At 40.5% G+C, this 65,338-nt stretch overlaps 4 protein-coding genes across 4 annotated transcripts; 2 read left to right on the top strand and 2 right to left on the bottom strand.

Annotated features, from left to right (window-relative positions):
* Positions 1–8,071: 8,071 nt before the first annotated feature.
* Positions 8,072–9,016, bottom strand: LOC129401956 (olfactory receptor 2J3-like). Its single transcript, XM_055125483.1, has one exon. It carries the CDS (start codon positions 9,014–9,016, stop codon positions 8,072–8,074), a length of 945 nt encoding a protein of 314 aa, XP_054981458.1.
* Positions 9,017–33,646: 24,630 nt separating this feature from the next.
* Positions 33,647–34,573, top strand: LOC129402457 (olfactory receptor 2J3-like). Its single transcript, XM_055129112.1, has one exon. It carries the CDS (start codon positions 33,647–33,649, stop codon positions 34,571–34,573), a length of 927 nt encoding a protein of 308 aa, XP_054985087.1.
* Positions 34,574–43,162: 8,589 nt separating this feature from the next.
* Positions 43,163–50,723, bottom strand: LOC129402449 (olfactory receptor 2G3-like). The gene is made up of 2 exons (XM_055129067.1): positions 49,809–50,723; positions 43,163–43,300 (listed from the first exon to the last, which is right to left on the bottom strand). The coding sequence occupies exons 1-2, from the start codon at positions 50,721–50,723 to the stop codon at positions 43,163–43,165; spliced, it is 1,053 nt and encodes a 350-aa protein (XP_054985042.1).
* Positions 50,724–64,086: 13,363 nt separating this feature from the next.
* LOC129402448 (olfactory receptor 2G3-like) lies at positions 64,087–65,019 on the top strand. Its single transcript, XM_055129062.1, has one exon. It carries the CDS (start codon positions 64,087–64,089, stop codon positions 65,017–65,019), a length of 933 nt encoding a protein of 310 aa, XP_054985037.1.
* Positions 65,020–65,338: the final 319 nt, after the last annotated feature.

Genomic DNA, 65,338 nt, shown 5'->3' with positions numbered 1-65,338 from the left:
AAGGGAGACATCCACGACAACAGCATCTATCACCCAATCTGCCTGTGGTCTGTTGCCTACAAGCTTCTCACTCGAGTCATCCTGAGTAGAATAGGCAGAACACAAGATGAAGGACAACCATGCAAGCACGCCAGGTTCTGAAAAGGATTCATTCGATCGACCATATCCATACAGTGACCAAGCTCATTAAAGTTTTGAGAGAGTTCAAAATGCTGCTCTGTCATACGTTCAATGATTTAAAGAAGGCCTTTGATTCTGTTGAAACTGAAGTGGTCATCGAAGCCCTAGCCCACAGGGCATTCAAACCCAATACATCAAGCTCCTTCTCGAGCTGTATTACGAATTCACCACCAGCATCTCACCATTCTACAAGGAAGTGATCATTGGTGTAAAGCGAGGGGTTTGGCAGGGTGATACCATTTCACCAAAAGTCTTCAGTGCCACCCTCGAGAATGTCATGCGACAACTGGAATGGGAAGGAATGAGAGTGAAGATAGACAGTTGGCAACTACACCATATCCGCTTCGCTGATGACATTGTTCTAATAACACCAAACATTAGCCAAGTGGCACAAATGCTGGTTGACTTCAACCGCAAGTGTGAAAAGGTTGGACTGCAGCTGAATCTCACCAAAAACAATGTTCACAAAAAATGAACTAGTCCCTGACATTCTATTTGCTCCCAATAGAATGAAGATTTCTGAATGCAGCAGCTATGGGTGTATCTGGGTCGAGAACTCAACACGAGGAACGGCTTGGTGCCAGAATTGCGCAGGAGGAAGAGAGCAGCATGGAATGCCTTCAAGAACGTCGAAGAAGTGGTTAAGAGGACGAAGAAACTCCAGCTCTGGGAACATATTTTGACGCCACCATTCTTCCTGCATTAACATACGCCTCAGAGACCCGGACCCTATGAAAACAGTACAAGAGCGCTATTTGGGTCTCCCAAAGAGGAATCGAAAGAGCTATTCTTGGAGTATCACATTTCACTCAAGTGAGAGAAGGAATCTGGAGTTCAGACCTCCATCGATGATCAAGAATCAGGGATGCTGTCTCATTTGCCAAGGTGTCAAAAATCAGATGGGCTGGACACGTAATGCCATTCAGAGACAACTGCTGGACTATAGCTGTTACTGACTGGATTTCACAAGATGTCAAAAGATCCTGTGGCTGCCCTCCAATGAGATGGTCAGACTTCTTCATCAAAACCCTTAATGAATGGTTTGAAGCTCTCTCTGTTCCTGGAGTGAGCAGATACCATTGGGCTACACTAGCATGTGACAGGGACAAATGGAGACGTTACTGGTGCCTGCTTGAGCAAATAGAAGATCAACGGGATGACAAGTGATACAAGTGAATCTTTTGTTCCATTTTCACCATCTTTCTCCCAATGGTATATATTTTTAAATTTTTATATAGTTGTTCACAACACCTCAAGCAGGCACCAGTAACATCTCCATTGTGAGACTTGTCATTACTGTTTTTGGCATACCAGTGCCAAATCGATAAACAATGGGATGACAGTGCTACAGTGCTATAGTGTTACAGTTCACAACACCAATCCCAGCACCATTACACCTTCCCACCATCGTATTTTGAATGTTTCCGCCCCAATGCCCAAATCTGCCTTCAAAGCTGGACATAAATAATTCATTTTGTATAGCTTATTATGAATAATCTTCTAAAAATGATCCAAAAACGTTTCCTTAGAGGAAAGAATGGGAAGATTGTTGTATTTCATCCTTGAACTATTAAACCCTTGTTTAAGAAATTGCTAACGTGTTGTTAAAGGTTGAGCCTAGTCTGCTAATACATATATATTAAGATGTATAAGTATATATATACATGTGTACATATACATTTATATGTATATACACACATTCCCCCCCGCTTGAATCCTGAGATTTGTTGTTTTCAACTTTACACCCTATCAAATGTGGTGTGCTACTCTGGGTACATCATCAGTGATGTAAATACTGCTCCAGGAATTCTAAAATTTAAAATATGGTGATACAGCTGAGTGAATTTAATTTTTTTTAACTGGATGGTGACTTTGAGGTCTGGAGGCATGTATGTGGCATGTTGCTCTCATGTTGCTGTCTTCTGAGAAATTTATTTGTGAGTCTATGTATCATGGTTGTTAATGAACTTATATGGCTCCAGAGGCAGTTTGTGGACGTGACTGTGAGAAAATTTATAACATCATTTTGTATTCCCTCTTTTGTAGCTTCTAATACATTCTTACGTGTACTTTTAAGGATGCACTGTCACTGTCACTGTCATCCTGTTGCTCATCGATTTGCTCGAGCGGGCACCAGTAATGTCTCTCATTGAGAGACTTATTGTTACTGTTTTTGGCATATCCAATATCCAATATACATGGGTAGCTTGCCAGGCTCTGCCGCGCGGGCTCGATACTCTCGGTAACTTGCCGGGCTATCCAAGAGGGGCGGAGGAATCGAACTCAGGTCAGCCTCATGAAAGGTGAATGCCTAACTGCTGTGCTATCGCTCCAGCCCCCACAAAAGAAAAATATTGTCTTTATGCTTTTACTATCATTTTGTCCCTTCATTTTCTAACAGATTCTTATTTTTTTTATCAATGATTGACTAATGGCGACTGTAAAAATTACCTACACACAGAATATATTCCAAGTAAGATATACCATATGAATTTTAAATTTAAAACCACAAATGCAATGATCAGACCGAATAAATCATAACCCTACTGGTCTCTCATACCCAACTTTAGTAAATTGATGTAGATGGTGACTTTGTTCTGCCCCAGACATGGTGCAGCATGGGCAATATAAATATGAAAGGTATTTATTTATAGAGAGGATTTTAAATTTCTAAAATGGGCCCTAGGTGGGGAAATTCCAGAGGTTTATTATCCATCACAAGAGTATCCATAATTCTAATATTTTTATCATTAAAACAAAATAAAAATATTTGCCTAGCATACTTGAGATTGTTAAAATTTCATTTTGTGAAATAAGAGCATCCAAAGTTTTCCAATAAAATGTCACTTTTAGTCACTATTATTCAGTAGGAAAAGGACTTATAAACCAGTACCATGCAGAAATGCTTCCAGACTGTGAACTAAGCTATGGCCCCATGCCACCCCGGGGGAAAGGGCATTGTCTCTTTCGCCTTTCCCCCTCAGTGGCAACATGGTGACCACCATCTTTCAGAGCCTATTGGACAGAGGTATGAGCTTGCAGTGACGGGGTGCAGGGGAAATCTCGGGATGTGGGGGCGAAACCGGAGCTGCTCCCGCCCAGACAAGACCCTGAGCAGTCCATGAATGTCTCTTCCGCACCATGATCCTAGAGGCACACAGCCAATTTCGGAACCCAGTGGCTTCTGGCAGAAATCACTTTGGACTTAATTACTAAAATACCAGAAATCCAAAAGTGCGCTGCCGCAATAGCAGCTGCAGGACATTATACGCTCTTTATTATCAGCAATAGAAAACGAAATATCAAATGATGCCTTTTTGGCATGTTTGATTGTTGGGGGAAAATTCTAAATAATAATAATGGGATTTCTGTTGAAACATTGAATGTAGTCAAAGTAAAGAGAGAGTAAAGTGAAAATCATCTGCCACACAGGTAGGGTGGGGGTAGGATGAGGGTATACTGAGGTTCTTGGTGGTGGAACATGTGCACTGGTGAAGGGATGGGTGGTTGTTTATTCTATGACTGAGACTTAAACTTGAAAGCTTTGTAACTGTTCTCATGGTGATTCAATAAAAAAAAAACAGTGCCTGAAAATTATATTGATATAGGAATGACCTTTTCTAATGACTTTGTTTAATTATAGGTGAAACTATTTTTCCTACTTTCTTAAGATTGTACCCAAGTCTTTCTTGGACAGACCCTATAATGGCATTTCAAATTTGGTAAAGTCATAAATGCTTACAAAACCATTGAGAAATTAGATATCAACCAACTTGAACTTATCTATCATAAATGAATAGCGAGACAATTTCCTTTCAGAAATTGAAGAAAAAGAAACCCTCCTAATCAGTTTCTATGAGGTTCATATCTCCCTAATATCAAAAGCAAATGAAGACACCACAAAAAAAGAAAACTATAGGCCAATATCCCTGATGAACACGGATGCAAAGATTCTCAACAAAATATTAGCAAACAAAATATTAGCAACAACTCAATAAAAAGATCATATACCACGACCAAGTGGGATTCATCCCAGTGATGCAAGGATGGTTTAACATTTGGAAATTAATCAGCACAATCCATCATATCAACGAAAGAAAAGATAAGAACCATATGATCATATCAATAGATGCAGAGAAAGCATTTGACAAGATCCAGCACCCATTTATGATGAAAACTCTTGCCAAAATGGGTATAGAAGGGACTTTCCTCATATAGTCAAAGCCATCTACTACAAGCCTAGGGCAAGCATCATCCTCAAGGGGAAAAACTAAGGGCCTTCCCTCTAAGATCAGGGATGAGACAAGGATGCCCACTCTCTTCACTTCTGTTCAATATAGTACTGGAAGTACTTGCAATAGCGCTTAGGCAAGAAAAAGATATTAAGGGCATTCAAGTAGGAAAGGAAGAAATGAAGCTCTCACTATTTTCAGATGACATGATACTATACTCAGAGAACCCTAAAATCTCTACCAAGAAACTCTTAGAAACAATAGACCTGTACAGTAAAGTTGCAGGCTATACAATCAATACCCAAAAGTCCATGGCTTTCCTATACACAAGTAACGAGAGAGAAGAAAGTGACATGAAGAAAGCAATCCCATTCACAATCGTGCCTCAGAAAATCAAGTACCTGGAATCAGGTTAACTAAGGAGGTAAAGGACTTGTAAAAGGAAAACTACAAAACACTACTTTATGACATAATAGAGGACACGAGGAAATGGAAAGATATCCCTTGCTCATGGATTGGGAGAATTAACACTGTCAAAATGGCAATACTCCCCAAAGCATTGTGCAAAGTCAATGCGATCCCCATAAGGATACCCATGACATGCTTCAAAGAAATGGAGCGAACACTCCTGAAATTCATATGGAACAATAAGCCCCCACGAATAGCTAAAGCAACTCTTAGGAAAAAGAATATGGGAGGACTCACCCTCCCCAACTTCAAACTCTACTACAAAGAGGCAATAGTTAAAACAGCATGGTACTGGAACAAAGGCAGAGCCACAGACCAATGGAACAGGGTTGAATATCCTGACACACACCCTCAAATATATGATCATCTAATCTTTGATAAGGGAGCAAAAAATGTGAATTGAAGCAAGGAAAGCCTCTTCAACAAATGATGGTGGCATAACTGGACAGCAACATGCAAAAAAATGGATTTCTTTTTCTACTTAACACTATGTACAAAAGTCAGTTCAAAGTGGATTAAAGATCTCAATGTCAGACCAGAATCCATAAGGTACATGGAAGACAAGGTTGGCAAAACCCTCCACGACATTGAAGATAAAGGTATTTTCAAAGATGACACACCACTGGCCAAGAAAGTGAAAAGAGAGATAAACAAATGGGACTACATTAAACTAAGAAGCTTCTGCACCTCAACAGAAACAGCGATCAAAATACAAAGACAGTGTACAGAATGGGAAAGGATATTCACGCAATACCCATTTGATAAGGAATTGATATCAAGGATATACAAGGCATTTGGTTGAACTCTTCAAGAAGAAAACTCCCAACTCGATCAAAAAATGGGGGATGGAAATGAACAGAAATTTTCTCAAAAAAGAAATCCAAATGGCTAAAAGACACATGAGAAAATGCTCTACGGCACTAATCATCAGGAAGATGAAGATTAAAACAACTATGAGATACCACCTTACACCACAGAGACTGGCACACATACAAAAGAATAAAAGCAACCGGTGTTGGCATGGATGTGGGGAGAAAGGGACTCTCGTTCACTGCTGGTGGGAATGCCGACTGGTTCGGCATTTTGGAAAAGAATATGGACGATTCTCAAAAAATTAGAAATTGAGCTCCCATTTGACCCTGCAATACAACTGCTGGGAATATATCCTGGAGAGGCAAAAAGGTATAGTAGAAATGACATCTGCATTTGTATGTTCATTGCAGCCCTGTTTACAATAGTCAAAATCTGGAAAAAACCCAAGTGCCCTAAAAAAGATGACTGGTTAAAGAAACTTGGTACATCTACACAATGGAATACTATGCAGCTGTTAGAAAAGATGAGGTCATGAAATTTGCATAGAAGTGGATCAACATGGAAAGTATCATGTTAAGTGAAATGATTCAGAAAGAGAGAGACAGAGGCTGGAGTTATAGCACAGCGGGTAGGGCATTTGCCTTGCACGCGGCTGACCCGGATTTGATTCCCAGCATCCCATATGGTCCCTTGACCACCGCCAGGGGTAATTCCTGAGTGCAGAGCCAGGAGTGACCCCTGTGTATCGCCGGGTGTGACCCAAAAAGCAAAAAAAAAAAAAAAGAAAGAGAGAGACAGACATAGAAAGATTGCACTCATCTATGAAATTTAAAATAACAGAGTGGGAGACTAACTCCTAAGGGTTGTAGAGATAAGGATCAGGAGTTCTGCTCCATAGCTTGGAAACTGGCCTCACATGCTGGGGCAAAAGGCAGCTCAGATAGAGAAGGGAACACCAAGTAGAGGATGTTGGGAGGACCCATTCGAGTTGGAAGATGTGAACTAAAAGTAAACTATAGAATGAACATGAAGGCCACACAATGCCTATATTGCAAACTACAACACCCAAAAGGAGAGAGAACAAAAGGGAATGCCCTGCCGCAGAGGCAGGGTAGGGTGATGGGGGATGGGGTGGGGGTGAGAGGGATACTGGGATCATTGGTGGAGGTGAATGGGCACTGGTAGAGGGATGGGTAAATGATCACTGTATGAGTGAAATGCAGACACGAAAGTTCATAAGTTTGTAACTGTACCTCACAGTGATTCTTTAATAAAAAATTTAAAAAAAAGACAATTTTCTTTCATAAATAGTATGTCTCTATTCTATGTAATAGTGGTCCTCAAAGTTCAATCAGTCATCTTGAGTGCTTATCAAGTTCCCTATTTATTCAGGAAATCTCAGTTGGTATTCAGAAAGTTACATTTCCCCTCTCCCCCTTTTTATTTTTTTGGGGGCCTTCACCCAGGAGTGCTCAAGTCTTGCTTCTTACTCTCTGCTCGGGGATCACTCCTGGAGGAATGGTGCTCTCACAGCAAGTACCTTTCTGGCTGTACTGTTTTTCTGGCCCTACCTCCATTACATTTCTTATAACTTGCCAGGTAATGTTGATGCTACTGTACAGAAATATGTATAAATGTAATGGGGCTATATAAGGATGACAGTTAAGTTAGTTTAACATAGGAATTCCAAACTCCAGGGCTAGGTTATCATTGAACACTATATCTGTTTGATCTTTTCTAGTGTGGAGACATTGCTCCGCATGAGTGGTCCATGTACCTCTAGCTATTTCATTCCCTTCCAAAGTTCTTTCAAAGGTAGGTACACTTCCCATTGCTATCTTGTAACAAGCAAGTAAGGGGGGGGGAACTTTTCTGTTTGAACAGATGACCTGGAAATTGCAGACATCACTTTCCTGGCCATGTGTTGGTAGAAGTTAGCCCTCATGTATGTGTGTTACTCAGCTAAATTTGAGGTGATGGTGGAAGGGAGTAGTAAGAGGTGAATGGAAGGGAGTGGCAGCCGTGTGACATAAAGCCATTGTCCAGTCATTGTCCATCCAACATTAGAACACATGTTACTTAAAATCTATTCTCAATACTTTATTCACATATGTATGACTGGCTCACCACTGTGCTCATTACAATTCATCTCAAAGTAATTATTAATAACCGTGAAGCTTTCCCCACAAATAAGTTGCATTTCATTCATGCATTTGAATCGCCTCTTACCAAGTCTTCCTACAAAACATATATTTAGTAAAATTATTGGTACATGGCAAAATCCCAGACAATAATCTTTGAAAAATTGAACAATATCACTTTCTGTTGTTCAAGACCATTTTTTTTCTGTAGCTCACTACATGGATTTTTCATGTTTCTCATAACTTTGCTGACCAGATTTTGACACACAGGATTTTCTTGACTGCATTCTTTACATCTTTGTTTCTTAAGGAGTAGATGAATGGGTTAAGGCTTGGTATAAGTATCATGTACACCAGAGCAATGAACTTCCCCTCATTTTGGGAGGAGCTGTTCTGTGGCCTCAGGTACATAGACATGAGAGCTCCATAAAAGAGGGTCACCACGGTGAGGTGGGAGCCACAGGTGCTGAGGAGTTTCTGCCATCTTGTTGCTGACTTGATCCTCATGACAGCTCGAGTGATGACGCCATAGGAGAAGAGAATTGCTGATAGAGGCACCAGAAGAAATAGAGCTGAGAGAGAAAGGAAAAGTACCTCAAGTACCTTTGAATAGGCGCAAGCAGTCCTGATGAGATCCAGGAGCTCACAGAAAAAGCTATCCACCTCTTGGTGCCCACATCTTGGCAACATCAATGTCAAAGTGGAAATAAGTGCGGTACAGCCAATAGTAGTTAACCAGGCAGCCAGCACCATCCTGTGGCAGAGCTGAGGGTGCATTATCACCGTGTAGTGCAGAGGCTGGCACACAGCAGCATAGCGGTCATAGGCCATCACAGCCAAGAGCAGACACTCTGTGGCACCCAGGTCTCCGGCGATGGCAGCTTGGAACATACAACTAAGACGAGAAATGGATTTTTCTGGACCCCACATATGTACCAGCATCTGAGGGATAACACTGTTGGTGTAACAGAGATCCAAGAAGGACAGATTGGAGAGGAAGAAGTACATGGGTGTGTGGAGCTTGGGGTCCAGATTTGACACCAGGATGATCATTGTGTTTCCCACCAGAATCACAACATAGAAGATGAGGACAATCACCGAGATGATGCGTTCCAGTTGGGGCCATTCAGAGAACCCCAGAAGGATGAAGTCCATGTTGAAACTTCCATTGTTCATTTCCATTGCTCCTTATGAGAGACTAAGTGAAGTTAAATTTACCATCAGTCCTATATTATGCACAGATATTCAAAAATTGCTCATATGCACCACCTGCTATCCCTTCTCTGATTCTTTCAACAGGAAATTTAACGAAATGCATTAGTGGTGTTCAAGCCCCAAGGCCCTTCACATGTCTTTACAGCCAGAAAGGTGGTGAAAGTAAAATGTTAAATCTATTCATATTTAATTGTTTACTATTGAAGAAGGCTAATATGTTATTTCAACTTAATTTCAATATATTTGGAAAATCATTCATCCACAAACTTTTCAGTTTTTATAAAGACATGCACAGTTAGGTATAAATACATGCTTTAAAATACGAATATTTGATTATGTCGGGGCCACCTCTCACACTGGCACATTTTTCTTAGAGTCACATTTTTGATCACACCTACATCTCTAGCCAGGGGGGATGTAATCTGAGACTTTGCTCTTTCTTATAACTATGTCAGACATAACTTACAAACCTTTCCACTATCAAAGGAGTAAGATAAAAGTAAAAAGTGAAGGTGATAACCACCATAAAATCTCAAGAAGCCAAGTCACTATACATATTCCCTGCCAAATTTCTACATGTCAACCCCTAATCATAATTATAATCACATTCATAATAGTAAGTACCAGGAGTACCAGACTTCACAGCATTCCTTTTATTCCCTGTTGTCCTCTGGTGTTGCTGCATCGACTTCTGTGTTACCTACTGTAATGCTCTTTTTGTATATATTTTTGATGCTGTAGAGAAACAATCTTTCTTAACATTTACCTTTATGTGTATGTACAGAAGCTATATATATATTTTTCTTTGTTTGTGAGATAGGACCTCTCAGGTGCTGCCCGGGCACCATACTCAATATTCTCCTCCAGTGGGCAACGTTGGAGTGCTGGGCTTGGGGGGGAGGTGCTGCTTGGGGCACTGCATTGCCAGGAACATCCCATGGCTATCAAGATCTGGTAATGCTTGATGGTCAGAGGACATGTGTCATCGTGGTTGGGTGTATGAAAGCACAAGTCTTAACCCCTGTAGTGTTATGAATCACCCCCATATGTTTATGTGATAAATTCTGGCTCCTGATATTCCATCGTATCCAAAGCCTTATTGATTTGTTTTTTACAGTTAAAAACTGAACTAAAGTGCTCTGCTGAGATTTGACCCAGGTGGCCACGCTTTTGTGCGGCCACTTTGCTGCTGATTGACCAAGATCTGGAGGCCAGCTATACTACTTTTTGTCCTAGCAAGTGCTTGCAGCCATGTCTCTAGACTGTGAACTAAGCCATTGCCCCATGCTGCCCCAGGATGCCATTTCTAACATAAATATCCCTGGACTTAATTACTAAAATACAGAAATTCTAAACCGCGCGGCTGCGGTAGCATATCTCCTCACTCTCAGCATATCTCCTCACTCTCAGCATATCTCCTCACTCTCAGCATATCTCCTCACTCTCAGCATATCTCCTCACTCTCAGCATGTCTCCTCACTCTCAGCATGTCTCCTCACTCTCAGCATATCTCCTCACTCTCAGCATATCTCCTCACTCTCAGCATATCTCCTCACTCTCAGCATATCTCCTCACTCTCAGCATATCTCCTCACTCTCAGCATGTCTCCTCACTCTCAGCATGTCTCCTCACTCTCAGCATGTCTCCTCACTCTCAGCATATCTCCTCACTCTCAGCATATCTCCTCACTCTCAGCATATCTCCTCACTCTCAGCATATCTCCTCACTCTCAGCATGTCTCCTCACTCTCAGCATGTCTCCTCACTCTCAGCATATCTCCTCACTCTCAGCATGTCTCCTCACTCTCAGCATGTCTCCTCACTCTCAGCATATGTCCTCACTCTCAGCATATCTCCTCACTCTCAGCATATCTCCTCACTCTCAGCATATCTCCTCACTCTCAGCATATCTCCTCACTCTCAGCATATCTCCTCACTCTCAGCATATCTCCTCACTCTCAGCATGTCTCCTCACTCTCAGCATATCTCCTCACTCTCAGCATATCTCCTCACTCTCAGCATGTCTCCTCACTCTCAGCATATCTCCTCACTCTCAGCATATCTCCTCACTCTCAGCATATCTCCTCACTCTCAGCATATCTCTTCACGCTAAGCAATGGAAAATTAATGATCAAATGCTTCCTTCTCAGTAGGGTCTTTTTTTTCGGGGGGGGGAAACTCCAACAACAATAGTGAGTTTTGTGTTGAAATATGGAATGTAATCAAGGTAAAGAGAATATGAAGTAAAATTTATCAGTTATGCAGGCAGGGGTGGGGAGTGGGGGGTTGGGAGGTATACTGGGGTTTTTGGTGGTGGAATATGGGCACCGGTGAAGGGGTGGGTGTTTGAGCATTGTATAACTGAGACATAAGCCTGAGAACTTTGTAACTTTCCACATGGTGATTCACTAAAAAAAAATTAAAACAACAACAACAACAAAAAAACTGAACTAATTCCAAAACTATTCAGTGTCACATAGCAACCCTGTGTGTGACTGCTGGATATCACTGGATATTGAGCAAAATTAACAAGACAGGTAATCCAAAGAAAATATTTCATTCCATTGTCAGTATTGTTTATTTCCCATGGAATTTATTAGTTATGGGTGTTGATTATCTGGCTCCTTTGTGTTCTATAGTTAAATCCAATCAAATCTTTTCACTCTAGGGGAATACAAGTGTGAGATAAGACACCAATCTCACTATTTCTGAATACTGTACCCAAAATGAGATAACTAAAATGCTTGATGACTGAGTTAATTACTATATTTTTATGCATATTGTTGTGACTGCATACTTCAGGTACTTTAAATTTATAATATTTGTTTCTTTTGCATTAGATAGCACAGAGGGTAGGACATTTATCTTGCACGTCGCCGACCTGGGTTCTATTTCTCCATCCCTCTCGGAGAGCCCGGCAAGCTACCGAGAGTATCCTGCCCTCATGGCAGAGCCTGGAGAGCTACACATGGCATATTCGATATGCCAAAAACAGTAAGAACAAGTCTCACAATGGAGATATTCTGGTGCCTGCTTGAGCAAATAGATGAACAACAGGACGACAGTGCTACAGTGCTACACAGATTCAACTTAAGATTCTGGACTCAGTTGCTTTGGGTTAAATCCTAGTTTAAAAGTGGGAAGCAATATGTCTCTGGGACTTTAGTGAACATATTTTCAGACCAATTTCTTTGTTTATTAAGTGAAGATATTAGTTCCTGAGCATCGCTGGGTGTGACCCAAAAAGCAAAAAAAAAATTCAAAAATTACTAAATTTATTTGGCACTTTAAACTGTGCTTAGTGATGGGTACTAAAACATATAGAATTTTAGGATTAAATTGGAATCAGATGTCACGAATCCAGTTTCTGCCCTTGTTTGGCCTCACAAAATCTCCAACATTTTAATTTTGTTTCTTCAGTAACTGGGGTTCCAGTTACATACAAAGAAATCTATTTTCCTTAATCAATGCCTCATACTGACTTTGTATGTTGAGTTTAAAGATACTTTTTTTGGCACCCAGGTCTGACTATTTTATTGTTTGGAAAATAGCACAAAATTGTCACTCCCATGTTACCTGAATTAAAAAATTGTTTTGTTATCAAACAGGAACACATAAAAATATATAAGCCATAAAATGAAGGTGGTTATTTGTGTAACTTGAACTGAAGTCAAAAGTAGAATACTGCCAATCACTTTAGTAGCTTCTGTTGATCCTTCATCCCAATCACAGTCATTCCTGTGGTCCAAATAGTCTCAGTGCTGATGATGTTTATAGTAATTGCCTTTTAGAGTTTAATATGTCTTTTAACTCACTATTAATATTGCACTGTAGCACTGTCTTCCCGCTGTTCATTGATTTTCTCGAGCAGGCACCAGTAACGTCTCCATTGTGAGACTTGTTGTTACTGTTTTTGGCATATCGAATACGCCACAGGTAGCTTGTGAGCTCTGCCATTCGGGCGGGATACTCTTGGTAGCTTGCCGGGCTCTCAAGAGGGATGAAGGAATCGAACCTAGGTCGGTCAAGTGCAAAGCAAATGCCCTACCCTCTGTGCTATAGCTCCAGTCCCTTAAAGGCACATAAAAAAAATTTAAAAATGTTTAAACCAAACTGAATCAATCTCTTTAAGTCAGAATTTCAGTGGAGAATGGGGTGAAACAAAATTTTGTTTTTTGCTCAGGGCTTACTCTTTATTCTGTGCTCAGGGATCACTCCCGCTGGGTGTAGGGGTTCATCATATGAGGTACTGGGGATGAGCCAGGGTCGGCCCTGTGCAAAGGACCCCTCCAAACAAGATATTTTATGGACTGAACTTGGTTTTGGGGGCAGTGCCAGGGATGGAACCGAGGGAGGGCCTCACAGCTGCAAGGCCGGTGCTCTACGGCTAAATTTCATCCCCAGCCCTGAATTTTATTTTTTAAATTATTGCCATAAGTTTATTTTTCATGAGTAACTGTCAAACATACTAGCATCTTAAGTTCTGGGTTTAGGTGGTTCAATTTAAGTAAACAATTTAAGTATAATATTGACTATCAGTATTAGGAATGTTTATTAGATATTTGCTTAGATGCTCAGCATGTATGTTCATTAGTCCTCTGCTTTCCTGATTGCTAACAAATCAGACATCCATGGAACTTCAGTGTCTCAGATTGTTGAGCTAAAAACACTGGTACTTCTGATGCACTAATTACGGAGTTCGGGGTGAAGATACGTCAGCAAGGCTGAACAGTATAAACATGACTGAGCCCTTTTCCTCTCTGGCACATAAACCCCCAGAGATTAGAATTGTTATTAAAGGGGCTGGAGCGACAGGACAATGGCCAGTGCATTTGTCATGTACGAGGATGACTGGGATTCCATCCCGGGCCTGCCACATGGTCCACTCAACACTGTCAGGAGTAATTCTTAAATGCAGGGTCAGGAGTAACCCCTGAGCATTGCAGAGTGTCACCCCAAAAGCCAAAAAAAGAAAAGAAGTGCTGTTAAATCAGGATGTATTCTTTATGTATGTAGTTTAATGTTGTAAGCTCAAATAGAGGATAATCATTTTTATGTGTATCCATACACATTTTGCATTTAATATTACGGTCAGAAGTTCTCTCCCCCCGCCTTTCTCTCTTTATATTTTGTTGGTGAGAACTGAAGTAGTTCTTATACAAGCCAACCAAATGCTGGACCTGGACCATATCCTCAACCTTTTGGATCTCAACATTTGAAAAATTTTCATTTTAATGTAAAGGTGAATATGTTTTTAAAAACAGAAAAAGCATATGTCAAAGAAACTGTTGTTTAAATATTGGTGAGCTGCTCTTCAAAATGAAATATAGTTTTCAATTTTTATGGTACAGATATTATTTCTAATAAAAGCATGGTTTATGCAGATTGCATTTTCAGTGACATATCAGACAAATTGGATCAAATATAATGTATCATAAGTTGAATGTCTATGGTGAAAGTAAGAGAAAACTGGGAGCAAAATGTCACAGTGGTCTGACATTTTTGATGTTTCATACATGGCAAGGGAAGAAGTACATATTACTATAGGCACCGTGAGTCAGTGGAGAAGATGCTTAAAAATAGTTCAGGCCCCAGACTCGAGGGCACAGCTTGGGGATTCTGAGAGCAGCATCAGTCGGAAAACATTTTGTGAACTTGAACAAGAGCACTGAGCTCTCTCAGATCACTTTTTCTCCTACTATCACCTGACTTTAGGGTGGTTATGAGGAAGATTAAAATGATAGGTGGAATATACTGTGTGCCTCTTGGTACATAGAGATTATTCAGCAACTGAAAACGCTACTAATTCCTCATGGTGACATTTAATTTAATTTTCAACCCTGAGACACTTACAGGTAACTAACACACATTTAACCCTTTCTTTTGGTTTTATCCTGTAACCTATGTTATCTGAAATTTGTGCATTGTAGGAGGTTTCACTTGTAATTTTCATGATATGATAGAAAAAACTTACCAGTAAACAAAACTATAGGAAATCATCTTGTTTGGATGAGGGAAGAAGTCCCAACTGTCACGTTCTCCTGTGGTTCAGTGTCTCGTGGTCCTGTTGCTATGACTCTTGCTTCTCTGCTTTTTCGGATAAGCTCTTCAAAGGCAATGGTCCTCTCTAACTCTTGGTGTGGGCAGTAGTTCCTTCCACTCACACCACGATCACATTCACATCTGGTTGCAAAGGGGCACTAGAATTTAATAGAATTCTTTATTAAAGACACGGGAACAAACTAAATGGGAGACTGGCAAAAGATCTGATAAATTTAGGTAAATGTATTTTTGATGTCCTGCCTATTTATTTTTAGCATTGCCAGTGATCAAACTGCAGTCTTATACATGCCTGGCAAGTGCTCTTCTGCTGAGCTATATATTCCTAGGCCAGGATGCTCTGTTTTTATTTTAGGATGCTCTCTTAATGTGCTCTTAGAGACACATTTGCAGGTAGATTTCTCTAACTAAGAGAGGAGACTACTATGTTCATTTGTACATAGTGCAAGACTCATTCTTTGTAATATGGACATATTAATGTACAATACTAAATACTGTACATGTTGAAAGTGATTAAGACCTTAGGGACTGGTGCTCACAAAGGAATTTCTTCATTAAGAAATCCATGTCTAACAGTAGAGACTTAATTATTAAGGCAATTCCATGGAATGCCCTTAGGTGCAATGTTTCATTTTCAAATTTTCTGCATATCTTCCATGGAAATTTTGTCGAATGATTTTATGTTTTATTATGCTGTTTGAAGTTGAAAACATATATAATATGAGCACATTTAATTGGAATATTGTTTAATTTATAAATTCATTGTTGAGAATTTGGATAAATAAGAAAATTATCTGGATTTTGTGTCCAGGGCTGGAGCAATAGTACAGTGGGTAGGGCGTTTGCCTTGCATGTGCCGACCCGGGTTCGATCCCAGCATCCCATATGATCTCCCGAGCACCGCCAGGCGCAATTCCTGAGTTCAAAGCCAGGAGGTAACCCCTGTGCATTGCGGGGTGTGACCCAAAAAGCAAAAAAAAAATATGTTGTTCCCACAGGAAAGACAATATTTGATAAAACGTTATGGAATAATAATAACTTTAGGTTCACCAATAGTATCTTTGTTATACTATATATCTACTCAATAGATAATGTTTATGGATACTTTAGAGCTTCTGATATGCATTTTATTTTTCACTTGTATCACTTGTCTTCCGTTGATCTTCCATTTGCTTTAGCAGGCACCAGTAACGTCTCCATTTGTCCCTGTCTCATGTTGGTGTAGCCCAATGGTATCTGCTCACTCCAGGAACAGGAAGAGCCTCAAACCGTTCATGAAGAGTATTGACAAAGAAGTCTGACCATCTCGCTGGTGGGCTGCTACGTGGTATTTTGATGCCCCATGGAATCCAGTTGGTAACAGCTCTAGTCCAGCAGTCGACTCTGAATTGCATTACATGTCTGGCCCATCTGATTTTTGATGTCTTGGCAAACGAGACAGCGTCCATGATTCTTGACCATCATCAGTGAAGCGGAGGTGGTGTAGTTGCCAACCATCTATCTTCACTCCCATTCTTTCCCATTCCAGTCGTCGTATGACATTCTCGAGGGTGGCACTGAAGAGTTTCTGTGAAATGGTATCACCCTGCCAAACCCCTCTCTTAACGTCAATGATCACTTCCTTGTAGAATGGTGAGATCCTGGTGGTGAATCCATAATACAGCTCCAGAGGATCTTGATGTATTGAGTTTGAATGCCCTGTTTAGCTAGGGCTTCAATGACCACTTCAGTCTCAACAGAATCAAAGGCCTTCTTTACGTCAATGAATGTTAGACAGAGCGGCATCTTATACTCTTGCAAAACTTCAATGAGTTTGGTCACTGTGTGGATATGGTCGATTGTGCTGAATCCTTTTCAGAACCTGGCTTGCTCACATGGTTGTCCTTCGTCTAGTGTTCTGCCTATTCTATTCAGGATGACTCGAGTGAACAACTTATAGACAACAGACAGCAGATTCAGTGATAGTTGCCGATGTTGTGTATGTCTCCCTTCTTGTACAATAGAACGGTCCTGCTGGTTTTCCACTGGGACAGAACCCTGCATTCAGACAGGTAGCGTGTGAAGAGTCGCGCCAGTGTATTGATGAGTACTGGAGGCAGATTCTTCAGGTGTTCGGGTCTGACCTTGTGTAGACCGGGTGCTGTACGCGTCTTTACCGATGAAATGGTGTGTCAGATTTCAGTACGGAGGACGCTGGGAACGACATATCCATCTTGTGGAATTTGGTTTGTGGGCAGGTGGACATGGCTGTCAAAGAGATCCGAGTAGAAGTTTTGAATAATCCTCTGCATTGTCTTTCTGGAAGATGTGATAGATATCAGGACATCGGAGGGCAGTCATCTTGGTCTTGTAGTTGGCGAAGGACAGGCGAGCCTTGTGAATACTTTCCCATCTTCTGCCACATCGGCCAACACTGCTGCTCTTCTCTCTTTGTGGTCTTCCTTTATCGCTTCTCTTTTGCGAGCTTGGATGTCAGCTTGTGGTTGCCTGAGGCTCGCGCCAAACCACATTGACGAATGAGCTCGAGAGTTTCCAGAGACAAGAGTCTGTTTGTGACTTTCTCACTCTCGGCATTCTTGTGCAGTCATGGAGGTGTTGAACTAGTTTATCGTATTCCTTGTCAATGTTGTCAAGGATGGCATCTTCCCACGTTGCCGCAATAGTGCCAAAGAGCTCCCAGTTGCCAGTTGGTGGTCATTCTGGGAGTTCCTTTCTAAAACTTAAACTTTGCAGATCTTTCTCCCTGTTCTGTGAATGAACATTTTATTTTTATTTTTTTTATTAATGAATCACCATGAGGGTACAACTACAATTTACATATATTCATGCTTGTGTTTCAATCATACAATGCTTGTGTACCCATCCCTATACCAGTACCTATTCTCCTTCACCAATGACGCCAGCATCCCTCACAACCCCATCTCCTCCCCACAACCACCTGCCTCTGTGGCAGAGCATTCTGTTTTGTTCTCTCTCTTCTTTTGGGTGTCGTGGTTTGCAATGGAGCATTGGGTGGCTGTCATGTTCAATCTATAGTTTGCTTTCAGCATGCCTCTCCCATCCCGAGCGGGTCCTCCAACCACACTTAAGTTGGTGTTCCCTTCTCTATCTCAGCTGCCTTTTCCCCTAGCATGTGAGGCTAGCTTCCAAGCAATAGAACCAACCTCCTGGTACTTATTTCTACTATTCTTGGGTGTTAGTCTCCCATTCTGTTGTTTTATATTCTGCAGATAAGTGCAATTTTTCTATGTCTGTCTCTCTCTTTCTGACTCATTTCACTTAGCATGATACTTTCCATGTTGATCTACTTATATGCAAAGTTCATGACTCCATCTTTTCTAACAGCTGCCGTTGTATAGTAGTATTCCATTGTGGAGATGTACCAAAGTGTCTTTAACCAGTCATCTGTTCTCGGGCACTCAGGTTTTTTTCCATATTGTGGCTATCGTAAACAGTGCTGTGATGAACATACATGTGCAGATGTCATTTCAACTATATATTTTTGCCTCTCTGGGATATATTCCCAGAAGTGGTATTGCTGGGTCAAATTGGAGCTCGATTTCTAAATTTTTGAGGAACGACCATATTGTTTTCCAGAAGGGTTGAACTAGTCGGCATTCCCACCAGCAGTGTTGGAGGGTCCCTTTCTCCCCACATCCACACCAACAGCGGTTGCTTCTGTTCTTTTGGATGTGTGCCAGTCTCTGTGGTGTTAGGTGGTATCTCATAGTTGTTTTGATATGCATTTCCCAGATGATTAGTGATAAAGAGCATTTTTTCATGTACCTTTTGGCCATTCATATTTCTTCCTTGAGAAAGATTCTGTTTGTTTCTTTGCCCCATTTTCTGATGGGGTTGGATGCTTTCTTCTTGTAGAGTTCAACCAGTGCCTTATATATCCTTGATATCAACCCCTTATCGGTTGGGTATTAGGTGAATATCCTTTTCCATTCTGTAAATTGTCTTTGTATTCTGGTGACTGTATCTTTTGTGCTGCAGAAGCTTCTTAGTTTAATATAGTACCATTTGTTTATCTCTGTTTCCCCTGGGTTGATGAGTTGTGTGTCATCTTTGAAGATACCTTTAGCTTCAATATTGTGGAGGGTTTTGCCGACCTTGTCTTCAATGTACCTTATGGATTGTGGTCTGATGTTGAGGTCTTTAGTCCATTTTGATCTGAGTTTTGTGCATGGTGTTAGGTCAAGGTCTAAGTCTATTCTTTTGCATGTGGTTGTCTGTAAAAAAATCACAAGGGTGGCGTGTGAGGGAGAGGGAGATGCAATGATGTGTTGGGTGGTTCCGTTGTCCTCGGGCACTCGGGGCAGCTCTCTCTCGCATGCACCGCTCGAGTTCGTGTTCTCGAGCTACTGTGTAAGGACCAGATCGGGACGGCTCCTCCTCGTGCTCTGCTTCTGTGTGTGCTGCTGTGCTCTCTTCTGTCTGTCTCTCTGTTTCTGTCTCTGTAGTCTCTCCTCTGGTCTCTTCCGGCCTCTCTCTGTCTCTGCTTCTGTGTCTTCTTCTGTTTGTGTTGTCTCCTTTGCTTCTGTGTCTTCCTGTGTGTCTTCTGTGTCTTCTCTTGTGTCGTCTTCTTCTGTCTTCTTCTGTCTCCCTGTTTTCTTCTTCTGTCTCAGTTTATACAGCAAATTACATAGGGTGGTGACACAAAGGTGGGTTGAACATTAACAAATCAACAAAGGGTAAGACCATGTCTTGAGGAGATTAACAAAATCTCATCTAAGGAATTTGATGAGATTACTAGGAGATCTGCTCAAGGGTGGGGTCCAAACAAGGGTGTGTCAGGGTGTGTTCCTTTCTTCCTTCCTCAGCTAGTAATCCGCTTAAATATTTATAGTGAATTTACTTCTAATATTTCTAGCAATGTCATTCTGTATGAGCACATTAAGAGATACATCAGACTTAAAGTTTGGTTCTTCCTGAGGACATCTCACTATATATTCCAGACCACAGTCCTCAGGCCAGGTTAGTCTTCCTAACCCCAGCAGGGTCCTAGTCTCGTTGTTACTTTTGGATCAAAATATAGAGTATTTGCTTCATTCCCTAAATAACTCTATGTTCTTTTGCAATAAGTTTGCTTCCTCCATTTAGGTAAAATTTAAGGGAAATCACAAAGAGAATTACCTGTAGATCTGGATAGTCAGAAAAAGTTACCAGGGTACGGCTTCCTAAAGATATGAAGTTGGCTTGCTCTTCAAGCCCAAGTTCTCCCTTGAACATGTATCTCCCTTGCTTGTCTCTGTGTCTTTTTGCCTCTGGAGAAGGCTTTATACTTTCTCTTGAACATGTGCTCCTCTCTCGCTCCTCACATTTTACTAAATAAATTTCAATAAAATCTACCCTGTCTTACAAACTCACAAAAAGGACATGGTATTATTGGAGGTGAAAAGCAAGTATTGGGAGGAAGTGGAAAGAAGACACCCTTATACACTATCAGTGAGAATATGAATTGTTATAGACGTTATGGGAAATGGTATAGAAATCCCTAAAAAAAAAGGAGAAGAAATTGAACTCAATCCAGTCATTCCTTTCTGAGAGTGTTCTAAAGAAATACAAAGCAGTAATTAAAGAGTACCACGTAAATAGTTATGTTACCGATCACATGCTTTATGTGTATGAGGCCCTAAGTTTGAATGATATCTGGTGCTGCACAAAAAGAAAAACCAAAACACAAAGTTGAATACTTTTACTCCATGTTCACCACAAGGTTATTTACATTAGCAAAGTTTGGAAACAGAACAGATAATCATTAGAAGATGAATAGAAAAAGAGAATGTGGTTTGCATAATTAATGGAATACTAGTCAGCTCTAGATAAGATTTCACCTTGCCATTTGTAACAGCATGGAAGGACCTAGAGTTTTGTGCTTTTGAGAAACAAGTTAGATGGAGAAAGACAGATGCAATAATTTTGCCCATATGTGCTACATTAAAAACAGAACAAAACAAATGAACAAATAAAATCATTAAATAAAACGAGAATAATTTTTATGGTATGAGACCAGAAAAGACGTGGAGAGGAGATACATGAATAAGATACAAGAGGAAAATCAATTGGTGGAGTGAGAATTGGAGTTTTAGTGATGGACTTAATGCAGCAGCACACCTGTACTTTTGTAGTGTCACAATGTGATGTTACATCAATAAAGAGCTATTACTCAGGTAAATGTCTTGTCTTGGTTTCATGTCTTGGAAGGTGAGTGTGGACTCTTATAATTATCAAAAGTTAAGTAGTTTTCAGTATGCATCATCTCTCCGGAATGTTGGAGGAGAGAAAAGTGAGAAAATCATTGCATTTAAAATAATTTGCTACAACTATAACACTTTATGTTATCCATATTTCCCCAAAATTCAAATTATTGTATGAAAATTAATCCTTGCTAGCAAGCACCATTAGATTGACAGGCTAAAAATGACCCTACAAACAACAGCATGAAGAAGAGTCAAGTCTGGTACTATTACCAGGTTGTCAGAAATTTCCCAGATGACTGGTTAAAATCTTCCCAATGACATATAAACATTTAAAATGATAAATGTATAGTTACTCAGTCACATTAGTATTCAGCTGTATCACTGTCATCCCATTGCCCATCAATTTGCTTGAGCGGGCACCAGTAACATGTCCATTGTGAGACTTGTTACTGTTTTTGGCACACGGGTAGCTTGCCAGTCTCTGCCTAGCTAAATATGTACTGAGTAAAAATTCCAAATTATGAATGAGCCTTAGATAAGACTTGCTAAGTGAAAGAAGTCAGTCACAAGATTATATTGTATGATCCTTCATATAAGTGTCCAGAGGCCAGAGAGGGGTTAAGACACATGCCTTGCATGTGGCTCCCCCCAGTTTGATTCCTGGCACCATGCATCTCAGGGGGCAGCCCTGGGGAATCCCAACGCCACTGGATTGGCCTGGACAGTCCTCAGCACTGCCTAGCAACACTGCATCCTTAGGTCCTTGCACTGAACAGTACACTACAGTGGTCAAAAATCACATGCAGGGTTCTGACTTCAAACAGTTCAGAACAGGGGCTGGAACGAAAGTACAGTGGGGAGAGCATTTGGCTTGCACACAGCCCATCCGGGTTTGGTCCCTCACATCCCATAGCACCACCTGAGCACCCCCAGGAGTAACCCCTGAGCATCACCGGGTTGGATCCCTCCTCAACAATTCTTTTTTCAAATGTGCTGGATAGGTAAATCTGCATGATGGAAAACGGATTACAGTGTTCTATGTTTGGGAATTTGGGGCAAAGGAAAATATAACAGCGAATGGGTACAGGGCTTCTTTTCTGGAAGGATAATGAAACTGGAATTAGTGGCATGGTTTACAACTCTACTCCGGGACAATTCAAAGGAGCAGAGCGCGGCTTTGCTGCCAGAGCTGAGTCTGCTCCCAGGACTGCAGTGCCCCTGAGCCTGGCAGGTTTGGCCCCAAAGCTAAAACCCCAGGGGGCCCGAGTGATGGTACAGCCGGTAGGGCATTTACTTTGCACATAGTCAACCCACGGTTCAATTCCTAGCACCCCATATGTCCCTTGAACACTGACAGGAGTGAACCCCGAGTGCAGAGCCAGGAGTATGCAAACCAAACCAAAATAATTGGCCTCCTACAAAATATGCAAAATCTTATCACTTTAAATGAACTGCATCTGAGTTATATCGCAACAAGGCTGTTTTATAAGACAATTAAACTCCCAAATTAACTCTAGACCTGCCCTATCTCCTACAGCTCTCTCAAAAATGACCCAAACAAAGAATCGAAGTTACTGAAATTAAACTCCTTTCTCCAATTTAACACTTTGTCCCTTCTGACACATCTAATGAGTTACAAATTTCAAATAGTTCTCTCTCTGGGGCAAAGAGATAGTATTGAGATTAAGGCGCTTGTCTTGCACGTGACCAACTCTGGTTCGATTCCCTGCATTGCAGAGGGACCCCCAGCACCACAAGGTATGACCCCCTAATTAAAAAAAAATCACTTCTCTCTCAAATCCATTTCTTTTCAGCCTGTTACTGCCAATTTCACTCATCCCAATTGCCTTCTATCTGCCACCCTCCATTTAATTTACCCTTCTACTCACCCTCTATACTTTTGCTAGGAAAGATCTTTGATGCTCCTAAAAGGTCTGAAAGATAATCTCCACCACATCCCTTCTCATTCAAAACTCTGCTGGCTTCCGATACTTGGTAGGTGAAAGACACAAACTCCAGAATTCCTTCAAGAAATTAACCCTCAAAGCTCTCACGGTCCTATTTAGTTATAGGCACGAAGAGACTGGCCACACTGCGTTCCCACTCTCGTTTTCATAAGCATCTCCTCTGCCTGGAGCATCCTGGGCCTGACTTTCATTCCTATTGCATCTCAGGACTTGGCTCACACCCTGTACTTTCCCAGCGTAGGAGAGCACAAGCTCTTCTCCATCTGCAAGACTCCCTTTTCCATGCTTGCATGCACACTGTGCATTGCCTCTCCATACGTAAGTATGGGCCACCTACTTGAGCACCTGTGGCCTCGAGACTGAAGCCACATACACCATCTCCATGTGAGGGAAAAGGCTCAGTGAGACCGCTGTGCAGTGAGGGACAGAACAGGATTTTATTTTATTTTATTTTTTTTTAAATTTTTTATTGAGTCACCATGTGGAAAGTTACAAAGTTTTCAGGTTTAAATCTCAGTTATACAATGCTCGAATACCCATCCCTTCACCAGTGCTCATATTCCACCACCAAGAATCCCAGTATAGCTCCACCCCGGCCCCTCACACCCCTAACCCCCCCACGCCCCTAGCCCCCCTACCCTAAGCCCCCCCCCCGCCTGTGTAACTAATAAATTTCACTTTACTTTCACTTTGATTGCATACAATATTTCAACAAAACTCACTGTTATTGTTTGGAGAGTCTCTCCCCTAAAGTCAGTCCTCAGAGCAGGATTTTAGGGCTGAATTCATGATGTCCCTGCAGTCCAAACTCTCCCCACGCGACTTTTCCCTGTGCCCTGCCGTCCCCTCCACAAAGGTGAGTTCAATCATCTTCCCTGTCCTCCTGTATCCCCAGTGCCCACGGTGTTTGCTGGTCATAGGAGAGAGCACAGATGTGTGATAAAAAGTGGGGAAAGAGTATTAGTATTCAAATGCCTATTTAAATATTTTGTATACTTATAGTAAAATTTAACAGGAATGATAAAATGCAAAGTTCATGACAGTGATCATTTGTGGGTTTGGTGTTGGGTCAAGAGCAGTAGTTAAGGGAAGAACAGACTTTATGTGCTAAAATTTCCAGAAAAATAAAAGGACAGAGTCTTTTTTTTTTTTTTTTTTTTGCTTTTCGGGTCACAGCTGGCTATGCACAGGGGTTACTCCTGGCTCTGTACTCAGGAATTAGTCCTGGAGGTGCTGGGGGACCATATGGGATGCTGAGAATTGAACCCAGGTTGGCCGTGTGAAAGACAAATGCCCTCCCCTCTGTGCTATCACTCCAGCCCTAGGACAGAGTGATTTTTTTGGCAATTCTGTGTTGTGGGAACACAGATGTTTTATTTTGAGTATTTTAAATAGAAAAAATAAAATATTACAATGGTATAAAAAGAATCATTAAAATAGTAGTTAAAGTTAAAATTTACTCTGGTTATAGTAGCTAGTGAATCTTGCATGAATTATAGACAGGTTATTTTGTTTATATTTTCTGTTTTTGTGGTGTTGGGATCAAACGCAGGCATGTGCTATCCATGGTGTCACACGATCAGCAGAATAATTAAGCTTTCAGTAGTGTATATAAGATTTAGGTATTTTCTTATTGAGCTCTCAAACTGTTAATACCACTGAAATAAAGACTACTTTTTGGTACATCTATAAATAGAAAGGATATCACCTGTAGTGTTCTTAAAACTTCTATTTTAAAAGTGGAATCTCTTTTTTTTAATTTTAATTTTTTTATTGAATCACCATGAGAAAAGTTACAAAGCTTTGAGGCTTAAGTCTCAGTCACACAATGATCAAATCCCCATCCCCTCATCAGTGCACATGTTCCACCACCAAAAACCCCAGTATACCTCCCATCCCACCCCCCCACACTTGTGTGGCTAATGATCTTCATTTTATTCTCTCTATACTTTGAATACATTCAATATTGCAACAGCAAACTCACTATTATTATTTGGAATTTCCCCCCAGCAATCAAACCTGCTGAATAGGCATCATTTGATAATTTGTTTTCCATTGTTGAGAATGAAGAATATATGAGCTCGTGCAGCCACAACAACGACTGCGTGGTTTTGGATTTCTGATATTTTAGTAATTAAATCAAAAGTGATTTCTGCCAGAAGTCATGTCACTGCAAGCTCCTACCTCTGGTTAGTGGGCTGTATAAGATGGCGGTCACCATGTGGCCACCGCCTCCACCGCTGCAGGAAGGAAAGGCCAAGAGAGAAAAACCTTTCCCCTCCGGGGGCGGCATGGGGTCATAGCTCAGTCTAGATGCATTTCTGTAAGAAGCTGCTGGGTGGCCAAAAGCAGTTAGTAGGCTTCCTGGATCATGGTCTTTTAGGAGCAGAGGAGCCATTTCGTGTACGGCCGCTCTGGATCTCGACTGGGTGGAGAGCCAGAATCTCTTCTTATAAGATGATATAATCACTATACTCAAATTTTCTTTGGTACAGATGAAATAGATTAAGTGGAAAAATAGTCATTAGAATGTTTATTAATTTTTTCTGTTATTTTTATTGAATCACCGTGAGATACAGTTACAAAGGTGTCATGTTTGAGTTTCAGTCATACAATGATCAAACACCCGTCCCTCCACCAGTACACATTTTCCACCACCAATGTCCTCAGTATTCCCCCCTTTCCCATCCTCCCCCCTGCCACTATGGCAGACAATTTCCCCATACTCTCTCTCTACTTTTGGGCATTATGGTTTGCAATTCAGATATTGAGAGGCTATCATGTTTGGTCCTTTATCTACTTTCAGTACACATCTCCTATCCTGAGTGATTCCTCAAACCATCAATGACTTGGTGATCCCTTCTCTATTCCTGCTGCCTTCTCTCCCAGCTCATGAGGCAGGCTTCTAAGTATGGAGCATTATTCCTGTCCTTTGTGTCTACTATCCTTGGGTATCAGTCTCATGTTATTTTATATTCCAGGGAAAATTCTGCCAGGAATTACATAGCCCAGCTCACAGTCCCAGTGCATTGCTGTAAGAAGTCTTTGAATTCAAAGTCTTTAGGCGCAGAGTGTCCGATTCGCGCTCAGAGGCTCCGGATTTATCTGGGCCGAGGGCATGCCGGTTATGCCCCCTTCCCATGAGTTCCTGGGAGCCCCAAAAGTAAAAACCGAATACCTCTGGGTTTGGAGTCACAGAAGATGGCGCCTGCCACGTGGGTGCCGCCAGGCCGCCGCTTTCTGTGCAGGAAGACAGGGTGGGGAGAAAAAAAAAAATCCACCCCCGGCAGCACAGAGTTGTAGCCCAGTTCGCAGTCCCAGTGCATTGCTATCGGATGCTGCACTGGATGCCCGAATGTGTTACATCTCTGGAATCAAAGTCTTTAGGCGCAGAGGGTCCGATTCGTGCTCAGCGGCTCCGGATTTATCTGGGCTGAGGGCGTGCCGGTTACGCCCCCTTCCCACAAATGAGTGCAATTATTCTATGTCTTATTTCACTTAGCATAATACTCTCTATGATCATCCACTTACAAGCAATTTTCATGACGTCATCTTTCCTAACAGCTGCATAGTATTCCATTGCGTAGATATACCAATTTTTCTTTAACCAGTCTTCTGTTCTTGGGCACTCAGATTGTTTCCAGATTTTGGCTATTGTGAACAGCGCTGCATGATCATTAATTTATAAATAAAAATTATTTAGATTAACTATACTGCTAATAGCAAAGTTTTAGGGCCCACCACCTATGTCTCTCACCACGTCCACTCACTCATGGGCCCTGCTCCACCAAGTCCCAAACAAATCTCCTAGGAGATGTGCACCAAGCAGCTAGCTCTTAGGGAATTGCTGGCCCCTGCTGCTGAAAACCCCAGAGCCCCGATGGGAGCTGGCAGGCCCCATATCCACCGAAGGAAGGCTCTGGCAATAGCACCCACCCCCACCACTACAGCCACGCCAAGGGCTCAAGTCCACCGCCTCAGGAATATTCTCTGCAGAGACACCAATCTCCAAATAATCTCAGGTACCAGCTCCTAGGGCTGAGAACTCTGTTTTTCCCCCCAGAGTCGGGGTACTTAGCCTTACCTCCACACCCCATGCTTCAGGAAGTCCCAGTAGTGCCACCCACCATCCACGTCTGCCACCTTGTTGACTCTTTGACCCAGACCATCATTGTGGAAGTGTCTGGTCCTGGTCAACACCTCCTGAAGCAACAAGAAACTTAATAAATTCTTAGACAAGGACTTACCAATCCTGCAATCAGATATAACGATGTTCACATAAATTTAATTTCTAGATATATTGATATTAATATTGCAACTTTGTTATCTCATCAGTTTTAATCCTAGAACTGTATCATGGTTGCTGTTTTTCTACTTTAAATAAGAATAAAATAAAATACACAGTACTTCACATAAAAAAGAACTAATTTAACATCCCCCCAAAAATGTTTCAGGCATATAATATTCCAACAACATACCCACTGCCAAAGTCTCATCATTCCTTCACCAATGTCCCACTGTCCCCTGCTACTCACTCCTAGTCCACTCTTGGTAAACTCAGTTCTGTTGGCCAACTCTCAGGGTCTGATGCCATTGGCCACTTGTTATTCCCTTGTTATGTTTATTTAGGTCATTTTTAAATTTGCCCTTCTACTTCTGACTGGAAAACAGTAAGGAGACTTCAAATAATTTAAAACAAGATTCTCTATGACCCAAAAATTCTACTTCTTGGCATCTATCCCAAGGACCCCAAAACACTATATTGAAAAGGTTCTGTGTTCTGTGTTCATGGCAGTACTATTTGTAAGCCAACTAAAATGCCTAAGAACAGATAATTGAATAACAAAACTGTGTTGTGCATATTTACACAATGAAGTATACTAATTATTATAAGGAAATGTGAAATTTACCTCTATGTGCATGCAAACTAGAGGATATCATGTTTAGTGAAGTCATTGGTGAATTAAAAAAATCAATTAATAACATTAATTTTTTTATAATTTGGCAAATGTCTGAACAAAATATCAAGATAAATTATTGATAAAAGTGCATTGGAAATTCAAACTCATTTTCTGAGTTTTGATAGCTATCTTTTGAATAATAGTTTGCATGGCCTTCAAGACTATTTTTATAATTTCTAGGAGGCAAATTTTGGATTTAAGTATTAGAGATGTCAGGAAAATAATACAAATTAATAAGGCAAGATACATGATTTAACCACTTTAAAAATACTTGAACCCATATTGGTATTATGCCATAGTGGTATTATGCATACTAGCCAAAATATGAATCAACCTAAAATGTCTAGGGATAGATGGCTGGATAAGGAAGCTATGATCTGATTTAACCCAATGAATACAAGTACGCAATTAAAAATGTAAAAAACTGTGCCTTTTGGGACAAAATAGTAGAATTTGTGATAGCAATAGTAATCAAAAAATGGAAAAGGACATATTTTATAATAAGAAATAATTAGTGTGCAGGTCGTTACAAAATGCCAGTGGACCAGAAGCTTATATTCGGTAGACTGGGAGCACCTGTAAAGGCAACTAGAGGCCGCCCCAAAAGCCTCTGTCCCTCTTGGAGAGCCTGGCAGCTACCGAGAGTATCCCGCCCACACAGCAGAGCCTGACAAGCTACCCGTGGTATACTCAATATGCCAAAAACAGCAACAACGACAGTCCTCATTCCCCTGACTCTGAAAGAGCCCCTAATACGCCATCGGGCTACACTAGTATGCGACAGGGACAAATGGAGATGTTACTGGCACCTACTTGAGCAAATTGATGAACAACAGAATGACAGTAACACAGTGAGGCAGTGAATTATATTAAGAAATGAGTGAAATAAAGTGAAAAAATCACTCGATGGTTTAGCTCTTATAAAACAAGAATGGAATATCAAAAAGAAGAATGGAGAAATGGATTGGGGGATCATTTTGACTGTGAGAAGAAATTACAACTTTGGAGCTGAGTGTGATAGGTTTATATACATATAGAAGTGTGAAGGTATATTCTTGTGAAGTTCTTTAGTATTATAAATCAATGATAAATTCCATTGGGTTGAAAAGCAAATTTAAATCAACTTTAAAAATCTGGTCTTGGGAAAGATGTATATACTAATCTTTATGTATCCTATAAAAATTAAATCAACTTAAAAAATCTGGTCTTGGGAAAGATGTATATACTAAAATTTGGCCCTTAGAATAATGAGGAATTAGGAAAGAAACTGCAGTTAATTCCAGGCAACTCACTGCCTCCTTCAAAACACAGTCTAAAGTGTTTTCATCCATAATGAGTGCCTATAGATACATTGTTTTCTTAGTATAAAAGTGGAGTATGATAAAGGAAGTTATTTCTCAAAAACTGATCTAACTAAGCCAACTCATTGAAGGACATTAATTGCCACTGTGGGATTTGCCCTCCCAAAAGTCCCAGTCAGAGAAAGAAAGTGGCATTATTCTTTTGTTTTCTTTAGCTTCTCATACTCTAGAAAAAAGGGTTCATCCCCTGATACACGAATGTTTTAATGATTCCTTCGTCCCCTGTTAAAACCCAGTCTTGACGGTAGGCTCAGAACTCTTGTAGCAACAATGATCACTGGGATATTGAGACTCCATCTCCTAATTTGATATGGGAGCACAGAATATAAGATGTAGGTGGCCATTCACACTGGCCATTTCAAGGAGATGAAAACCAGAGCTCAGATGGGTTCTCACTTAAAGAGGATTTTGATCAGGAAGACAAGTACAGGATTGTGGACTGGCACGAAAAGAGAAGAGAAAGAATTGTTTGAGTGCTACTTAGTAGGTAAGAGTATAAAAGTGCTAATATAAAATGTTGACCAGTGAAGTGGGGGGGGGACGTGACTCAGATTATCGACACCTTTCTCCTCCAAAATGTCTTTCAAAAACAGAAAGGGGCTTTTAAAAATTGCGCTCATGACAATGAAAGCCTTGCTAAGACTTTGAACTGACCATCTTTCAGAAGAAGAAAACGAAAGTATAAAATTCTTCAAGATTACATTGAGATTAAAAAACTTTTAAAATTAAAAATTAAATCATTATCATTTAGGTCACATGTCTGCAAAAGTGTTAATGCTTCTAGTTCTGATGGACACTGTCATCTTACCTCACCATCACCAAAGTGGCCAAGGGAGGTTTTTTTTTTGGAACTTGGATGGTATAGGGCCTCCTACCTGGAGACACTCTCTCCCACAGCACTATATTCCCAACCTGAGAACGTTTTTCTTCTTATAAGTCCTTTAGAAATGCTAAAGGATGAGTCATACAACAGATAAAGACATCTGCTACTTTAGTTAATGTGGTTTGTTGTTTGGGCATGTATACAAGGAAGGAAAAAATATATCTGCATTTGATGAAGCGACAATCACATCATATTTTTCATAACTTTCTTCTATCTAGGGAAATTAAAAAATCTTTTGTGAGTTGTAATCCTTCAGTGGAAGTGACCTTTGATGGAAATGATCTTTAAGATGCACCGTTTGACCCTGCATGTTTCAGATTCTTCCACTGGGAACGCTTCACCATCCCCAGAGCTTCGGCCTCACCTTTGGAGAGGTTTGGGCCTCACCCATGGAAAGGATTTCTTACAAATAGGGTCCTTTATGGATGCATGTAGTTTATTAGATGTCTTCTTCCCTAAAATAATGATCTTCATAGACCTTGATTTGATACTTTTTTATTTTTTAACTTTTTAATTTTAATTTTTATAAAGTTGTTCACAATAGTTCATTACAAATAATGTTCAAACACCAATTCCACCACCATGCACCTTCCCACCCCCTTAAGAGGAAAGTGTGTTCAGATTGTTGCATTTCAAAACCGAACAAATATGCACTACTTTTGGTACATCAGTGGGCTAGAGTATAAGTTTTATTCCGGGAGCTTTATTTCATATCTCTGGGTCTTGGCCGTTGATGAGATTATATGGTTCCAGGGGCAGTTTGTGGGTGTGACTGCCAAGCTCCTGGAAAACCGGGGAGCTGGGAAGAGGAGGCTCAGTTCTGTTCTGAGCTGGCTTGGAGATCTCAGTCACAAGTCCCACATACCTGGGTTTTTCTGCAGGTTTCCCCGTAGGTGAGGCTCATCCGCGTGTGTGGAGATTGAGCATGGCTGCGGTTGGGTCCTGGAGGTTTTGGGCTGCCAGGGTGCTACTTGGGATGGGGAGGGAAACTCAACCCACCAAGCTCCGAAGTGCCCCAGTGAAGACAGCCTGGCGCAGGGTCAGAGTGTTCTGTGTTGCTCTCTTCCAGGAGCTTTGCTTTAATACTATTTTAAAGCCAAAGTACTGCATGATTTCTGAGTTTTAGTAAGAAGTCTAGAGAAGTATAATAATTAGTGAGTGATGATCAATTTTAAGGTCTGAATCAGTTCTATAATGTTGGGTCAACCAATTTTTAATTCTAATATGTTCTCCCAAGGTCTCCCTTTCAGAGAATGAGTTATTAAGAGGCCCAGGATGAGGGAAGCAAATATGATGTGATAAAGGTAAATGAAGCCAGGCACTGCACTCAAAAATAAGAAGGGATATTTAAATGGGGGGATTATTATGCCTTGTTAAACAAGTACATCACAGCTGTAGTACTCATTTTTCTTGTGAGATTAAAAACCCACTGCAAGTATGAATCACTGAAGAATTACAACTCTGAATGACATATAACATACACTTTTAAGTTGTTAATGACTGAAAACAATATTCACTTAGCCTGACTCACTAAATGTTACACTGCCCTCTAATAAATACTCAGAAGTCTTCTCTGTTAGAGAATAAAAGCAAATGTACAAAATAGAAATTATTCCCAGAATATCAATAACACTTGATATCTTTAATTATTTAATATGGGTTTTAAAATTTTAATAAGTCATTTATATATAATCTAATTTTAAATTCTTTAACATTAATTTGGTCTTTAAATAAGATTTCAAAATGTTTGTAAAAAGAAAAGTATAATGAGCCTAAATTGGGCAATCTGGTTGAAAGAAATGTTTCTATTTGTTCCTATTTATCTCATCTCACTACTTATTTCTCAATAAAAAGATAAACACAAGTAGAAATATGAAACAAGACAAATACAGACAGACCTACATATCAATAATTCCTGTTCTGTACAAAGTTGAAAATCTGAGATCTGTTAAAAAAAGACCAAAGAGATGCTGGCAGAATACTTAGAATTAAATTAAGGAATATAACTGAATTTGAGAAGAAGAATTTTTAAGGATAAGAAGATATGAATTCGCTGATCATAGATCATTTTCATATATAGTCCAGGGGTAAGGTGCTTGCCTTGCACGCAGTTGATCTGGATTCAAATCCCCTGTACCACATATGGTCCCCCAAGTCCTGCCAAGAATGATCCCTGATCACGGGCCGGAGTAATTCTGAACACCAATGGGTGTGGCTCCAGAATATAAAAACAATTCATTGGCCAATGAAGGAAGGAAGAGAGCAAGGAGGAAAATGGAGCATAACTGACTATGGGGCTCCAGGTTGCATGTTTTCATTTATTAGTATTGGTATTTGTTTTTATTTATTTGTTCATCATGAACCTGAGCAGATGAACCATAATTAGAACCTGAAGATGGTTCTGGATCATTTGGGTTTTTCTAACATCACCAATTCTTCTATAACATTTATTAGGATTCTACCTACCAAAATAGCTTTCTCTTTACCATTTAAAGTATATTCTAATTTGGTTTTGGATTTGGACTCACACCAGCAGTGCGTGGGGGATATTCCCAACTCTGTGCTGTGGGGTACCTCCAAGAACTATCAGGGAGACCACAAGTAAGTAGAACATCAACGCTGGCATCATTTGTGCAAAGGATGTTCTCCAGCCCGTGGCGCACAGGCTGGTCCTCCTCATAAATTTTAAAAAATCTATATTTGTTTACATGTTGCTAAGAATATGGGGATTTTTATTTCTTTCCATATTTAATAATATCATTTCTCTTTTTTTGGGTGTATGTAGTGAACTTCAACAAATATTCAGGGGGTCTGTGGACCACTCCTGATGATAACGGCCCTGACTGTGAGGTCTGATGCTCAGTATTCCAACCCAACACTGCAGTGCTGCTCAGTCCCAGAGTTGCTGGGGGCCACAGGGCCACCCGGGAGGTACTGAGGGCACCTGCTGTGCTTGTGATTAGACTTGGGAGCCCAGGTCCTGCAGGCGTGTGCTCAGGCCCTTGGCATTATCTCGCTGGGCCCATGGTTCCTAGCAATGCCTAAGCTGTTTTCCACACGAGCAGCCCGTGTCTCTTTTCCTGTGTCCCCATGTCACTCATTTCCTTACCTGATTTGAGCAAATGTGCTTTTTCCCTCAGGCAATAAGAAATGAAGGACAATGGAACACATCAATGCGAGTTCTGAAGGCTACTTTGTTCTCTTGGGTTTTTCCAAGTGGCCTCATCTGGAAGTGGTTCTCTTCGTGGTCATCTTGTTGTTCTACTTGATGACACTGATCGGGAACGTGTTCATCATTACCTTGTCCTATCTGGACTCCCACCTCCACACCCCCATGTACTTCTTCCTCTCAAACCTCTCTTTCCTGGATCTCTGCTACACCACCAGCTCTGTTCCTCAGCTGCTGGTTAACCTCTCAGGCTCAGAGAAGACCATCTCTCACGCGGGTTGCATGACTCAAGTTTACTTTTTCCTTGCCCTGGGATCCACCGAGTGTATGCTGCTGGTGGTGATGTCCTTCGACCGCTACGCAGCTGTATGCAGACCCCTGCACTACAATGTGATCATGAACCCTCGTTTTTGCCAGTTGTTGGCTACGGCTTCTTGGCTAAGTGGCCTGATCAACTCCGCACTTCATTCTTCCTTCACCTTCCTGCTTCCCCTGTGTGGGCGTCGTCAGGTGGACCACTTCTTCTGTGAAATCCCAGCACTGCTGCGGCTGTCGTGTGCTGACACTCGTGCGAATGAGCTGACTCTCAAAGTCATGACCTCAGTTTTTGTGGTGGTCCCTCTCCTTCTCATCCTCAGCTCCTACGGTGCCATTGCGCGGGCCGTAATGAGAATGCAGTCCACCAGTGGCCTTCAGAAAGTCTTTGGGACATGTGGATCCCATATTGTAGTCGTGTCCCTCTTCTTCATCCCAGCCATGTGTATCTATTTCCAGCCATCCTCAGAAAAGACACGGGATCAAGATAAGTTCATTGCCCTCTTTTACACGGTCATCACACCCAGCCTCAACCCTCTCATCTACAGCCTCAGGAACAAAGATGTAAGGGGGGCAGTGAAGAGACTGATGGGCAGGGAGTAATCCTATATATGGTGACACGACCAGCATAGTAAATGTCATTCCATCAATGTTTCATCCATTTTACCGTTTTCAATCACTCATTCATTCATTCTGTCAGAAGTGAATGAGAAGTGTTACAAGGCCTCTGAGTTTTGGTAACATACAAGTGAACACTATCTGCCTAAATATCTGCCACTCTTTGATAGCAAAATTATACATGTAAAAGCAAAATTGAACATCAATATTCAATGTTTTTATTGTCACATATCTAATAAAACAAAGTATCTCTTAATTCAAATGGGGCATGGAATTTATTGCAAATGTGATAAAACACTGGCCTTTTGGGAAAAAGTTATTTTTAGTATGAAACTAAAGCAACTTGTGATTTTTAGACAAAATCATCACAAAATTTATCTTCTGTCTTTGGTTTATTTAAATACATAATAAAGATTTTTTGGCTTTGTCCTTATTTTTTCTAATGTTTAATTTTTTATATATTATATTTCTTTTATTTTTATTTTATTTAAAAATTTTTAAATTGATTACGATGAGGTATAGTTACAGACTTACAAACTTTCGTGCTACGTTCAGTCATAGAAGGATTGAGTGCCCATCTCTCCACTAGTGCCGCTTCTCCACATCAACATTCTCAGTATATCTCAACTACCCCCACCCCCATAGTAAAGATTTTTAAGTCCATGTTGTCTATTTAAATTTTACTAAGGTAGCATTGGTTTACAAGATTGTAGATGGTTATATGATTCAGGAGTACGGTGTTCCTACACCCAACCATGGCCATCAGCCAAGTGCATCTCCATAATTCATTGACTCTCTCCTTTTCATCCTCACACCTGCGATTATAACTTCAGTTCTGAGGTCAGAGTGATTTGTTACAGTTGATCATTGCCTGTTGCCTTGTTTATCATCTGGTATTTGTATTTTTTCCTTGGGTTAATTCACTGAGCACAACTCCATCCAGTTCTATCAATGTTGTGGCAAAAGAAAAGGTCTTGTCTTTTCTCTCATTCATATTTTGGTGGGTGACCATATCTTCAGTGCTCAGGGGCTACTTACTATTGGTGTGGTACCGGGGGTCAATATGGAGCGAGGCTGGACTCAGTCTCCCCTATGCAAATATGTACTCTAGCTACTCTAGCTTTTGGATTTATCTCCATGGCTCTGATTTCATCTTTTCTTATTGTTGAGCAGCATTTCCTTGTGCTATAGCACAACTTCTTTATTCACTCGTCTGTTGTTGGGAACTTGGGTTGTTTTTGATCTTTTCTGCTGTAAGCACTACTAAATTGAACTTAAGTTGCATATAACTTTTTAATTATGCATTTCTGTTCTTGGATGGGTACCTATGGGTGCAATTGTGGGATCATATGGTCATTTTGCTTTTGGAAACCAGAGTGCTGTCCGCTGCTGCCAGTGGTGGAATAGAGCAACTCTTCCCTTCACAGAGACACCACCATGCTCCCAGGAGGCCACTGAAAAAGGGTGTAGGATAACATTGGTTTGTCCCTTCAGCCTTGCCACAGGGAGCTTAGGTTTATTGAGTTACTCACATCACAGTGCTCCATTCCTCAGTGTTTATTTGTAAACTCGTTCTTTGTGCTCTGCTTCCCCAACCGGTCAATCACCTTTATCTCCTAATCAGGCTCTGTTAACTTGCAAACATTGCTTTTCTCTTCTTATGTCCTTTGCATGGTTAATTCAGAGCAATATCCTTTTTGTACAGACACAGGAAGACAGTTAATGCTATGCTTTTGTAACTTGGGAGTTAATTGATTTTGAATAATATTCAATTCTGGGCATCTGTTATCTCAATTGACGTCTCAGTTGCCCTTAGTTCCTAGCACCTCAAAAGCAATGTCCTGATGAGGGACTGGATGGACCCAGGACAAGCTGTGAGCTACCCTGGCATCGAAATGGGCCAGGCCAAAGCGTCATAATACTTAACTCTAAGTTAAGAGCATGGTCATGGACAAATTCTGTCATGATCCAAAAGGTAACAACTAGATTAGGATTCTGCTAGGGTTAGGAAAGATGAATCTGGCCTGATCACTGTAGTCTGAGATCTATAGCGAGATGGCCCCAGGAGAGCCACCCTACAAGCTTAATGTATCTCTTACTGTGTCCATACAAAATAACTGATCTTAAGAAGTAGAATTAAGAGGTTAATTTAGTTATTTAATTTAGCTAATTAAGTTATTGGACGAAGGAAAGGAGAAAAACCTTTAAGTGTCAATTTGTACCTGAGCCTGATACCCTGGCTGCAGGTGACCAGGAAGGGCTTTGATACGTTGATGGTGCTACTAGACCTAGGTGTGTGGTGGTTATCCCCGATGCTGGAGGTTGGTGAGAGACTAGAGAGAGACTAAGGCACGAGTGGAGTGCGGAGAGACTAGCAAGGGGAACAGGAGGAGATGGGAATGAGGGGCAGTGTGAGACTTAGAATGGGGAGCTTAGTGAGACTGGGACAGGTTCTCGGGGAGAAGGGAATAAACAGCAACTGATCACCAACCAGCCCGGCCCTCGTTTCCTCCTTCGTCTGCCCTTGGCATCAGCCATCCTGGTTGGGGGAGTGGCACGAGACCACTGAATGTGGGCGGTGAGAGAGAGCCAGGATTCTTGGTCACTTGATGAGTACACAATAGGGGAGTCCCTGGGAGAGTGGGCAATGCCCCTGCCAGGGTTCAAAAGTTCCTGGCAGGCCGCATCACCTCTGTCTAGGAACTAAAACCTGATATCTGAATCTTGTGGGGGAGTTTCAGAACATATTAAAATATTTCTGTCTAGAAAGGGATATGACTGTAGTTGATGCTGGAGATTAATCTCTAGATAGATCAGAATCAGAAGAGGAGATTGACAGATCTTGCACCATCTCTTTCAAAGTCTGGGTAACCCCCTGCCATCCCCTACTGGGATAGTTGTCAGACCGCAGGTGACTTCCACTTGATCTGCGGAGCCCAGGAGAGAGTCCCTCCCCACCTGTTGTTTAGGGGGCTGTGGATCTCAGGTTTTGCCTTAGCAGAGGTAAGAAATTAAGTTGACCTTATTCTTAGTTCAAATTCTCTTAGTCATGAGAAAGAATTCATAGAGGAGACAAAGTGGAGTTAAGTTAAAGGATCTAGAATCTTCCCAGGAAGAATGGCTGCTATATTAATCATTACCTCTGCTGGAGGCAATATCCTAAGGGTCTTGAGGAGCTCTCTCTCTCTCTCTCTCTCTCTCTCTCTCTCTCTCTCTTTCTATTCAAGCATTGTATAAGGTCAGGATACAATAAGAGGTTTCAGGGAACTCTCTGAATGACACCCATTCCTAATGGACCACAGCCTCAAATTAACTCATCAAACCTTCACTGTGCAGAGAAGAGATAAAGGATGACATCAAAGAGAGGACAGCAGTGTTGGCTGATGCTGCAGAATCCGGGAAAAGTATTAACAAAGCCCGCTTGTCCTTTGCCAACTATAAGACCACGATGACTGCCCGTCAACGTCCTGATGGATCTATCACATCTTCCAAGAGGGCAATGGAAAAGGTTATCCACGACTTCTACTCAGATCTCTTAAATAGCCATGTCCACCTGCCCACATACTAAATTCCGCAGGAAGGATATGTCATTCCCAGCGCTCTCCCTTCTGAAACCCAACATGACATTTTGTAGGTGAAGAAGCATACAGCACCCGATCCAGACAAGGTTAGATCCGAACACCTGAAGAATCTGCTGCCAGGACTCATCAATACACTCGCTCGGCTCTTCACACGCTACCTGTCTGAATTCAAGTTTCCATTCTATTGGAAAACCAAATGGACCATTCTGTTGTATAAGAAGGGAGACAACCATGGCATTGGCAACTATTGCCAGATCTGCCTGTTGTCCATCATCAAGTTGTTCACTTGAGTCATCCTGAATAAAATTGGCAGAACACTCAAAAAAGGACAACTATGCAAGCAAGCAGGTTTTTTTCAGGATTCATCACGATCAACCATCTCCACACGGTGACCAAGCTCATTGAGTTTTCACGAGACTTCAAGATGCCACTCTGCCTAATGTTCATCGATTTAAAGAAGGCCTTTGATTCTGTTGAGACTGAAGTGGCCATCAAACAAGGCATTCAGACTCAGTACATCAAGACCCTCCTCGAGCTGTATTACAGATCCACCACCAGGATCTCACCATTGTACAAGAAAGTGATTATCGACGTAAAGAGAGGGTTTTGGCAGGGTGATATAATTTCAACAAAACTCTTTAGTACCACCCTTGAGAATGTCATGCAATGACTGGAATGGGAAGGGATGGGAGTGAAGATAGACCTGAGTACCCGAGAACAGATGACTGGTTAAAGAAACTTCGGTACATCTGCACAATGGAATACTATGCAGCTGTTAGACAAGATGAAGTCATAAAATTTGCATATAAGTGGATGGAGAGTATTATGTTAAGTGAAATGAGTCAGAAGGAGAGGGACAGACATAGAATGACTGCACACATTTGTAGAATATAAAGTAACATAATGGGGAGACTAACACCAAATGATAGTAGAGACAAGGGCCAGGAGGATTCCTACACAGCTTGGAAACCGGCCTCACATGTGGGGGCAAAAAGGCAACTGAGATAGAGAAGGGACCACCAAGTAAAGGATGCTTGGAGGGTTTGCTTGGGATGGGACGTGTGTGCTGAAAGTAGACTGTAGACCAAACATGATGGCCACTTAATACCTGTGTTGCAAACCATCACTGTTACTGTCACTGTCATCTCGTTGCTCATTGATTTTCTCAAGTGGGCACCAGCAATGTCTCCATTGTGAGACTTGTTACTGTTTTTGGCATATCAAATATGCCACGGGTAGCTTGCCAGGCTCTGCTGTGGGGGCAAGATATTCTCGGTAGCTTGCTGGGCTCTCCGAGAGGGACGGAGGAATCGAACACAGGTCAGCCGTGTGTAGGGAGAATGCCCTACTCGCTGCTCTATCGCTCCAGCCCATTGAAAACCATAACACCCAAAATGAGAGAGAGAGAGAGTAAAAGGGAATGTGCCTGTCACAGAGGCAGGGAGGGGAGGGAGTGGGGTGGTGGTGGGGATACTAGGAACATTGATGGTGGAGAATGGGCACCGGTGGAGTGGGTGTAAAGTAGAAGGCAACAATCTTGATTAAGAAAATATTAACACGCGAGGCTTAACCTGTAGCAATGTGTTAGTAATATCTTATACAAGGGCTTCATTGATCCAAGGTGAGATACAATAATCTTCACATACTTTCTTTTAAAGAAATATTTTTGATCATTTTTGGCAGATTATTCACAATAAGCAATACAAAATAAATTATTTAAGGCCTGCTATTGGGGTATGCTTGGGTGGTGGCTGGGAAAATTGGAAATAGGGGTGTTGGGAAGGTATAATGGTGCTGATATTGGTGTTGGATATTCAATGTAATAAATCATCTTGACAACTTTGTAAAATTAAATAAAATTAAAAACTAAAAAAATAGCAAGAGAAGTTGAATAAACACTTCTCCAAAGACAATGTGCTGGCTACCAGGTACAGGGAATAAATGCTTATTATCATTGGTATTACTAACCAAAGTGACAATTAGATATCACCTTACACCAGTGAGGTGTATATAAAAAAAGCCATAAATAACAAATTCTGGTGGCTGTGGAAGACAAAGAATCCACACTCACTCTTGGTAGGAATGTAAAAATGCTTTAGCATTGGAATACAAACAGCATGGAGACTTCTCAATAAATAGCATATGATCCAGTACTCTTGCTCCTATCTATTTTTTAAAAAATAATATTAAAATTAAAGGCATGAATGAAAACAATTTGTGTCAGCAATTATTAACAAGAGGGAAAAGCATAACCTTAGAGATCTCATTATAAAGTTGAACATTCTTGCTGCTATTATGATTCTCCTTCTCCATATCTCCTGGGATTCTGGCACATTGAATTATTTTTTAGCTTCTCCCAACGGAGCTATTAAAAAGTTTTCAATTGACTTTTGTTATAGTTTATAGCACCGGATTACCTTTAGGATATTTTTCTCTCAGAGGAGAAATACAAGAAAAGTATTGATTATTGTTCAAGAATCAAGGTAAATTCATTAAACTCAACCCCAAGTCACCCTACCTTTTCAAATATCCTTCAGCCATTAAAGAGATTGATATCACCAGGCATTGGCAACTGTTCTGTGCAAGCATTAATAATTTTCTTCTCAAGTATATGATCTTGTTCAGTGGCAAAAGCGTTCATGAGAGGAAAGATGACTGAATTATATTGTGTTACATTGCAGGCATCTTTCTTAAGGAGGCTTTTTTCTTATTTGGAAGGATTTGGGTCTCTGAACTGGCAAAGCTCTAGAAACTCACTAAAAGTAATAAATACCCACGATGATTCAAAGTTGTTTCTGCCTCTGATTTTATAATATTATGTTGTCACGTTACTACTAATATCATGAGATTACCCAAGTGATTTTTTAAGAACTCTGATAAATTATGGCTATAGATCTCGCCTGAAGTTCCTAGGAGCATGACTTAATTGTACTATCTACTCACCTTAAGATGTACTTATTTGTGCATGTTTTTTTGGGGGGTGAGGGGTTACATCCCAGAGGGGCTCAGGAGGTTTGGATCCCACCAAAGGTCTCAATTGAGTCAACAGTTTAACTCTAGGGTGGGAGGATGTGGTGAACAGTGCTGGGACCCTCAGCTTGGGGACATTCAAAGCTGAATCTCGATTCCTGGGAGAACTTGTGGCTCCAGGGATTCAATCTGGTTGGTTCATTCTTTGGTACTACCTCCTGGTCCCCATCTCAATATGATTCCAGGCTTCCTCCTGGCAACTAATTTTCCAGGGTATCATTCTTTGACTATCAGGTAGTCTAGTTGCACAGTTGCATTTCTTATCACCAGTGGTTCTGCACATTTTATTAGATACTTCAAAATATTTACTGCACTGTGAATAATTAAAAGAAAACATCGCCTAACGGATACAACAGAGAGTGTTAAGAAAGCTAATATCTTCCATATCTAATTATTCTATGATGTGCCAGTGAAGGAAATGTTCTTGCAGTTTTTCCACAATATATGTTTTGATGGTGTTTGAGTATATTGCACTTAGGGAGAATCCAAAATTACTGTCTTGCAGTAATAGTTATAGTAATAGTTATTAGTAATAGTTATAGTAATAGTTATAGTTATTCAACAAAAAACTTTCAACTTTATTAAGTATACTAGCTTTTCCAACCTTATTAACTATAGACTCTCACTGAGTTCAAACTTTAGTTATGCAATATAGAATATAATTTCAGAAGTTTGAACCAATTTATTTCATTGATTTTTTGGGTTTATTTTTCAACCACACTCATTGATGCTCAGGGCTTACCACTGGATGTGCACCCAGGATCATGCCTAGTGAGGTTTGGAGGTGTCATTTGTGGTGCTAGGAAAATTATTATATGAGGGATCCTATGTAGAACCCTGGGCTGGAGGAATACCATAGCAGATAGAGCATTTGCCTTGTATGCAGCTGATCTGGGTTCAATTCCTCCACCCCTCGTGGAGAGCCCGGCAAGCTACTAAGAGTATCTTGTAAGAGTATCATGGCAGAGCCTGGCAAGCTATCCGTGGCATATTCAATATGCCAAAAACAGTACAACAAATCTCACAATGGAGACATTACTGGTGCCCGCTCGAGCTAATTGATGAGCAATGGGATGACAGTGATAGAGTGATATATGTATGTATATATTATATCCTGTGCTTTGAATATCACACACAATACAACAACAGAAAAATCACTTTTATTATCAAGCATAAGTATAAACTTTTCAATATAAAATAATGTAAAAATTTAAGCTAAGATGGCAAGTGATAGGTTATTGGAGAGTTTGTTTTGAATATCAAACAAAATGTCCAATGTGAAATATAGTAGGAAAATTGATCGATAAAGTCTAAAAGTCCATATCAATCACCAGAGTATTACATGAGAGAAACTTGTTCAATATCATGTCATTAAATATCTTGTAATGTAATTGGTTCTTTTTCTTTATTAAAATTTTCTTCACTATTTCCTTCACTTATCTCTAAAGCTTTAAATCTTTACTAACTGAAATACTGTGATTTACAATACTGTAAATGATAGTTTCATGTATACAGAATTCTAGCATCACACCCAGCACCAGAGTCCCTGCCTCCCTCCCTCAATATCTCAAAGGCCCCTCCTTTCAACTACTCCCCCCCCCCTGCAGACTTAGTTCTAGGGATCAATACTCTCATTCTGGTGTCTTGGGTTCATTATTGCTACCCTGTTGTGTGTCTTTAAGTCTCATGTAGCACTGTAGCACTGTAGGGCTGTCTTCCAGTTGTCCATCGATTTGCTCGAGCAGGCACCAGTAATGTCTCCATTGTGAGACTTGTCACTGGTTTTGGCATATTGAATACACCATGGGTAGCTTGCCAGGCTCTGCCATGCGGGAGGGATACTCTCAGTAGCTTGCCAGGCTCTCCAAGAGGGACAGAGGAATCAAACCCGGGTCGGCCACATGCAAGGCAAGCACCCTACCCCTGTGCTAAGCCCCTTCTGACTCATTCAGCACAGTATCCTCTAATTTCCATCTGTGTCACAGCACATTGCATAATTCATCTTTTTGTGAATAGTGGCACGGCATTTCATTGTGTCTATACCACAGCTTCTTGATTCATTCATCTGAAGTTGGGCATTTTGGCTGTTTCCATCCCTTTGCTATTGTACTAGGCTGTGATGAGCATAGGGACGCAAAGGTCCTTTCAAAAGAATGTTTCTGTGTTTCGGGGGCATATGCCAAGGAGTGGTATTGTTAGGGAGTTTGGAGCTCTCTTCTGAGAGCTCTCCACGATGCTTTCCATAGATGTCGATCCAGAGGCATTCCCACTCACACAGAATAAAGGTTCCCTCCTCACCACAACCTTGTCTACACTGGCTGTTTCCAGATCTTTTCTGCATATTCCATTCTCACTGGCTTGAAATGATATCTTCGTGTTATTTTCATTTTCATTTCCCAAATCATAAGTGATGATAAGCTCCACTGGCACAGGTAGTGAATCAACAACTTTACAGTTGTTCTTTTAAAATGTAATTATTTTAGTGTATGTTACACTAAATTTCAAAGGCACATTAACCTTAAAGGAAACTTACTAATAACCTTTTATACATCATATCAACACACAGATTCACAACTCAGTTTCCTATTATAGTCCACACTGATTTAACGAATTTGGATAAAGATTGCATTGAACTTATATATTGTTTTAGATGAAATGACCATTAAGTTTTTTTGGGGGGTGGCGGGAGGGATGACTGAAGAGATAGTTGAGTAGGTTAGGCGCTTGCCTTGCACATGGGTAACCCAGATTTTATCCCTGGCACCCCATATTGTTTATGGAGTGATCCCTGAGTGCAGAACCAAGAATAAACCCTGAGCACTGTTGGCCTCAAAACTAAAAGAATTTTTTTTGACTTTTGTGCTCAGGGATCCCAGGAGTCACTCTTGGTGTTACTTTGCTAATTAATCAGACGGTTCAGTGCTAGGACCCAGAAATGCAGTACTACCTCGGTCTTACAGTGCCAGGGACCAGTAGGCCTACCCGAGTGGTACTAAGATGGGTAGTGGGATGCTGGCGGCTCTTGGTGGACCATGCACTGCCAGGGATCAAACTGGGGTCCTGCACCTGCTAAATACCCTAATCTCTGTGCTCTTCCCTTGGTCCATGATACCATTTAAACAGTGTTAAGTATTCTCACCCATGAACACAGAGTATAGTTCTACTTCTTGTTTTCTTCTATTTCTTTAAGAATTGAAAGAAAAGTTTCATTGACCTGATGTTGGTTTTTGATACTGTATGGTTTAGGGGTACAATTTTACATCTCTTCAGAATATATCTTGCCATGATTTGATTTATTTCTTAAACAAAGTCTTTTAGCTTTCACAGTATTTGTCCTGTATCCCCTATGCAGATTCAGTCCCAGGCATTTTATTTATTTTTGGATGTGCTTGAGTAGCCATATGGTGCTGGACACTGAACATGGACTCCAACATACAAAGCAGACACTCAAACTGATTTTATGCATTTTGCATGCAATTGTAAATGGTATGCACTGTAGCACTGTCGTCCCATTGGTCATCGATTTGCTCCAGCGGGCACCAGTAACATCTTCATTGTGAGACTTGTTGTGACTGTTTTTGGCATATCGAATACGCCATGTGTAGCTTGCCAGGCTCTGCCATGCAGGTGGGATACTCTCAGTAGCTTGTAGGGCTCTCCGAGAGAGACAGAGGAATCGAACCCGGGTCGGCCACATGCAAGATAAATGCCCTACCCACTGTGCTTTCACTCCAGTTCATAAATGGTATAATTTTCTTAATTTCCACTCCCTCTAATTCATAGATTGTATACTAAAATGCAACAGATTAATATAATATTTATTTTGTAGACTGCCATTTTATTGAACTTACTACCTTAGTGTTTTTTTTTGTGGAATATATAGGGTTTTTCCCAGTTTATTATCATGTCATCTGCAAATAGTGGCCATTTAACTTATTTCACATATCTATCTTTAAACATCTTTCTTAAGTCTAGGACTTCTCAAATAATACTGAACAATAGTAGTAAAATGACATCCTTGTCTTATTCCAGGTCTTAAAGAAAAAGTTTTCACACAGACCCAACAAAATGGAAAACATGAGATCTAAACGGCCACCACTGAGACTTTGTAATGCGCCTGGCAAGTTGACAGGTGGGGCTGGAGTGAGGGTTGGGTTGGGGAGGGAATATGGGAGCACTGGAGGAGGGAAGATGACACTGGTGACGGGACTGGTGTTGAAATACTATATACCTAAAACTTAGCTGTCAATAACTTTGCAAATCACAGTTCTTTAATAAAACATCAAAAAATTTTAAAATGTGTTTAGTTTTTTACATTTGACTATGTGGGCTTGTTTTATATGCCCCTTATTATATTGGGAGTATGTTTCTGTACTATCTCTCTGGCCCCAACTCATCAATTTTTAGAAAATTTCTCACAGAATATATTCACCAATAACACTTAGGGAAATAATAAATAATAAAATGAGAGCCACAGGGTGGGAGATGTGTGTTGAAAGTCGATAAAGGGCCAAACATGATGGCCTCTCAATATCTATCTTGCAAATCAAAAGTAGAGAGAGAGAATAAGAAGGAAATTGTCTGCCATAGAGGCAGGGGTGGGGCTGGGTGGGGGTGGCGGGAGGGATACCGGGACATTGGTGGTGGAAAGTGTACACTTGGTGGAGGGGTGGGTGTTTGATCATTTTATGACTGAAACTCAGGCACGAAAGCTTTGTAACTGTATCTCCTGGTGATTCAATATAAATAAATAAATAAATAAATAAATAAATAAATAAATAAAATGAGAGCCAACTGCTCCTCCTAGTTGTCACCAACAGAGAGAAAGTGGCAGATCCACGGTGGTGGAATGAGGGTGTCCCTGGGAGTTCTCAAGAATAGACTAATCAAACCACAGTGCGATTCAAAGAAGCGATTCTGTCACTAGCCGCAAGGAAGCCAAGAAGCATGAAGTCTAGATGGTTCTGTGGACACAGAAACGGAGGCTGATGAGACTTTAATGGCCCCCCCCAGAAGCAGCCTCGGGAAGGCTGGACCACCTCTGGAGAAGCGAAATGTTAGCAGGAACAAGGGGGCTGTGACAAGAACCTGAAGGTAAACTCCTCAAAGTTCAAAGCTCTTGCCTTGCCCTGACAAGGTCCTAGCAATGAATTCTACTTCATTTTTTTGGTGGTGTGGTGGGGAATGGGGCACACTCGGGGCTTACTCCTGGCTCTGTGCTCAGGGCAAGCAGCCTACCTTCTCTACTATCTCTCTGGACCCCTGGCAATGGTAGGGGTCCTGGCTATTACCAGGGCAAGTGCCCTAGCCTCGTGCCATCTCGCTGGACCCACAACAGAGGTAGGTAGGATCTCTATCTACACGGAAAGATTCTTACCTAACAACGGAGCCTGACCTTCTCAGAAGCTCCACCTGGGGGAAGAGTGAAAGAAATTGTGTAAAATCAACTTCGCAAAGGTGAGCTACCTATTTCCCCATTCTGGGGCGTCCCTTGCATCTTAACTTGGAGTATAATTCCTTTCTTTAACTTTATGGGGTGAAGTTTTCCTCTCTAGAAAAGTCTGTGTCTGTCTTCTCTCTTGACCACATAACGCTCTATCCTTCATTCCGCATAATCGATACTTTTTCTCCATTATTCATCTACTGAAAAAATTTGTTTTTTTAGTGAAGGAAAATGGCAGGTCTGTAAAGAACCTTGGTAGAAGTGAGGACTCATCTTCCTTTCCCTGCAAAGAGCACTTTCTCCCTCCAGTCTACGTTCCACGGCGTCCCAAGAAATGGAATCCAACACCACACACACAGAAATATTCTTTAAAACTGAGTCACTGACATTGGTGCAGGGAAATAGGCAGTCTGGTTGGTGGATGTGGTATTCGAACAATGTATGCATGAAATTGTCATTAACAAAATTGTAAATTACAGTATCTCAATAAAAATGGGAGAAGAAAAAGAAAAACAAAATCGAAAAACCAAAACCGAATCACTGCCTTACAGTTCATAAAACTTTTAAACTCTTTAAAGTATTTTAAGCCCAAACTCCAAATGGCCCCGGCCGCCGGAAGTCCCGCCCTCGACCCACCCTTGGCGCCATCTCTCCACCTTCAACAGAGAAGAGGCCAGGCAGTCGGGTGAGCAACGCGGCCAGAGAAACGCTCCGGACTGGAATCCGGGCCTACAACACCAGGGATCCAGACGGAGGAGGTACAGCTGGTACACCTTCTCCAGACGGAGCCCTGGCGACACTGAGCAGCAACTAACACGGCTCCGGGTTGCGGGACTGGAACACATCCGACCTTTTCTAAAAACTGAAAACATGCAATCTTTTAATGGAAAACCAATTATCAAATGCTTCCTTAGTAGGGCTGTCTTTCTTGGGGGGAAACTCCACCAACAATAGTGACTTTTGTTTTGCAATATGGAACGTAATCAAGGTAAAGAGAAAGTGAAGTGAAATTCATCAGTTATACAGTTGGGGGTGGCGGGCGGGGCGGGGGTATACTGGGGATTTTGGTGGTGGAATATGGGCACTGGTGAAGAGATGGTGTTTGAATATTGTATAACTGAGACATAAACCTGAAAACTTTGTAACTTTCCACATGGTTATATAATAAAAATTAAAAAAAAATAAAGTATTTTAGAACAGATGTGGAAAACCAGAACCTGATAATTATGGCGTTTATTTATTTAAAAATTTTATATGTATTTTTTTAAATTGAACCTCAGTGAGATAGACATATACAGTTTCAAAGTTGTTCATGATTGGGCTTCAGTCATATAATTTCAACACCTGTCCCTTCACCAACATGTCCCCAGTTTCCCTCTTGACCTCCCACCCCCATGGCAGGCACTTTCTCCCTCTCTCTCTCTCTCTCTCTCTCTCTCTCTCTCTCTCTCTCTTTCTCTCTCCACTTCCTCTCTCATTGGGCATTGTTGTTTGCAAAATAGATATTGAAAGGTTGTCATGTATATTTACCTACTTTCAACACACAGCTCTTTGGTTCTACTGTTCACTCAGGAGAACAGTTAGGATATAGAAGGGACCAGTATGACAATAATAATTGAAAATGATCACTCTGGACAAGAACTGAGTGCTAATTATGGTTTTTAAATGCATAAATGTTAATAATGTAAAGAATAAATGTAAAATATTGAAAACATTCCTCTTAGCTTGGGCATAAAAATAAATTTTTTATTAGTATTTTAAATTTATTTAGTTGAAATGATAAAATTTTAAATGATTTGGGTAATTATATAGCTTCTTGGGCATTTGAAAAATATAATTTGAATATAACCTTAGTTTAATTGTTAATGTCAATAGTTTTATCTTGTGAACATAAAAGTCAAAATTTAGTTACCTTCTTTTTATGTATGTAACATTTTCCTTCTCAAATGTGGCTGCTTTTAAAAATCACTACATTCCAATTATTCCCTGTATAACTGGAGTTATTTATGTGTAATTAAATGATTAGTTGAGATTAATCTCCATTAAAGGTATTTAGTTTTTTATTAATTATAATTACACCTAAAAACAAGAACATGTTAAAGCAGGCTCCAGAATTAACTACAAGAAGGATTGTGAAAATATTTTGTAAAAAGCTATTATGAAGGTTATATTTTAAAGTTATCAAAAATGTTTAGTATGTTATTAGAACCGCCCGCTAGAGCAAATCGAAGGTCAACAGGATGACAAGTGATACAAGTGATGTTATTAGAACTGATAAAAGTTCAATATGAAACTACAGAACTACAAATTGCATAGTCATATAAAATTGAAATTTATAAAAGACATATTAATTTTAAATGTGTTTGCTTTTGTCAAAATTCATGTTCAGGTTTAATGAACACACTTGTGTTTATCTCTATGTCTTAGATAACAGGTATAGGGAGAGAGTACAGATCAAAAGAAATTAAGGCTTTTTCCAAGCTCATGAGAGCTGATAAAAGAAATTTTCACTTGGTTGATCAATATTCCTTGAGGACTCTCTTAGCCATGGGGGAAAAAAAACCCAGAAAAATCTCCGAGTGCAATTTATCCTAGAATTTTCTACTGCGTGAATGAGAATCAATAACCGTCAAAAAAAGGCAAAGGGTCTGTAATCATGCGTTTTCCAGTGGCTTTTATAGAGGTATGAAAACTATGGGTGAGACCTAGGACCTGTAGCACCTTTGACCTTGAGGCCTGAGGGTGACAGGAAGCATCCTCAGGTAAACCCAAACTTCTGCATAAGCATCTCAGCTCTGATTTCTTGAGGTAGATTTACTACTGTGATGAGAAAATGGATTTGTTACAATTGTCAGTCATGTCATTGGAATAATAACCGCAGAGTTATTGAAATAATAATGCATATATACATGAACATACTTATACATATTTACTGACTTAGAGGATATTTACAAGGTAGCCTCCATTCTTTTTCCCAGAATAAGAACAAATAAAAATAAGATGGGTAACTTCCAACTATATTGAAAATAAATGTCACCCCTATTTTATTTAGAGATTCAGTTGTAACTCTGAGGAAAACAGGGACCACAGTGACGCCTAAAATCACCTCATATCTGAATGACACTGCAAATTTATTTCACATTTTCTGTTACCTGGGGTGTTTGACCAGCAGCCTTTTTAAAGCCAATTTCACCTCTTTGTTCCTCAAGGTGTAGATCAGAGGATTAAGTGAGGGTGTCACTACAGTGTAAAAGAGGGTGAGGAATTTAGTGTGATTCTGTGCGTAAGTACTCTTGGGCTGAATGTAGACACAAATTATAGTCCCGAAGAACAAGACGACAACAATTAGATGGGACCCACAGGTACCAAACGCTTTCTTCCTGCCCTCAGCAGATTGTATCTTGAGCACACTTCTAACGATGCAGCCATAGGAGACCAGGATAAGCCCCAGAGGTATGACCACGTAGAGCACAATAGCTGTGGAGAGCTCATGTTCCAGGAAGGCTGTGTTGCCACAGGCAATTTTAATCAGTGCAGGTTCCTCACACATAAAATCATCCATCCTGTTGTGGCCACAAAGAGGCAGCTGGAAAACTAGGATGGTCTGAAACGTGGATTCCACAAAACCACTGATCCAGGCCACTGCTGCGAGTCGCTGGAGAAGCCTGGGGTGCATGATGACTCCATAGTGGAGGGGCCGGCAGATGGCATTGAAGCGGTCATAGGCCATCACGGTCAGGAGGACACACTCTGTGGAGCCCAGCCCCAGGGAGATGTAGAGCTGCACCACACAGCCCGTGTAGGTGATGGTCTTCTTGGGGCCCCTGAGGTTCCAGAGCATCTGTGGGACAATACTGGTAGTGAAACAGAGGTCCAGGAAGGAGAGATTGGAGAGGAAGAAATACATGGGCGTGTGGAGTTTGGGGTTCAAATACGACACCAATATGATAGCTGTGTTCCCCAGTAGGGTCATGATGTATATGACAGAGATGACCAGGAGGAGAACCAGCTCCAGCTGGGGCTGGTCAGAAAAGCCTAGTAAGATAAATTCTGCTGGCTGGCTAAAATTTTCCCCTTTCATGGCTTCTTAATAATGAGTCACCTTTCTCCGTAATTCCTACTTTATTCCTGTGGAAATAAAATCAGACACCATAACCAATGGAAAAAGTACTGATTATAGGATTATAGTAAGAGATAAGGACAATGATACTGGAATAATATATATGCCACATATATCTGCATATGATGGACAAGTATGAAATAATGCAAAGTTAAAATGTAACAGGTATACCTGATGTGAAAATAAATACACGTGTTGTCATGAAAACACCAAATACATCGAAGGGGAAATATGTAGACCTAGAAAAAATTTCAATTAATATCCTGAACAGATGAGATAAATACAAAACTGTATTAAGATATAATACATAGACCATAAATGAGCATGTATAAAAAGCAAATAAATGGAAAATATGGTTTCCATATAATGGAAACTCTAATAGGTAAATTGTAAGATTCATAGCAAAGATTCAGAGACATATAAAATTGGAGACAGAAAATTAGATATATTAGAGTTTTTTAAAACAATAACATACAATTTCATATGTTATATTCATTACTTTTTTTGAACAAGTGCATACTAGAGAAAAAAATTGTTTCCAAGCTTTTTCATAGTTAAGTAAAACTTCTTTGACATTCGTTTTGTTTTTTAATTTTTGGGTCACACCCGGCCATTGACAGGGGTTACTCCTGGCTCATGCCCTCAGGAATCCTGGCAGTGCACAGGGGACCATATGGGATGCTGGGAATCAAACCCGGGTTGGTTGCGTGCAAGGCAAACATCCTACCTAATGTGTTATCACTCCAGCCCCTTCTTTAACATTATTATTTGATTCATTGCCCTAACATTTTTGTAAATATTGAACTCTAGAAAATGTAATTTGTAGCTCATATAAGCAAACTATTTCCCTTAGAAGCATCTATATCCACATGATTTTACTTTGGAGTACATTAATTCAGTCCTATAATGTAATCCATTGGCTTTTTATAAATTAGACCTTGTCATTTAGACTATGTAATAGCTTAGACTTTTAACTTGCAGATTAAGAGATGGAGGCATGAATATTGGTACTTCTGAATATTCAGGGTTCACAGTTTGGTCACTATGACTTCAGTAGTAGATTGGCGACCTATGGGATTAAATGTCTATATAACAATCTTAAAAACAGACATTTACGTTTAAGACCTGTTATTTTCTTTTATATATTCTACTAGAAAACATTTTCCCCTATGAACCCTGGACAAATGTTTGTGAGGCACTTTTCAAAGTCTGACTTCACAGTGTAAGTAGCTTGTTTTCTCTTGCACCCATATAATGTATTATAAAATTTACTAAAGTTTAACTATTAGGTATTTTTAGTAGATGGTAATCTTATTCTCATATTATCTTTAAAAGGAAGAAAGCAATAGTAATAGTTAAACTTGTCTAAATTTCTATGACAAACTTTATGTTAAAGAGTTCTGAATGCTGTGATATCCCAGAATTGACATGGGCCTTAGCTTGTTAACTTGGCTCTATTACACAATAAAGAGAGGGTAAAAAGTGCAGTAAAAGATTTAATGCTGCCTGGAAAAAAGATAATGAGTGATCCACTTTTTCTTGATAAGATGACATTGTCACAATTATTTTGCTTGTGCATTTATATTCCAAGAATAACCCATGATTTATATAACACTGAACAGTTCTCTACCCCTTGCACATACCTGTTAATCAAGATGAGGACAAAGGATTTACGCCTGCAAAGAGAAGGAATTAGGAATTCAGTCAGTGATGAAAAACTGCTTCTTAATGTCTTCTACTTTTAAATACATTCCCTGTATTTCCTCCAACTTTCCAAATATGAGGAAGGCACATATTCTAGAAAGAATGACAAACCAGTTGGTGAGTGCTGTTGTTGGTTCATTCACAACTGTAGACCGTGGAGGAACCACATGTGGGTGACTCTTAACCTCACTCTCTGGTGAAATCCTGATGCCACCTCTCTTCAGCCAGGTGGTGTGTGGCTTGTTGGCACAGCAGTGCTTGTCTCTGGAGTTCTCCTTCTCCAATGCCTTCCTGTCATTATATTAGAGAAGGATGCAGGTCCCTGGAGAGTGGAAAGGCCACAGAGGTGTGTAGCATAAAAAATATGCTCACTACAATAATGCTAAACTTATTAAAAATAGGCAATGGTTTTCTATAGTTGTCTCTAAAATATATGGCCTATGTCCAAATTATGTGGTCCCTGAATATGAGGGGAGCTGGCAAAAAAAAGAAAGAAACAATCTACTGAGGCTGTTTATATTTTTTAAAATAAAAAATTTTACATGCCTAGAATTATACATACGTATAATTTGGGACAAAAATGTTTGTAGTGGAGTTTCCTTTCCCTAATGTTTCTGGTGAAGGACAAAGAATAAACGATGTATAATAGACTCTCATAATTGTCCTGTTCTTTCAATTACAGAGCCAGAAGCAGAGACAACTACTTGCTAGTTGTGTAGTTAGAGGTGTATCTGTTTACAAATCCTTCAGAGTACCTTGCCACACTGTTATTTATTTCAGGGGAATGATTGTGTGAAAGCTGCTCCCCCATCATCTGGATCAAAGTTAGGAGACACTGGGAAAAGACTAGAATGAAACCAGAAACCAGTGTTTCTGCTTCCTCATCTGCAGTGGAGTATTTCCAGGTAGACAACATTTTCTTTGGCTTCTGTTCCTGTCACAGGCCTCCAATTGCTTTTTTTTTTATAAATTTATTTATTGAATCTCTGATGATCCAGAGGGGGCGGGTGAGAGCCCTCCCTACCCCAAGGGACTCAGCCCGGGAGGCCAACCTCCACTACTCCACCCCTGCCACACTCCAGGCCGCTTTCCACACACTCGGGCCAGGCCTCATGCACGAGCAAAGTCCCACAGAACCCAGGTAATGTGGAACTTTGTGATTTTTGACTCTGGGCTCAATGGGATCCGGGAGCAGAGATCTTCTGCCTGCTTCCCTCAATCTCCGGGGACCCGGGGTCACACCCATAAGCCACCTCCTGCCCGCCACAGATAATCTCCTCATCGGCCACTTTCCAGATCTCACGGCTGCTTCTCCCAGAAGGGAGCATAAAATGAGGCCCCCATAACCATGCCACCAGACTCTGCACCAGGGGTGCCCCAGAGGGGGGTGGGTGAGAGCCCTCCCCACCCCAAGGGACCCAGCCCTGGCAACTGACCTCCACTACCCCACCACCGCCACACTCCAGGCTGCTTTCAACACTCTCAGGTCTGATAAAAGCCTCCCATCGTTGGGAAAAATGAGTAAGGAGATGCTGCTAAAATCTCAGGGCTGGGACTAATGGAGATGTTACTGGCGCCCCCTCGAGTAAATCAATGAGCAATGGGATGACAGTGATTTATTGAATCACCATGAGAACAGTTACAAAGCTTTCAGGGCTAAATCTCATTCATACAATGATCAAACACCCATCCCTTCACCAGTTCACATTTTCCATGACCAAAACTCCCAGTGTACCCCCCCATCCTACCCCTACCCCTACTTGTGTGGCAGATAATTTCCACATTACTATATCTCTACTTCATTACATTCAATATTTCAACACCAGTCCCATCATTATTATTTGGTATTTCCCCCCAACATTTAGACCTGCCCAAAAAGGCAACATTAGACAATTTGTTTTCTATGACTGATTATGAATAGCATAGGATGTCATATGACCGCTATCACAGTCATGTGATTTTGGAATTCTGAAATTTTAATAATTAAGTCTGGAGAGATTTCTGCCAAAAGCTTCTGGGTTCTGAGATTCATTTGTGTGTCTCTGGGATCATGACTGTTAAGGAGCTTAATAAGTAGCCGAAGAGGTCATTTGTGGGGATACCCACACAAGTAGGGGTAGGGGTAGGATGGGGGGGTACACTGGGAGTTTTGGTCATGGAAAATGTGAACTGGTGAAGGGATGGGTGTTTGATCATTGTATGAATGAGATTTAGCCCTGAAAGCTTTGTAACTGTTCTCATGGTGATTCAATAAATCACTGTCATCTGGGGATCTCGTAGGGGTGGGGGAAGAGAAGGTGCAGTTCCACCCCTATCCCGTGAGGCCCCACATGTCTCGTCACTGCTGGCCCGTACCTGGAATATCCAAGGGGAACAGGAAGATGGTGGCCACTGAGCTGTCAGGGGAATAGGTGGACGGACAACACTTTTTCTAACCAGGGTGGCCCGGCGCCCTTAGTGGCCTAAGGCAAAGTCGGGACATATTTCTGCCAAAAGCCGCTGGGTACCGAGATTCATTTGTGTGCCTCTGGGATCATGACCCTTAAGGAGCTTAATAAGTAGCCAGAGGGGCCTTCGTGGGCGGAATCCCCCCTCCAGTTTTGATGTTTCCACCAGGTAATCCCAGTCCTTTGCTACATTCTTGGCTCTAGCCCAGCAATGATTGTTCATTCTGGTTTTTCTAATCCAACTTAAATTCAACCGAGACTAATTTTGTCATTATTTTTGTAGCCAATCAATGAATTAGAACCTACTTATTTAAATAACTGAGAATCCAAAATAATTCGTATCCTTTATTACTCTTTTGTTAAAATTAAGCGACCATATTTGGCAAAGTTATGCATACTTGAGTGTCAGTGTTCCAGCACCAGTCTCACCACCAGTGTCAATTTCCTTCCTCTGTTGCCCCCAGATTTCTTCCCACCCACCTTACCCCTGCCATCTGCCATCTTGATAGGCACATTTTAAGCTTAGGTGTTGTAGTTTGGATCCCATGCTTTCCGTGTTGTTGAGTCTGTAGTTTGGATGTATACTTAGCCACTCCTCTCTATCACTGATCCACCCAGGACCCTTGAGTCCTGTCCCTTGTACTTCCCATCCACTTTTTCTTACTCTTGATTTTGTATTACCTCTATTAACTGTTACTTAAAAATTGTAATTGATTCTAGTGTCCTGTTGATACAAACTACTTTATTTTTTAAAAAGTGAACAAATATTATGTGTTTAATTGGTCTGAGTGTCTACGTTATTAGAGTACAAAATCCTAGCTAACCAAATTCAACATTGTGTTAAAAGAATCACACACTATGATCAAGCGAGAATCATCATAGGGATGCAAGGATGGTTCAATATACATAAATCAATGTAGTTTATTATATAAACAAAAGGAAGTATGAAATAATATGAATGCTATTAGTTGACGCCAAAAGATTTTCACAAGAAAACTAAGCATCCATATGTGATAAAACTTCCACAAAAATATAGGGATACAAAAAATACACCTCAAGATGGTAAAGACTATATAGCTTTTGAATTCTTTGCTACAACAATTAGCTAAGAAAAAGAAATAAAAGTGTTATAAGGTGAAGAAAGTTATTCTCTCACTATTTGTAAATGACTTGATAATATATACAAAATACCACAATGACCCTAATTTAAAAAGCTTAATAACAATAAACAAATACAAAAAAGTAGAAGATTACAAAATAAAATTAGTAAAGAAAAATTAGTTGCATTTCCCTATACATATAAAGAAGTGGAAGAGAGAAATAAGAAAAGAGATTCCATTAAAAATAGTCCAAAATGTCAAACAAACTATGAATCCGTTTAATAGAGGCCAAAAAAAGTATTGAAAATTGCAAGCCACAATCTAAAGATATGTTAGTGGAAACCAGGAAGTGAAAAAATATTTCAAGTGCATGGATGGGAGACTTGTTAAAGTCAAAATGACCACCCTATACAAAATAGATTAATTGTAATTCTCATCAAAATTCTAATGACATTCTTCAAGGACTTAGACAATAAGAGATCAGATCATGCCAGTGAGAATAACATGTATTAAGAAGAATGCAAACATCCTGTGTTGGTAAGGATGTGGTAAAATCTCATACACTGCTGGTGGGAATGTTGTCTATTTCAGCCCTTTTGGAAAAGAGTATGGAGATCCTTCAAAAAAGTCTAAAAAGAACTCCCAATGATTCGGACTATACTTCTTGGTATCAACCCCTAAGACAAAACATTCATTCAAGAAGATATATGATATGCATAACTGTGTTTGTTGCAGTCACTATTTCAATAGCCAGGTTATGGAAGCAACCCAGGTGTCCAATAGTGAATGCGTGGGTAATGAAGCTGTGGTATATAATACTAAACAGCCACAAGAAAGGATGAAATCATGCATTTTGCTTCAACTTGGATGGAACTGGAGAATCTCCTGTTGAGGGAAGTTAGTCAGAAGAATAAGAACAAATACATGTTATTACTAATTTATGGTCTATAAAATGCCATATCAAGGAAATAGAAGGTAGAAAGGATGGACAAACCCTTGGCCCTAGATTATAAAACAAAAACACCAGGGAAGGAGAGATAAGTGGGAGGTGGTGCACGATGAGGCAGTCTGGAAGAAATATAGGGCCAAAAGAAGGAGTGTTGAACTTTTCTGGAGTGTAGAATACTGCATGTATATATCTGAGGCACTACAACCAACACTACAGTTAAACTTAAGAATGTGGCTGTGAAGGAGATAGGGTGGGGGTTGGAAGGGAAACTGCAGTCATTGGTGGAGAAATGTGGACACTGGTGGTGGGACTGGTATTGGACCACTGTATGCCTGAAACCCTCTTGTCAGCAACTTTAAAAGTCATAGTGCCTAAATAAAAGCAACATAAGCATAAAACACACTGGAAAAGAGAAAGAAAAAAAGACAAAGAAAACATGACAATAAACTTGATGATCCATAATACTGAGCTTCTCCAAATAAATTTGATGCATACATTACTAAACCATAGTTGAGGCACTGAAAGGGTAAACATTTATAGAAATTTAAAAATATTCATGCTCATTAAAACCTTCTTTTTTGTTATACCAGTAATCAAACCCAGGACTTCACACATGAAAATAAAGTGCTCTACTGATGACCCACATCTTCAGTTCTATGCTTACTAATGAACATACCTAATTACAAAAAAAAATTTCATTTGATTATATAGGTAATTAATTTTTTTCATTTTTTTGAAAGTGATATTGAGCTCTACCCAGTTCTTTGGATTTACTCCTGGCTATTGCTCAGGTATAACTCCTTGCAGTGCTCAGGGGACCATATGCAGTGCTGGAGATCTACTAGGGCAGATCCTGTGCAAGGCAAGTACCTTAATCCCTGTACTAGCTCTCTGGCCCTGATTCCTTATTTTCCAGGCAATTTCTAATAGCAAAGGCATTGCTTCTCTACAACTCTCTTTTTTTCCCTTCATCCCCCACAAAGAATATACTAATATATATACACTGGACAGTGTAATGAGGTGAGGGAATTTATCTCTGATATCATCTGTCAGAGACAGAGCAAAGTTCACTTGAGAACTGCATTCTTTTAAGCTTCACCCCTGGGAAAAACTTGCTCTGGACACTCTCGAGCTCCTCCACGTTAATGAGCAACTTGGAGATATAGGTCCCCAAGTATTTTTCTCTAATGTAATTTTGTCCTGGGATTATTGGCTAAGAAATATTTACTTTCACCCAGTGTGTAAGCATTGGCCAGATATATTCACTTCAGGGAGACATTCTAACCTGTGAAAGTTATTCCAGCAGCCTTCTCTTCTGCATGGTTGTGAAAATAAAAGACAGAAGGGGGTGACCTAGAGGAGTAAGTAAGCTTTCATTTCTCTCTCTCTGTCTCTCTCTCTCTCTCTCACTTTGGTTTTGTCTCCATTTAATCACCAACTCAACTACTTGAACAATTTACTTAGCCTCACCTATAGAACTTGTCCTGAGTATATTCTGAAGTCTGACCTTGATGCGTCTTTACCAAATATAATCATTGCTCATATCATAAAAATAATCAGAGAAGTATTTTGGGGAAAAGCAGTTGAATGTCCATCAAAGAAAAACCATCTTTTATCTAATCCATGTCCCCCCTTTTCAAATAGCTCAATATAGCTTTAGTTCATATTTCAGAGTTTGGAAATATAAATTTTACAGTCAAGTTATGGGGTTGAACATATAGGCATATATATGCATATATATATAAAATACATACACAAACACTAATTTTTTTAGAGCATGATATACTCTAATTATTTTGACAAGCACAAACACTAATTTTTGATTCTTCAATTTTTCAGATCTTCACTTCCTTTTAATCTACATACACACAAGCATCAACCCATATATCTTAATCTTGAACTGTGAAAGGGCAAATGCCTCCATTTTTCATCTCCAATTTCTTGGTGGGAGAAGGTATAGCTAGTCTTCAAGTTAGTCAGGTTAGAAAGCTAGTCAGATACAAGTAAGTGGAGAAGTGGAAAAAGTCTTCTTGTAAGCGTTCCTTATAACTGCTTAAAAGATTTTAGAATACTGTATCACTGTATCACTGTAATCCCATTGCTCATTGACTTGCTCGAGCAGGCACCAGTAACTTCTCTATTCCTCCCAGCCCTGAGATTTTAGCAGCCTCTCCTTACTTCTCTCTCCAAACGATATGAGGCTCGTTCAGGGTCAGGGGAATTGTAAAAAATTTCTGGCGGGGGGCAACCAGGGGAGAGCCCCGGCAGCTCTCCCCATCAGCCGCCCCTCGGTTTCGGGGGGATTGGTCCTGGGGCACTCGCCCTGCAGAGGAGGAAACGAGGGTCGAGCTGTTTGATTGATCAATTGTCATTTATTCCATTCTCTCCACGAGCCTGTTCCAGTCTCTCTGCGCCCCCCATTTCTCCTCTCTCTTCTCTCTCCCCCAGCACTCTTCCTTCCTAGCTCCTCACTCCTCCATCCCACTCTCTGGATTCTCCTCCTCTTCACTAGTCTCTCCCCCTACTTGTCTCTCTCCACCTTGCCCTCTAGGCTACACACAGTCTGGTAGCAGAATCAATTTAAGAAAGCGCTTCCTGAGGGCCCGCCAGCTTTGAAGGAAACACCACCTAGGGGCATTCCAAAGCCCTTCCTGCTGGCCCCCGCAGGCAAAATACTCTTTCTCCTTTCCTCAGTTCCAAAAACTCATTAACATCTTAATACTAGTTATTTTTGTATGGACACAGTAAGAAATACATTGAGGCTTGCAGGGCAGCTCTCCTGGCAACATTTTACCATAGACTCAGACTACAGCACTCAGGCCAGATTAATCATTCCTAACCTTAGCAGGGTCGGAATATAGTTATTACTTTTTGGATCATGACAGCATTTGTCCATGATCAAGCTCTTAACTTATAGTTAAGCATTAGGTACTTTGGCCAGGCCCATCTCGATGCCAGGGTAGCACACAACTCACCGCTTGCCCTGGGTCCGTCCCATCCCTTGTCAGGACCCTGCTTTAGGGGGTGCTAGGAAGTAAGGGCAGCTGAGGCTTAGGTCGAGAGAACAGATGCCCAGGAGGAAAATATCATGTAGAGTCAAATGACTCCCAGCTTACAAAAGCATAACATTTGCTACAGTCTTCCTGTGCAGATACAAAAGGACATGGCTTTGAATAAACTATGCAAAGGACTCAAGGAGAAGAGAAAAACAATATTTACAGTCAACAGAACACAAAGAAAGAAGTTACAAATAAATACAGAGGAATGGGAGCACTGTGATGGGAGTAACCCAATAAACCTAAACTACCTGAGACTATGTTATTCTACAGGGAATGGGACCTATCATTACTGTTTTTGGCTTATCAAACATCCCACAGGTAGCTTGCCAGGCTCTGCCTGTGCGGGCAGGATACTCCCGGTAGCTTGCCGGGCTCTCTGAGAGGTATGTGTGTGTGTGTGTGTGTGTGTATAATATATACATATATATGTACATATAAAATGTATGATATATAATATATACATATGTGTATATATGATATAATATATGTATATAATATAATATATGTACATAATATATACATAATATACATGTATACATAATATATTCATGTATATATATTACACGCTATATACATGTATATATAATGTATAATATATACACATATAATATACATATATATGTATATGTGATATATACATATATACGTATATATTTATATGTATACACATGCATATATATGTATATATATATTACTCTCTATGATTTGTTGCCTAATGTCTGAACTCCATCAAATATGGTGGTTTGGTAATTATGGAAAATGGGTAGGAAGTGTCTTATAATGTGTCTGGAGGGTGGCCGATGAGGAGATTATCTGGTGCTGGCAGGGTGTGGCAGGGTCTGGTTTATGGGTGTGATCCTTGGGTCACCAGATATTGGGGGATAGCAGGCAGAGCATGTCTGCTTCTGGGTCCGGTTGAGTCCAGAGTCCAAGGTCAAAGTTCGCATTATATGGGTTCCATGGGACTTCATTCATGCGTGAGTCTCGTCCAGAGTGTCCGGAGCGTGGTGGTGGTTGGGTAGAGGAGGCCGGCTGCCGGGGCTGGGTCCCTTGGGTAGGGGAGGGTTCTCACCCACACCCCTCTGGGGCGCCCCAAATGAAAACAGCCTGGCACGGAATCCGATAGAATACTGTAATTGAAAAATATAAGAATAATTAGATTTTATTTTATTAGTGATTCTGATACAAATAGCCAAGTTCTAAGCACTTTTCTCAATGTTATGTTCTTTATGAAAATATGAAAATTTGTTTCTATGATCTTTCCTAAATCTAAAATTGTATTAAATATAATGATCTTGAAATTTGATGGCACATTAGAGAATTAGTGATTGCTAAATTTATCTAGTTTGAGAACTGTATATTCACAATTTGAAAAATATTACTTCTAAACAAATTCAATTTCCCCCCACTTTATTTGAACACTGTGATTTGCAAAGTTGTTCATGATAACTTTTTGCAGGTTTCAATATTCCAACCTCAATCCCTCCACCACTATCTCCATTTGTCCCAAGCACCCCTCAAACTTGCCCCTGTAGCAAGTCAACACTAATTTATTTTATATTCCTTTAGACAAATTCAACTTTAAGCTGGATTCTAATTTTCAAAAGTGTGAAAATTATGTTATTTCCTAGAAATAATGGGACTAACATGCTATCATTTGATCTGATATTTTTCGGTTTTATTGTATTCTCTCCTTCTCTCTCTCTCTCTTTCTCTCTTGCTCTCTCTTTTGTTTTAGGGTCATCCTGGTGGTGCTCAGGGCTTACTCAAAGCTCTGAGTTCAGGTCTTGCTCCTGGAGGGGTTTGGGGGACCAGATGTGATGCTGAGATGGATTTGGGTCAGCTGTGTGCAAGACAAGCGCCCTACACACTGTACTCTCTCTCCAGCCTCATCAACTTATTTTTTTTTTAATAATTGAAATATAAATTTTAATGATAAAAGCTAAGGCACATAGATTTGGAAAAATTAGTATTTGCTGTTAAGTAGCATTACAATATATAGTATGTGGGAATTTCTATAGTAAGATTTTTGGCATTCTGAGTAGAATTTATTACTAGTTATACAAATGTGTTTATTTTAGAATTTTAAAAAAATTTATAAAAAGGTTTATTAAACCACCGTAATTTATAAAGTAAATGCATTTGGACACACAGCTTTCTAGCATTCCTCAACATATTAATTAAATAAAATTTAGGACAGTAAATAAAAATATAGAATTATATTTACCTAATTTACCTTTATGAATTATAAACACAACTGAATGAAATGACAATTCTAGCTTTCACGATTCCTAAAAGTAAATGATCGAATAAGATATGCCCATAAGAGTGAGAGTACAGCTTGCAGGGTGTTTGCCTTGTGGGCAGCCCACCAGGGCTTGATCCCCGGCATATCATATGGTCCTCTGAGCTCTGCTAGATTCCTTAGTGAAGAACCAGGAGCAACCTCTGAGCAACACTGGGTGTGATGCAAAAAGAAGAAAAAAGAAAAAAATAGGGGCCCAGATTAGGACATTAAAGTGGTAAGGGAATAGATATGAAAGAACATGTTATACTTAACACATTTTATTACCCAGAACAATGCAGACAGGTGGCAGAATTCCAGTGCTTCATCTATGCATGTGCATGGGTGAGTTTTCACATTTTTTCTCCCTAGTTTCTGCACTGGAGATTAAATCCCGGACCCCACAAGCTTTCAAGCACATACTTTATTGCTAAGGCACATATGTGGATCTTTGAACTTATTGTTTTTAATTTGACTATTTGGGGGGATTTGGTCCACACCTGGTGATGCTCAGGGCTTGCTCCTGGCTCTATGTTCAGAGATCACTCTTGGGGGACCATCTGGGGTGTGGTGCCAGGAAACAACTGGGTCAGATGCATGCAGATAAGTACCTAAATCCCTGTACATCTGTCTGGCATAAACATTATTATTATTTAATTTTTTATTTTATAAAGTAGTTTACATTTTATTTCATTTAATGTTCAAACATTAAATCCACCACCATTACATCTTCCTACCCAAAATATTGTGAACCATTTTATAAAAAAAAAGAAATTGAATAATAATAATAATGATTTTTGTGCCAGTAAGATGTATTTTGAATGTTTCCATCCTGAACCCCAACCTCTGTCCCAAAAAAGAACCGAAATAATATATATTGAATTGTTTTTTATGAAAACCCACTGAAAATGCTCTAAAAAGTTTTCTTAGAGGGAAGAGAGTGAAGATTATTTTATTTCACCCGGGGGCCATTAAGCCCTTCTATAAGAGGTCACTGCATGTTATTAGAGTTTGAGCCTTGTGTACGTGTCTCTCTCTCTCTCTCTCTCTATATATATATGTATATATATCTACAGATATATGTAAAAAATATCCCTCTAAGATTTATTGCCTCCTAATTTGAACCCCATCAAATGTGGTGCGGTACTCTTGGAGTGAGGGTGGGTGTGGTATGAAGTACCACACAGGAATAGATTTACTCGTGGGTGATGCTTGGCCCAACTGTGTGGAGAGCAGCCATGAGTTGGAAAGCAGTTGAGTTCTGGAGGTTTTCGGCTGCCAGAACTGGGTCCCTTGGGGAAGGTTCGGGGTCTCACCTGACCCCTTCCAGGGTGCTCCGAGAGAAACAGCCTGTAACGAGGTCTAGAGGCATGGTTATGGCGAGTGTCACGTTATGCTTCCTTCTGGGAGAGAAGGACAGGGCTCTGGGTGGTGGCTCACGATGAAATTATCTGGTGCCAGTCAGAGGTGGCTTATGGGCGTCACTACTGAGTGGCCATAGATAGGGGATACCCAAACATTATTTTAAATCCTTTAGTTTTTGCCTGTCTTTTTAATCAAAATATTTGTGCATTACTGTACGTCTGTATCTTCGTTTACTTCCTCTTCTACTAGCAAAATTGCATAACACAAACCGAAGCTTTAATGATAAATATCAAGAAATAGGAAATGGATCTAACGTGTATTGAGACGAAAATGATGATAAAAGGAATAACTGTTTCTTTTTTTTTTTTGGATAAAGTTTCCTGTGTCCATATTTTCTTTTTTATCCAAACAGAACAATGGAACAAAATAATGAAACAGATGACAGATACTTTGTCTTGCTCGGATTCTCAGACCAGCCCCGAGTGGAGTTCATCCTTTTTGTGGTGGTTTTGGTCTCTTACCTTCTGACGATTGTTGGGAACTCAATCATCATCCTTGTTTCCCGTTTGGATGCAAAACTCCAGACACCCATGTATTTCTTCCTCACCAACCTCTCCTTACTAGACCTGGGCTTCACAACGAGCGCTGTCCCTCAGTTACTGTGGAATTTGAAGGGACCAGCCAAGACCATCACCTCGACTGGCTGTGCCATCCAACTCTACGTGTTCTTGTCCCTTGGTACCACGGAAAGCATCATCCTCACTATCATGGCATTTGATCGCTATGTAGCTGTGTGCAAACCTCTCAATTACACCACCATCATGCACCCCTCCTTCTGCAAGGCCCTAGCTGGAGTAGCTTGGGTGAGTGGAATAGGAAATAGTCTCATCCAAGGCACCATCACCCTTCGGCTTCCTCGATGTGGGCGTCACCGCCTGGATCACTTCTTATGTGAAGTGCCTGCCATGGTCAAGTTGTCATGTGTTGACACACATGCAAATGAGGTTCAGCTTTTTGTGGCCACACTAGTTCTCATCCTTATTCCTATGTCACTGATACTGCTCTCCTATGGCCTCATTGTGCAAGCAGTGACAAAACTGAAGTCAGCCCAAGCTTGGCGCAAGGCTCTTGGGACCTGTGGCTCTCATCTGATAGTGGTGTCCTTCTTCTTTGGGACCAGCTCGGTCATATACATCAAACCACAGAAGTACTATGGCTATGTCGACGGAAAGTTCCTTACACTCTTCTATGGAGTTTTAACTCCTACCCTCAACCCCCTCATATATACTCTGAGGAATAAGGATGTGAAGGGGGCTCTGAGGAGATTGTTGAGAATAGATGAAAAGTGACTTTCTAAGCTGGAAAATGACTTAAGACATATCATCAGACAATTGCTTTTGCATATAGAATATACTGTTTATTATTTTTCTGTATGTAGATACAGTACAAATGACAAGGTTTTGAAATAAACAATTATATTTACCTTGGAAGATTCTGAACTTCGTTTGTATGAATGTATGTAGTGTTCATGTACAAAAGAAAGAAATTGAGAGATTAAAATATTGAGTTTTTAAATTCATTCTCAAGGAAAAATTCATTTATAAGCATATGCAATAAGCATAATTTATTCCTTAAAATCTGGGTGGAAAAAAATGATGGGCTAGGAAC

Source organism: Sorex araneus, chromosome 2, assembly GCF_027595985.1.
Source record: "Sorex araneus isolate mSorAra2 chromosome 2, mSorAra2.pri, whole genome shotgun sequence".
Lineage (NCBI taxonomy): Eukaryota > Metazoa > Chordata > Mammalia > Eulipotyphla > Soricidae > Sorex > Sorex araneus.
This window is presented reverse-complemented; position numbering and strand designations above follow the sequence as displayed.

Excerpts from the sequence above, each read along its gene's own strand:
- LOC129401956 (XM_055125483.1), bottom strand. The coding sequence starts at position 9,016 with ATGGAAATGAACAATGGAAGTTTCAACATGGACTTCATCCTTCTGGGG.
- LOC129402448 (XM_055129062.1), top strand. The coding sequence starts at position 64,087 with ATGGAACAAAATAATGAAACAGATGACAGATACTTTGTCTTGCTCGGA.
- LOC129402457 (XM_055129112.1), top strand. The coding sequence starts at position 33,647 with ATGGAACACATCAATGCGAGTTCTGAAGGCTACTTTGTTCTCTTGGGT.
- LOC129402449 (XM_055129067.1), bottom strand. The coding sequence starts at position 50,723 with ATGAAAGGGGAAAATTTTAGCCAGCCAGCAGAATTTATCTTACTAGGC. Across the intron at positions 43,301-49,808 it reads TGGCTTTAAAAAGGCTGCTG|CAAAGGGATGGAAACAGCCA; the intron begins GTCAAACACCCC and ends CTAGTACAATAG.